The sequence below is a fragment of the Ammospiza caudacuta genome, chromosome 4 (assembly GCF_027887145.1).
Source record: "Ammospiza caudacuta isolate bAmmCau1 chromosome 4, bAmmCau1.pri, whole genome shotgun sequence".
NCBI lineage: Eukaryota > Metazoa > Chordata > Aves > Passeriformes > Passerellidae > Ammospiza > Ammospiza caudacuta.
This window is the reverse complement of record NC_080596.1, coordinates 75400718-75472806: the sequence shown is the minus strand read 5'-3', so window position 1 is coordinate 75472806 and position 72089 is coordinate 75400718.

Below are 72089 nucleotides of genomic sequence, written 5' to 3'. Positions count from 1 at the left end.
AAGACCCACGACAGTAAACAGGAATTTTCGTTTTCCTTTGGAGTTTTCAGCACCTTTCATTGCCTACGAAGAAATCCATGAGCAATGAGGTGATCAGGTAATGAGCTTGGATTTAAGTGGGATTAATTCAGAGCAGATCTCCGAAAACTTTTCCTGTTTTCTCCTAAGTGGGCAAACAGACTGATGAGGGTATTTGGAGACACTCCTGGATTTTAAGGTGGTGTTGGGCTGTGGCATCCTGCAGAGCCCTGGCCAGGTCAATGGGATAAACTGACAGCAGCCAGCAAAAGGCACCTGAGAGCAGCAGGGCTCGTGGCAGATGAGGTACAGACACGTGAGAAACTCGAGCCTTGACAGGGATTTTTAAAACACACGCCTGCAGTCCACTCAGCAGAGAAAATGAGGTTAACAAAGCAGCCTCTTCGCCATCTCGCTGCTCCCAGCAGGCACCAGGTGAAGTGCCTACGAGCACTTGACAAATACCAATTTCTGTAAACTCTGGTGCCTGTTTGTTTCCATTATCTCAGGGAGTAGCAAATTCAGTCACGAGTTAAGGGCTGACAGTTACCCTGGAGAAAGAATAACAATTAACTCTGCTCCCAGCCAGTGCCAGAGAGGAGGAAAATAATTGTGAAGCTTCTGTTATTTTTCTCATTAGCCTGTGCAGCATGCCAGGAGCTGGACTGTGCAAAGAGGAGTTTGCAGCCCCAGTTTGCTGCTACTCTTTATCAAGATAACTGCACAGCTTTTACGTTGCTTAAAGGTTTTAAATAAAAATAATCCAGATTTCAGCACAACTTCAACTGGATGTGAAAGCAAAACTAATCTCTCTCCTTATAGTGATAGTGGAGCCCTGGAAAAAGTTAAAGATAGAATCTAAAATGTTAAACTTTGTGTTTTCCCAGATCAACTGCACCTGCGTAAGCAGTATGATAAATGATATAATTGTTAGATGTGATGATTGCTTAGTAATTAAAAATAATTATTATATAACCATAAGAAGTATAATGAGAAACTATGTTGGAAATTCAGAGGGGGGCTAAATCTATGTATAGAATAGAACAATATAATTTTAATAATTAACATGAAAGTTATATAATGATAGAGTATAAAAACATGATCATCTCGGATGTATGTCGGAATTAGATTTGGGTAATACCCCGATTCCCAGAGCTCTTAAATAAAAAGCACCGCATATAATCGCTGTGTGATTATGTGTTTTTGAACGCTAACAATAGCACATGCCATCATATGTACTGATCCTTCCAAGACATGGTAATGATAAATATTCTCAGAAAGATTTGAAGATTTTCCTTTGTTCCTGTTGTATAACCACTCTGACTGATTCACAGAGTGGGGACGGAGCTATCACACCTTGAATAAAGAATGAGTGTCTGAGATTTGAGCAAGGTACAACACACAAATCCTTCTCTTTACGCCACACACCTGAATTCCAGATACATCACATCAGCATTTTAAGTTGATGTTTTACATAAGGATTTTAAGTTGAGTAGGCTTTAAGTGCACTAAAGCAGGAGAACCAGTTTGACCCATAATGTGAAAAACTTTTCCTGAGACAGCTGCTCTGAGTGGGTGAGGAGGTTCAGCAAAATTGCTTCTCAGAGGTTATAACCTGGGTGTTGGAATCCATAAGGTTAGAGGATTTTTAAGAAATGGTTAAAAAAAGTATGTAGGCCTTAGATTGGAGTTTTGTTAGCATTGCAGAAAAGTTTCCCATGCAAGCAGAAAAGTTTCCTGTGGGATCTCAGCACCTCAGGACGGAGGTGCAGAGTGGCCGAGACCACCCTTGGGGGGCTCGGGAGTCCTGGAATGTTGCCAGAAGTGTCTGGTGGCTGGACTTTGATCCTACACAGGAGACGACGCCTGTATGAGGACTGGGAAGGTTTCACTGGGTGAATGGTGAAGGGATAAGTTAATTAGAGTGTAAAACACAGGGTTTAGGATTTTGGTACAGGGGGGTCTAAAGAAGTAAGATGGAGGAATTGGGGCGTGTCCTGTTCTTCTTCTTCTTCTTCTTCTTCTTCTTGGCCTCCATCTTCTGTGGTGATGGTGGCACTTTGGGATTGGTTATTACTAAAAGTGCACCGGTTAATAAGGGTAGAAGGTATTGGGGAAAAATAATAAATATTGTACACGTAACTTCGGGTATAAAGATAAGTGACCGCCCCGGGGGCTCGCAGTGTGCTCATGGCTGACTTGCTGTGCAGACCTCTGTCGGGCTGAAAGAAAATCTTTTAGATAAACAATTAATAAACACCGAGACCGAGACAAGATCAGAAGTCTCTTCTCGTCCTTAGAAGCGTCGGCTCTTCAAGGCCATCCCTGGGCCTTTCCAGGCCACCTAAACAGCCAAGAAACCGACAGTTTCCCAAGCAGTAGACGTGACAAACCACAATAAGCCTCTGTAGAATTGGCTTTAGGATGGCAACAAGGTTATTTAATGCATATCTTTAGAAGGTTAGCATGAATAGAACTCTGTTCTTTGTCTCCTATGAACTAGTCTTTGTTTTAACTATCATTACGTGTGTTTTATAAGATTGGATAGAATGCTTGTCAATATGTGGTTTTCTGTGTATGATTGGCTGAAATCTAGACTGAGAAGATTTTATGCCTTTTTGTATCACCCCACCCTCGGGGGACATTTTGTGTAGATCAGTGAGCTGTTAACATCATGTCTTGATTGTTTTGAGACTGATGTTCTGGAAATAAAAGCAAAAATCTCTTCACTGGTCTGGTTCCAATGCTGTCCATATCTGGACATTTTGCCGTGGCCTAGTGGGTTCCTTTTTTAAGACGTGGGTTCCTGACACAATTGGACTTATATCTACCCTTCCCCCGCACCTGGGGGTTATAATTGCTTCTCAGGGGTTCTAACCAAAGCCTGCTTCCCATACTGTTCTCCGTGGCAATTCAGAAAATACCATTGCTTGGCAAAAGTTCACTTCATGAAGTTAATGACCTGACATCCAAGACCTTGATTGAAGAGAACAAAAACCAAAGTACTGTGCTGATCTGGTATATTAATTTAATTTGATAGTGAAAACGAAAAAGATTTTTCAGCTTAAACCAAAGTAAGATTACAGAAATTTGTTTTTAATGTTTTATGTTAAAGTGATTTTTAATGTCTTTAATTGACAAAAGAACACTAGGAAAGTCTAAAAATTTGCATTTCACAGAGAGTGTTTTCCTCTTTTTTTCATTTTTGGATGATTTTATTTTTCTCAAGATATAATAGATTTAAAGAAAGATAGGCTGCAAAATAGTCACATGGACAAAAGGCAAATTCTTTAATTTCAAAAAGCCGGGGGAAAAGATTCTCCCTTTACTTTTCCTCTCCCCATTTCTTAAAATATTCAAAATAGCTAATTAATCAGATGTTGTCTTACAGAATATTTTGGATTTACTTTTCCCTCAAATGCATATTTACAGAACAAAGTGTACAAAAAGCTTTGCTAAGCTCCAAGTTATCACCATTGTTTGCAAATTAAAAACTGAGACAACTCCTTTAATATCTGACCTTAAATAAAAGTCCTGCCTTTCTCCTCATTTGGTTCTCTGAATTTTCAAAATTTTTTTTATTTCATCTGTCCAGTTCAATATTCTTATTATAGAATATATAACACCCATACAGATACATTTATATATATATAAATAGAACCCATGATTCAGCCTTTCCAAACATACATCCCTTACTATCACTGAACGGTACTGTGCCATTTTAAACTTTAATTTCTGTTTCAGGTTCTTTCAGATTTCAAAAACCTTTTCAAAGGTTTTTGATGTTTTGACACATTTCCCTGTTAAGATTTTTTAAAGATTTCGTTTATGGGTTTTAGCTTTCAGTGGAAACAGAAAAAGGGAAACAAATGAAACATTAGCATAAAAATACACAAGGGGACGTAAATGGCCTTTGAAGCATAACTTTAGCGATGCTTTATTTTTCTTAGTCTTAGATCTATTCATTTACAATCATATCCCCTGAAGAAAGATGGTCTGAACTGAATTAAGAAATTACTTCAATTAGTCTATTCATTCATTAGGAATAGACTTCTGGGCCTGCAGGACTATGAAAAGAGGGGTTTCAGAGAGGAAGGATGTTTTTGTAACATAGCCCATACATTAGAATAATTTTACTCATTTAATGATGCTTTATGACAGATTAAAAAGAATAATATTGAAATAGTGCAGAAAAATATAATGGTATTTATAGATTAATTAAAGTAATATATATACATTTTTAATTACCTTCTTAGTTTACTGAGAATAATCTTTTTGAGTTTTAGCCTTCAAGTGTGACTAGTTTCAAGATAGTAGCCAAAACCACATAGATAAATTTTTCTGGCTGGGTCAGATGAAGTTTCAGTTAAAATAGTAAAAAAAAAGTCTGACTGGTTTCATGGGATTCTAGAAACTCTGAAGAGCTACAGCTATTTGTAATCATACATCATTATAAAAATATTTTTGTGTTTCCTTATCTCTTTGTAATCTCATAATTGATACATAAAATACAAGTCAAAGCTAAAAGTCTGATTTGAGTCTTGATCCATCCAATTGAGCACTGGAAGTTTAAATTATACGAATAAGCAACCCTGGGAAAAAAGTAGTACAGTACATATAAACAAAAACCCAAGCATCAAACATTTCCAAAAACCTATTTGAGAAAAAAAGAGGATATTCTTTATCTATTTAAATCAAAGCTTACTAAACTGCATCTCATAAAAATGTTTATCAGTTATTAATCAACTGATTTATATCTAGACAAGGTTGCTTAATTCTCATTACAATAAAGAAATTAAAAAACTCCAGATGATTCTGTGGGATCAATTTTAGTGTGGTTCACCACAAATTAAAGTAGAATAGTTGGAGTTTTTTGACCATTATGCAAAAACCCCAAACAAACAGAAACAAAAACAAACAAACAAAAAAACAAAAATAAAAAATCCAGATGTCAAGGCAGAGTAACTCTGTCTACTAGGAGGAAAAAAACCCAAACCTTACCTGTATTTTTCTCTGTGGTGAGATGTTCATGCGGTAAAAAATTAGAAAAGTAAGCAAAACAACCAAAATAAAACCCTAAGTCAAGCAAAAAACTTTCAACTGTTGCCTAAATATGAAGATATGTTGTAAAGCAAGGAAAATTATACCTAGATTCGTCTGAAGTATTTTTCTACAAATGTATTTAGTAACAGGTCATAGTCATCATCTGCTGCCTTCCTACCACAATTTAAGCAATGCAAGAGTCTCAAGTGTATTTAGTCTTCTTTTCTGGACTGTGAAGCTTTTTTATTAAAGTTGAGCTGAATATTTTACGAGAAATTTTGCAAAATTATAAACCTAAGAGCACGTGGATATTCAGTATTTGGAAGCACAGCCATCATACAGAATGAGTACATAATTATAGTGGCAAAATTCTATAGGAGAAGTGGAGAGGAGGCTGTTGTAGATGAGTCCATGAAGGACCAGCAGAAAATACACATCTACTGATGCCTCAGGTTTGAGGTTTTATATTTTTTCACATTCTGTGCTGCTTTAGTGTGTAGGTTTGAGCTTCACATCAGGGCATGGTGAGCTCTGTGCACAGAGCAGGGAGACAAAACAATCCCTGCTCCAGCTGGGCACCAAGGACAAATGATCCAAATCTCAGCCCAGGAGCACAAACACCGTGGGCTGGAGAGAGAAAAACAAGCAGGGTGGGACTGCAGGGCTAAAGCTGGAATGGGACAATGAACTGCAAGGTGCAAATGGAGCAGAACTGATCAAAGTGAGAAACTCCGTGATCGGGTGTCCATTTTGTGACCATTTTGGTTCATCTTGGGTGCAGCCCTGGCTGGGCCCTTGTGCTGCCCAAGGTGCATTCATTGAGGAGATCCTTTTAATAGATCCCTGCTTTATTCTTTAGCTCTGTCCAGCCTCTGCTCTAGGTCAGCCTTCCCAAGGCATCAGTTTCTGGTGACTCAGATGGGATGAGATGTGGCACCTGTACAACAAAGGAGCTTCTTCCTGCCCTGGACTGGCCTCCCAAACACTCTGGAATCTGGCAAGGAGCATTCACTGCAGATGGACCAGCAGGAGCTCACATAACACTGTGCAGATTAATCCATCTGGCACCAAAGTGTTGGATATGGTGTTTTTGTTAGCTGTTTACCACATTTTTTTCCCCCACTCTACATAAAAGCAGGGAAAGGCTTTTTCATGTCCACCAGCCATATTCTGTAAACTTCCTTTGCAGCCAAGTGGGTGTTTGAGCAAACTGCTCCTCACCCTCCTGCTCCTGAGTCACTTTGGGATGCTCTTGAACATTATCCCCTCTGTAAATGGATGGCAGATTGTTTGGGCTGTGATTAAATTAGGCAGGCACAGGTGGCATCACCTACAGTAAATTTGTCAACTTTTTACATCTACAGCAGCAGCTGCTCTTCTTTATCTTTTAATAATTCAATAAAGAGAAGGAAAGGATGCTGAGCCCATGAGGTGGATCACATGGAAAAGTCCCACAGGTTTCAGAGAGCTGGGATGTTCCCCATGCCATTGTTCAGTGACAGATATCTCTCTGCCTTGGTTCCCATAAGGAGATTTTGGGGTGAAGGGGCATTAAATCAGCAGCAGGGAAGAAATGCTGTACAGGGTTCACTTTGCCTTCAATTTAGATTTGGTTAATGACCTAGGAAAATGTACGAAGCTCTAAAACAGTGTGCTGGTTTAGGGAAGAGATGGGTCCCTTAGACACGGCATTACCCAGTGCTTTGAAAGGAATAATCCCTAAATTTTATCACTATTTTAGTTAACATACAAATTAGTCAGCTCCAGTTTTTACTCTAGCCTTTCCACATCATCATACCAACATAATCTACAATATTTTTCTGACATTTTGTCATATTAGTTCATTTTTAAGTAATCAGCATTCTAGCTTCATTTATTCTTCAAAAGTTACTACTATCAATAAACATTTTACCAAGTGCTAGAAAAATTTTAAAAGTGTATAATGTATATTTTGCAAAATTTGTCATAACAACATAGCATAGGTAAATCTGCCTCCATAACAGGACTCACACTATTGGTAAAGTCCTCATTCTCTACAGTTATTTGCCATTGAGTTATTTTCTGATCCTACTGAAATCATGTTATTTTCATTTTAGGTTACATTAACAAATTATAGTTTTCAGTTCCATTTTCACTTCCTATTAGCAGTAACACAGTTGTCCCCCTTTTGACCCTCAAACACATTCATTATGTGTTTTTAAAAAGATGCTTTTTAAAATTCAGATCCAATAATAATATTAGCCTACAATACTGCCCAGCAATTTGATTTGTAGACTGACTTATTACTTATTCATTTATTACTATATCATGCTTTAAAATTTTCTGAGAATTTTTTAACAATGCAAAGAAAAGATACAGAAGAACTAAAGAAGGACGTGCATGTCTTAGATCTCATCTTTTTCTTCAAGTTATACCAGGTGGCTCAGCAAAAGATGTTATCTCCCACAATAAATATCCTTATTCTTTGAAAGGAACTGGAACTGTTGGTTCTTTCCATAGTTCTACCCAAGCAGTTAGATTGAGGCAGTATGTAAATTTAAGATAAAACTTGAAATATTTTATTGTGACCAAAAAATGAAGTGTAATGACAAGGAGAAACAGGGAATACATTTGTAACTCATCTAAGAAACACTCCCCAGCAGAAGAAACACACAGATAAAGTCACTGGGAGGTTATTTTTCTGTTCAGTGTCACTAAATAATCAGATATCAGATTAAAAAATTGAACAGCACTTTTCTTGAAGTCTATAAAGTGGCTGGAGCATTGGTTTCATGTGCTGATGATGAGAATGATGACAGTGATGATGATGAGGAGGATGATTACGGATGTTTCAAGATAAGCATGGCTTCTTTGGGTGGGAAAGCAGCCTACTGTTTCTCCAAATAAATATCTCTGGAAAGATGTCACAGCGTTGTCAGGCAGACATTTACTTGTCACCTGTGGCAAATGAATTCAGCATTTTGTCTCTGGCACAAGGCAAAACTGGAGTTTGCCAAACATTAGAGAAGTGCAGACACTTGCATATAAACCCCTCAGACCCAGCAGCAAAGTGCTTAGAGAGTGAGATAAGAAAAGTGATAGATATTTTAAAAGGGGAATATCTACTAGATATGGGACTTAAAGCTACAGTGAAGAGACTTTGACACTGACAGAAACTCATTAAAAAGCCATTAATATATCACATGGCCATTGAGCAGCTCTGGGAGCTTGTGTTCCTGCTGGATCCCTGCTTTGTGCCATAGGACATGGCATTTTTTGTGCCATAGGACATGGCATTTTTGATCCTGCCATAGGAATTCAAGACACCCATTTTCTCTGCTCTGCCTTTGCACAGCCAGGCGTCCAAGGAAATGCATGAGTGCCTGATTATTACCTTTAAACACAAGGGTATGTTGGAGGCCAAACTAAAGCCTGTGTAGATCAAGAGAGTTTTTATTCACTGCAGCTGTCTTTAGGTCAAGCTGTCAGTGTGCTGACATTTCTGGTATTTGTCCTTTTCAGGATTGGCACAGGTCCTACAGTCCCATAATTACAATAATAGTTCTGATTTCCTTGCACATGGGGGAGAGAAGTTTCTTGGTTATGGAAAAAGACAAAAAAGCTAAACCTTCAAAACCATGAGCTCTGGGAGCTCCGTCCACTCTGGGAGCTCCAAATTCGTAACTAATTTTTGTGACTTCGTTAAGTTGATGGATGTTTTACAAGATATAAATAGCTCTTGGATTGTGCAGGTTGGCAGAGCAAAGAGGTGCCACCCTTGATGAGAAAGCACAGAGGCAGGAAGTCTTAGGGTGAATACAGATAAAAGAATACATAAGATGAATTGGCTGGTAAATAAGGCAGGTTGGAGATCAGAAGACTCTTTCAAAATATTAAAATAATGACTATAAAATCCTCAGTCTGGAATAGCTCTTTGAAAACAGAGCACTTTTTTGTTTTGGATAATGCTGTACAACCCATTGACTGTGATAGCACAAAAGTTGGATAACCCAAAAATCTCTTTCAAGACTCCTATTTGAGCATTGTCCCACAATAAAACTTCTGATATGACACAGTTTTCATTTAGTTTTTAACATATTTTAACAGAACCTTTCTGATTTAAAAATGCAGTGCTCCAGACCAAATTCATTTTGCAAAAATGTAACAGGGCATTAGGTTTTATTCCAGTGCAGATTGAAAATAAACATTTATGTCTGGAAAGCTGCTGCAAAGTTAAATTATCCTCTGGCCAGCTTTAGCTGAGTATAATGCACACAGGTGGTTCTTACCTGCTTCTTTGAAAGCAGGAACAAATGACAGAAAAATCCCCAAAACTAACACTGACTGCAATTACAGGCACAACCTGGAACCATGTGCACTGAGAATTTCCATGCCAGTTGGTGGTCTCAGCTTGATTTCCTGTTTCTTTCATTTAAATTTTGTATTACTCAGACATTTTAATTTCTACCTGTTACCACAGGTTCTCTCACAGACATCCCCAGTTTGTGCTGTTTATCTGTATATTTGATTTTCTCACATTTTTCCCTCTTTGCTGTCATCCATCTAGTACAATGCTTTCTAAGCAGTGATGGATCATCACACAGGTAAGTGTTTCATTGATATCACCTCTCCGGCTGGTATTTAGAAGCTTTCAGTCTGCACTTTAAAAGTCCCAACGTTAATTAGGCTCCCTGCCTCTCCTGGTTTTACGTGTCCTTTTCCATTCCCATAAAAGACTTCAGAAGTAATTTGGAAAAAGAACTATTGCAATTTTTCAAGGTCAACTTTGATCCAGTTTTGTGCCTTGTTAGTATCCATCAGCGCTCCCAGTATAGTGTCACTTTTTTATTTGTACACTTATTTTTAGTGTTCCCACCTCTTGGTCATCATGTCAATACAAAATATGGACAAGATTAGGCCTGGCACTGCACTTTCATTTGTTATCCTGCCTTTGCACTGCCTCAATCTGTCCTACCCAATTTTTAGCCTCTTAACTATGCCAATGTTTAATCCAGGTGAGAATTCACCATTAGACTCGTGCTTGTTGGTTCTGTGCATTCACTGTTGGTCTTTTCCTATGCAGTGAATCCTTTGGAAAAGCCACAATATTTTTAATATCTGTTTCCCCACTTTGTGACCTGAGTTACGTCACTTATAAGGACGGTGACTGGGACTTTAAAGGAAGGAATGTTCCCTGGAAAGACAATAAGATGAGACATTCAATGTTTCTAGTGAAACACTCAACTGAGTAAGGTTTTATCCTCTAAGGATGTGAGTAGACAGGACAATGACAAGAACATCTCTGCTACAAACCAGATCTCTTGTCATTATAGCGCAAGAGTTCTATTGTCAGTACATTGCAAGGGTTCCATATTGCTGGAGTTTTGCACCTCCTTGATGTTTCTTGAGGGAAGCTCCTCCAGGCACTGACTCTTCCTTGTCCTCACAGCAGCCAACTGACTCCAGTTCCCTCAACCAAATAATCCACTCTTTTATAACACTCTTCTTATGGGCTACAGGTGTAATCCTTAATAATTGGCTCATCTGCAACTCTTTAGGGGGTAAGATTACTTTCTATACTGCCTCTATTTACTTATGTTCTATCCCTCTACACAGTTCCAGAGCACAAATCTAAATGCAGCAAAAATCTGCAGCTCATGTTGGTCCAGACAAGGCAGTCACGGTGGCCTTGCCTGTGCTTATCAATAAAGAGGACTCAGTACAAAAAGATACAGATGCTGACCACACAGTTTATTTCCTCATCTGAAGTGTCCTGGGCCAGTTAAACACGTTCTGTTCTCTACTTGACTCTTTTGATCCTCTGGCAATCACAACAGCTCTGCAACACAGCTTTGCCATCCCTGTTGAGAGATGCAGCTGAGCAACCTGCAACTATGTTTGTTTGGATGCTGTTGATGGGAAATTCCTATTTTATATCCTTGAGATAAAGTGACAAATGCAATTTTTGGAAATACGAGAAGGACCTCTCGATCTGAAGATTTCTGTAAGCACCAAATAAATTTGAGGTGTACACACTAATTGTAACTGCAAAATATAATCTGTTGAAAGAACAATTTAGAGGCACAGCATTTGCACCCATATTCTGCATAACAAAGAATATTTTGCAATGTTACTGCCATTATTCCAAGAAATGCATAATAATTTTAAATTATCATACACATATAGGCTGAGCAGAATTTAAGTCATAAGCTTTAAGTAGAAGAGGTCCACCCATATATTTCTCAGATATCTTTTTCACAGACCCTGAAATATTGAAAAAAACCATAGGATTGGATATTAAATACTTAATAATAACTCAACTTTATTAAATAAATCTGCTGGTATTGACAAGTAGTGTGGAGTATATATGCGTGTGCAAGGCTACAAATATCAAGAAAGAGGAAACTCTTAATCCAAAAATGAAATCAGATAAAAAAGAGTGAGATGGAAAGCAATCATCATCTTTACAATTCCCATTTTACACCTGTAGTTTGAAGGCCAGAAGCAGTTACATGATGTCTGAAGCTGAAAATTAATGATGTCTGTGGTGCTGAAAATTAAGCCCATATATTGAAAAGATAAACCTTGTACTTTGTCCTTCAAATTTGCCTTTGACTGAAGCCAGAGAGACTCCAGCTTCCTCAGCACCTTGAGGCTCTGACTTCCTTTGGTTTTTCACATTACACAGAGCTCTTCCTTGCTGTCCAGTGGCACTGCTTCAGTAAATGCACAGAAACAGATGGAGAATCACATCAGCTCAGCTCGAGGTAACTCACTCAAGTAATGAAGCAATTATTTCTAGGAATACAGGATCAGCTCAGAGCTCTCAGTCATCTCCCATCCACAGAGACACCCCAGCAGATGCACTTATGATATCCTTGTCCCCATTTTAAAAGCACTTAAGAATTTAGCAAACACTTCATGTAGCTCCTACAAAATTGCATTATGAATAATTAAATTGAAACCACTTTTTCCCCACTGTGGTCCATTACAGGGCTTTTGCTTTTCTTTGATACAGATAAAATCAGAAAAGAAGAAAAGAATCAGAATGGGGAATACTTCTGGTGTGGGATCCCATTGCTAGAGCAGGTTGGTGGCAAATCTCCAGCAGAGCTATAAAAGTCTTACTCAGGGGTTTCCTCTTGATAAGTTGTCTGCAATATGAGGTTTTTTTGCAGCAGAACATTGAGCAGTGGCATAAATTCCCTTGCAGTGCTCTCAGGCAAAATGCACAAGATGATCATTTCCACACATGCTCCCAGTGAGATACTCTATTATGTAAGAAGGCACTTGGTGGAAAATAGAAATAATCTTTTAGGATCTAAGCTTGCCTGCCTGTACTTTAACTTTCCCAGGGAAACTGAGAGCTGGTGCCATTAGTTTAAACCATTTAAGATCCAAAAATTGATAACTGGGAAGGCTGGTATAGGCAAATATTAACTCTTTCTGCTGAGCTTTGCTGAACTTTCATCTTTCCAAATCTTAAAATGTCTAGTCAAAAGTAGAAATGGGCTCCCTGTTTTTTATTTGAGACAGAAAATCACCTCCAGAGAGTGATTTATCCAGTGCAGAGACAGATCTCCAAGACAACTGTGACTTCTTTTGGAGATGCCTTTTTCTATTATTCCAAGGAAGACTGCATAACAGCCTGTTAGTCTGATAACTTTGTGCAAAAGGGTTCCTATCCCATAAATCAGAGTCAATTTATATCCCATACTTCTACTGTATCAGCTGGCAACATCTAAAAATACTGATTTGCTTTGCGTTTTCTCATTTTTCCCTTCATTATTTTAGTAGCAACATGTGTGCCTCTTCCCCTTTGATGCTCTTCACTCTCTTTTCATGACTGCATTAGTGGTAGAATAAATTTCAGTCTGTGAATGTAAAGACATTACTGGCCATAACAAGAAAAACATGATAGAAAATACTTTTGTACATGGTGCTTAAATTTTGTATTGTCTCCTCACTAGTAAAGCAAACCCTCCAGGCTCCTTGCCCCATAATTAGTTAAATACCCAATTAAGCAGGATGTTTAAAAGCATGCATATGTTCAGGTGCACCCTACAAAATTACCTTTTGGAATACAAAATAACAGCAATGGAAAAGTAAGAAAAATTATTCAGGGATAAAATGGAAGATAAAACCAAAATGATGATATCCCACCTTGGGAAGGAAGAACGTCTAGAGATATTGAGTCAGAATAGCGAGAGAACTCCAGCCTGGTTTTAAGCTGATGTTTGGAAAAGCCACAGCTGGACAGCAGGATTTCCTGCAATAACAGGTGATATTTACCTTTGGAATCAGGAAATTTTTCTGCTCTGGCACTCCAGTGGGTGACAGTAACACTTGGATGCACTCTGACAGCCTCTGAGAAACAATTAGGAAAACTTCCTATCAAAAGATTGCCACTGTGCTGCTCACTGCACAAATCCAAGAGCCATAGGATTGATGGCAGATTTCTGAGGTTCTTTTCCCACAAATAAGCATTTCATTTTCTTAAAAAGGGATACTTATCCTAAAATGTATGGATTTCAGCACTTCTTCTCACAGTAAGTTGTTCAACACAGGCCCATCACAGATAGAGGTTGTTTTGCTCAGGAGCTGTTTTGCGGAGAAAAGAAGAAACTTCACAACTTTATAAAAGCTGTAAAGCTTGGTATGTTTATTTACGACGCGCGCCGGACGCAAGTCCCCCAACAAGGCATGCGTGCCTCTGAAGACCTCGGGTCTTCTTTTATCTCTTTTCTAAATACATATACATACAGTTTCACAATAAGTTCATACATATTCATTCCGTGTGACATTTAGCACTAGTTCTTTTTTATCAAAGGAATTTCTAAGTCGGGGGCAAATCGACTTTGTGGTCTTTTCTGTTTTTCTTTCTCTGTCTCTTTGCTGTCTCGGCATGAGAGTTTTTCTTTCAGCTTTGGCCTCACAGACTTTTCACTTCTCTTAGACACTTCGCTTAATTCAGAATAGATCTTTACTCTGTCTCAGAGCACACAAAAGCCTCTGGTTTCCAATCTGTTCCTTTCCTTTTCAGAACCCTCTGCCCGTTTATCAGATCTGCCAGGCTTAAAAATCCACTGGATAACACAATACTGGCTACTTTGACAAAAGACCCAGGGTCATGTGCAAGCTGTAAAACCCTTCTGAGAAACTGTCGTGGGCTGGAGTCTCACACTGATTTAGGAGGGTGGCCAGAGGGAAGCCATTCTCAGAAAGTCATAAGAGTCAAGGAAGGAAAAAGCCAAAATGAATCATCCAGCCCATTGCTCTGCAAGCACAGGGTTGCTTGTAGAATACATTTAAGCCTCATCAGGTCTGGAGGATCACCAAGGCTGACGCTTTCTTCCATTTCCATGGATGGTATCTCCATTCCAGAGTGCTTGGAAGCCCTTCTTTTCTGTTTCCAGGATTCCAATGGGGATCAATTTTAGCAAGTTTCGGTTCATGTCGCTGCACTTCATTGCATCCCGTAGCTTTTGATGGCTTTCATTTGGCAAAGATTTTTTTTTTTTTTTTTTCAGTATCTGTGGAGGGATAAAATGTAAGAAAATAGTGCAGAAGGTAGTCTCACACCTGAGGAGTTGCAGCTGTACTAATCACCAAAGATTAGGAACAGGCCTGCCCTTAACAGGCCCCAGCTGTGTCCAATAAGGAGCTGAGTGCTAAAAAAGAGTGGGTTAGCTGGGCAAGGAGAGTTGGAGTTTTTGGCCGTGCTGTGAAGAAGAAGAATTCAGTACTGCAAGGTGATGTCCGTGAGAAATCACTGAGCAGGTATGGGATTTTTAAAATAAGATGACAACAAGCATCCATGCCATGTCTCTCATATCCTCTCCTCAAAGTGCCATCTTCCTCCTTGATATTTTTGCCCCCTACTTTTGCTGCATCTGTGAGCTTTGTTTTGGCATCTTTTGGTCCTTTGCACTGCACCTCATTTCCTCCATTTGCTTGTAGTCACTAGATGTCCAAATTTTCTGGTTTTTTGAGGTTTTTTTTCAAATGGATTTCATTTGATGATATCTCTTTTCCAATGTGTTTGTAAGTCACTCTTTTGTGTTCCACAAGATTCCATTTAATTTCATTTTGGGAGGGGATACAGAATCTTGCTATTTCAATGGGGACCAAGAGGGGAATCTTTGGTGCATGTCCCTGCCCTTGATGGCATGTGGCTTGGACTTTGGGGAAGATTTTTTTTCTTTTTTTTTTTTTCTTTTTTTTTTTTTTAATGAAGGTTATGCCATGTCCCTCATGTCTTCCCCTCCAAGTTGTGCTTTCCTCTGTGAGTTTTTTCCCCTGCTTTTGCAACATCTGTCAGTTTAGTTTTGGCCTGTTTTGGTCCTTTGCACTGCACCTGATGGAATCCCACTCCGTTTCATTGTCGTCACAGAACTTGCCATTTGTCTTTTTTTTTTTTTTTTTTTTACCTTCAATTTCATTTCCATTGATGGTATCTCCATTTCAGTGTGTTCATACTTCCTCCTTTGCTGTTTCCAGGATTCCAATGGGGATCAATTTTAGCAAGCTTAGGTGCATGTCCCTGCACACTTCATTGCATCCTGTGCCTTTTGATGGCTTTCACTTTGGCAGAGATTAATTTTTTTTCCCAGTATCTGTGCTATGTCTCTCATATCTTCCCCTCAAAGTGCCATTTTCCTCCTTGATATCTTTCCCCTGCTTTTGCTGCATCTGTGAGCTTAGTTTTGGCAAGATTTTTTCCTTTGCACTGCACCTCATTTCCTCCCAGACCATTTGCTTGTAGTCACTAAATCTCAAAGCTGAGCTCACAAAAATGAGCAAATTTTCTGAGTTTAGCCATCCCTGGGCTAGTTGAACCACAGTAGTGCCCACGTGTGTCCTATTAGCTAGACTGTCATGGGCTAATTCAATTTAGCTTTAGTCCAATTTTCTCAGGTTATCTGCAACCTAAAAACATGCATAGATACTTAATGTGCCTCCACTGATGTGCAATACTTTGACAGTGGATTTGAGCTCTCACAAAGCTGTTATAGACTGGGTTTTCCTTACTTCCTTCTCATTTCCTTACTCCTTTTGCTTCTCATTTCCTTATTTCCTTCTCATTTTTTTACTTTTGTTTGTATTACTAAGTGAGTTTAGGTACTTGGTTGTGAAGGTTTACAAATCCCTTCTCTCAACCAGGTACGAATCAGCTCTAGTCAGAGTTGTATTAACTTATTCTTGCAGTGCCATGTGTCAGCCTGGGATCCCATTATTCCTTGTAGGGTTTTTTAATTCAGCGTAGAGTCATCATGAAGCTGGAGAACTTCCGCACAGGCTGAATTCTCTCCCAATAGCAAAGAGAAGATCAAACTCAAAACTTAGCCACCTCTAAATTTAGGCATATTTATTGACTGTATTAAGCACATTATTTCCTTCCTAATGAAGCCCCAAAACAGATAGCCTTCAAGAAATAATGAGTTAAAACATAGAATGTGAGGCATTTGAAGAAAGCATAGCATTTAGGAAACACATAGAGCAATTAATCAGCTAAAGCATGGAACACAATGACAGGAAAGAGAGATAGGGATAGGGGAACTGATGGGCTAAGCATGTTCAGAGCCAACAATGTCAAACTGACCCTAAGAACTCTGCCAAGTCATAGAGACCAAGCCAAGTACACCGGGAATTGGCCAAATTAGGAAAGAAGTTCAAAAGTTTAAAGAGGAAGACTCATCAGGAGACCCCAGCCCATGATGAAGGCAACCAGAACGACCACCAAGATGATCCTCAAAAGAGGTGATCCCGCCCACGCTCCGCCTACGCCACGCCCCATATGAATATTCATGCAAAGATATGATTATGTATATGATCTGATGTAATCATATATACAAACTGTATAAAAGGCTTGTTTTGGTTACAGAAAATTCGGAAATCCATTTTGTGATTTCCCCGATGCGTCGCAATAAAATACCTCCTGCCTATTAGATTTAAGCTGAGTTTCTTAGGCAGTTATTCTCACCTTTTGGGGCAAAATTCGGTATCACTAAATATAAACAGATATCCCCATTTGATAGACTTTCCATGGGTTAAATCTCTTTTCCCTATCTAGATATGTATTGCAAAATAACATAACAAAATAAAAGCTCTTGTCTGCTAAATTAAAAGTACTGGCCCAATGTTTTCTGGGAAAAATTATTCCCATCCAAGCCAGTATTTTTCTACAGGATGTACAGTTTCTGCTGAAGTATGTCGCAGGTGTTTTATGTATTTATCTGGAAAACATTTACAATTTTTAAAGATGAAATTATTGTTTTTATTGGATGTTAGCTATCATCATTAAGATTTTTCCCATCTTTATCAAAAATATATTATTTGCTCCACCTGAAAATTCTATAAATAGTATTATTTCAATAACAGTTTAATATAAAATATTGACCACCTGCAAAGAACAAAAGTGAGGTTTGACAAACAAAATACAAATACTAGTTTTTCCTCTGTTCTCTCAGAAGGCAGTAGTTCATCACAACAAGAAAAGAAACGGTGTCACTAGGAAATAATATAGTGTTGGTAGTTTCCTCCTGAGAGGAAATCTTCACAGTATACAGCACATAGTCATATAAAGCTGGCAAAATATGAATAAATGGATGGTAAAGTGAGTAAAAATCCAATATAAAAAAGATCTAGAAGATGCTAGGAGTATTGAACAACTAGGAGTCTATATGATGGTGTAGTTTAATGATTTTGGGGGTAAGACAAGAGTTCACAGTGTTGTTTATTTTGCTGCTTCTTTTTCTCTTTTTCATATATAATACCTCTGCTATTCCCTGGAGGTCGTTAAAATACCACACCAGTGAGCAGCAGATCAAGCTTGCCAGAAAAATGGTATAAAACAGGATCTGGGACCAGTGTGCAAATTTTGGAGGATGGAAGTGTAGAACAAATCGTCATGGGGGACATACATTTTCTTCTTCAGGTTTTTAAACAGCAAAATTCATCAAATGCACAAATATCCCACCAACAGTGGTGCTAACAAGAGAAAAAGAATGGGGAACTGCTTACCCTGGGAAGATGAGGCTTGGGGGGCACCACATTTCTCTCTACAACCACCTGAAAAGAGGCTTTAGCCAGGTGAGGTCAGGCTCTTCTCCCAGGTAACAAGTGACAGGACAAGTGGAGTAAGTCTCAAGTTGTGCCAAGGGAGGTTCAGATTTCATATTAGGGAAAATTTCTTCCCTAAAAGCATGGTCAAGCATTGGAACAAGCCGCTCAGGGCAGCGTTGGAGTTGTTGTCCCTGGAAGTGTGCAAAGAATGTGTAGACGTGGCACCTGGGGACATGGTTTAGGGGTGGGGCTGGCAATGTTTTGTTAATTGTTGGGCCTGAAACTCTGAGAGGTCTTTTCTGTTCTATTCCTGATTCTATTCATACAATCAATTCCTGTTCTATCTGTTGTTTTTAAATACTTTCCAAAAATGGTTATTTTGCTTACCTCCCCCCTTGTTAATTTGAAATATTTGTGGTAATATCTTCTCAAAACAAAGATATTCCCCAGCAATGCTTGATTTACAGGTGATTATAACAATAAAACCATTGGGTGTTCCTCTGACGGTGTTCGCAGGGGTCCGAGGATGAGGGAAGAGATGAGGATCTGACTCCATGTTTCAGAAGGCTTGATTTATTATTTTATGGTATATATTACTTTAAAACTATACTACAAGAATGGAAGAAAGCTTCTGATGAAATCCTAAGAATAGCAATGGAAAGAATGAATAACAAAGGCTTGGGTTTTGGACAGAGTCTGAGCCAGCTGACTGTGATTGGCCATTAATTAGAAACAACCACATGAGACCAATCCCAGTTGCATTCCACAGCAGCAGATAACCATTGTTTACATTTTGTTCCTGAGGCCTCCCAGCTTCTCAGGAGGAAAAAAAATCTTAAGGAAAGGATTTATCATAAAAGATGTCTGTGACATGTTCCAAAAGAAGAGTGCAGGTGGAATGGATCCAGAGGTAGCAACTTTCTGGTACCTGGACAGCAAAGGGTCAGATCAAGTGACAAATTGTTACCAATGACACAATTCAAATCCTTAGCATTGGGCTGTTGAGGTAATCAATAAAAAGTCTCCATGGCCTTAAATCAGCTTTTATTACAGCACTCTGAAGCATTTGGTTTCAGGACCCCATTGTGATTTCATGTGTTTTGGAGCCTCAGATCAAACTGGATCTGAACCTGTTAGCAAATAGCCCATGAGCTGCAGCACCTGTGCAGAGGCAGATGTTCCCTGCAGCCCCTAGAGAAGGCAGGTGTGGAGCAATCTCTCTCTGCCTCTGCTGGTCTCAGCTTGCTCTGTAACATCAGCAAAAACTGACTCATGGCGCCAAACAAATATTCATTCTTTTCCTCCAGTACAGATTGTTCTGTTTTTCTGGGTTTTGTGTTTTTTTTTTTTTTTTTTTTTTTTTTTTTTTTTTTTTTTTTTTGTTTTGTTTTGTTTTTTTTTTGTTTTTTTTTTTTTTTGCCTGGGATGAGTTATTTGTTGCTAAATATCTTCGCTAGCAGTACAGAAATGCAACCATCTCCCGACCTCTGCATTTTGTTTTGCTGCAGTAGAGGGCAAATAGTTTACCCTTTATTAGAGCCTTGTGTCAAATGTTCCTTCTTTTCATCAACCCCACACCTGCCACCCTTGAAATGCACCGATTGCCTCTTTGTGACTCTATCATGGAGTTTGGGAGTTCAATCATCATCTCTTAATCACAAATATTTTGATTTTGAGCTGCTAAACTGCTTCCAAAGGTAACTAATGGCAATTTTACAATTCCTTTTCTATGGAAGAAGATTTCTAGAAATATTTTCATTGCTCTGTGATAGGTGCAGTCTCTGGAGTTACATTACCCTCTCTGGGCATTTATTGTGAAGTGGACCAGTAGATCATGGGAGGTTTGGCCTCTAGATCTGTATAATTAATTACAATTATGTCATATTGTTTGCTGGCTGGCTGGCCATGCATTTAACATGCTGCATTCTCTTGGGATCTGTCCAGTATCCATTGAACAGTGAACTGCCTCTAGTGGTGCCCGGGGATCTTGCCTGAATGGAGCTGTCACTATCACTCCCTTTTCAACCTACATAACTTATGCTTTTTCCCCCATAAAATTTCATTTAATATTGAGAAACTGAGTGTGGAGAAGATGCCTCCAGATTCCTTCTTCTTTGGGTTTGATTGCTATGAGCAGCTTCTCTTCTCATCTGCAGGTCTCAGTGTCTTGCTGTTCATCCCAATTTCCAAGTATTCTGTAGAGAAACTATTCATTTTGGGGTATGTGACACTAGGAGATGTTTTCCAACAAATATGTGCATTTCATAAGGGAATTTGCATATATTCTCTTGTTCCATCTGTTTTTTTTTTTAATATGATAAATACATCTCTCATCTGAGGCTTTATTCTTAGCCCAGAGTGCTTTCTAAGCATCTGATGTATATCTTGTGTGAGAAGCTTGTTTTATTCTCATTTCTCCAGCTTTTGTAGTTATTTTATCAACAGTTGATTTGCTACATGGACACAAATAACCACACATGGTGGAACTGCAAATTCCATAACCAGGGCAGAGCAGAGGGATTTTCTGTGGCCCTGGTTTCATATGAAGCTGTGTCACTTGCCCACAGTGCTGCCTTCCCTGGAGATCTGTCAAACCAATAACAAGTCCATGTGATGGCAATTAAATGTTGGTCCAAACTCAAAGGACCCAATCCAATGCAATCAGTGCTAATTCTCATTAATTTCAGTGCACATTGAATTGGTATCTCCAATTAAACTGCATCCCATTTTCACCTCTTTTGGAGTGTGAATATATTACTGCAACAATTCTGGATCTGCACTCAGAGCTTCTGAGCACAGGAAAGATTCCTCTGAGTAGCCAGGGCTGTAGTTTGCCACTGGGATAATAACAATTGGCAATAAGAGAGGAGGCTTTACAGAACTCTTGATTCTGTAAGCAGATTTCTCTGTGAAAGAGAGATACAAGAAGAATGATAATATTCTAGATAAGTATTGAGAATAATCACTTGGAAAAAAGAAACCTCCAGTGTTTGTGTACAAGCAGAGAAGGAATCCCTGGCCTACCCTATCCAAAATATTCAATATCCCCATGCTGCTACATTAAACAAAACAAATTCTGCATATGTTTTCTTGGGTCTTATCTAGTTGGCCTGCCTTAAAGCCATATAATTCATCTGTTTAACAAAATAAATAATTTGATCCATAGGCACTCATTAACAACCTGAAGCTGATTTAACTGTTAAAGCATTTTTGAGATGGAGGGTTCTGAACTGCCAGAATTTCAAGACATCAAAGCCTTTCTGAAACAAACATAGACCCTTCTAATATGTCTTTTGAGTTGCCTGCAACCACAAACTTTTACTCAACAGATGTCTTCCAGAGACCACACTTCACCATGGCCTCACTGCACTGTTTGAGAACCCAGCACCATAATTATGGGAAACTGCTGAATATTTTGTAGGAGTGCCTCCCTAGCCTATCCTTCCTCTTCAAAATTATGATTACTGAATAAAACATGACAAAACTTACTTGTCTTAGAGGAAAAAGAATGTGAGCGTCCTTTTGGTTTTGCGGACCTCTGTATGTTACAGTAAAATGAAATATTAAAGTTTACACGATTTAAAGGTCTGCAAGTTGAAACAAAGCAAAGGAAAACAAGCAGAAATAATGTTTTGCCTCATGTAGCAAACAGCAGAAATAAATAACTTGCAGAGCACCAGTTTTGCTATCCTTTCAGGTATAATGAAATGTGCTTAATTTTTCTAAATAGCTATTGCTGTAATTTGTTTATTTTTTATTTATTAATAAATTATCTATACTGTAATCTATTTATTATTGCTGTGATTTATTTGGATATAAAATCCATGTTTCAGTCAGGCATTGAGGCAAGGGTAATTCTTATGGGCAGCACACGACTGGGTGAGGTGATGGAAATGCAACTTTATGTTCATGCACTCTATCTGAGCCATACCTCTCTCACCCAGTGCTCCAGCAGGGACACACCAGCTCTAACAGTGAGAGGCAGACAGATCACCAACAGCTCACACCAATATTTCCCCAAACTACTTGGGGAGAGCAGAGACCTCTAGGAAACAGAAATTCAGTGACTCATTGCATAATTCTGTCCTGAGATGATTTTCCAGTCCTTTACTCCTCTTCCTCTGCCACTTTTTTTCTTCTGGCAATTTGTTTATAATTTCTTTTATTCCCAAAATTTGTCACACCCTTCCCAATATTACCCTGCTACACAGATTTTGAAAAGTTAAAAGCTCCACAATTTATAACCCTTGAAATACTGCGTAATATTACTAAGACAAAAGCACAGATGAGTTCCTTACATTATAATTGATGTAAAAGAATTTAATGGCATCTTTGTCATAATCTTTCCCTGGGCTTTTTTTCTAGAGATTAAAAAAAATCTAACACCACTAATGCTGCTTTTATATTCCAGGGTTGTAGTGAAAGAGCTGCAGAGAGATTGTTATAATAGTTATCCAAGCTGACCAGGAGAGACACAAAGCTGACAGTTCTGCAGTTATTTTGTTATTTATGCCAGCACTTCATTATGTTTCTTAGGAAATAATCTCACTTTCAGGAACCAAATTCTACTTTGGGGGACCTGAGCACTTCTGAAGTTCTATGAGATTCAGCAAAGTCACACCAGATGTTGCTGCACTAAGTTTCAAACAAACTCTCTGAATGCAATTACACCTTAGGTTTCAAGGAAAAAGCAACTACTGTGAGTGGTTAACATTAACATGAAACTTTCCCAGTGAGTGTTTTATTCTGTCTTTTTTTTTTTACACATATTTTAGAAGATGATGGGGTTCACCACCAAAGGGAACAGGAAGATGAATTAGAGGGACACCACTCTCAATAGTTACCTGCTTCTGCTGCTCTGAGTTTTTTTCTACCGTCCCAAAGCTCAGTACCTTCAAAATGAGGGTTTAATTTTGCTCCTATCTCAGTGTTTTCCTGGTCTGCTTAACACAAAATGCTGTTGTGGAAACTCAAAATGCAATAACAGCCTTGTCAGAAGTTCAACTGCAGGAGCTCTGAAAACTTAACCTGTAAGGGAAAGTTTGGCAGATAGAATTCAATATCACCTCGGTTCTTCAGAAGCAGAATTGAAGAGTTTTCTTCTAATTTCTTGATAAAATATATTTTTATAAGTGGTCACTAAATCCAGCTAAAATTTTTATCACGTGGTATTTTGCTGCTTACATTTATTGATTGGTTGGTTAGATTCTACAAGCAATAACTTACCTTTTTATGCAAAAAAGCCTTTCACAGAAACTCTTCACTTTCCACAGATATTTAATTTTCCTTCTGCTTTTAAAGGTAACTTTATTAAGCCTGTGAATGCAGTCCAGCTCAGTACCTGAAATCATTAAGCATTTTTCATCTGCTGGAAGGTACCTGTTTGGTAAAAGGATAGTCTAGAATTTTATGAAGGAATTTTTTAGGTTCTTTTCCTTTTTAAAGTAATTTTCTTTTTTAAATAGAATGAAAAAAATCAGCTTTTAGTGTTTACTTAGTAATTTCTGAGGTCCTCTTCTCTTTGCTGAAGGTTTTCCCCAAACTTGCAAGCAGTGGAAGCTTTTGTGGGTAGAAGTCATGCCTACTGCCTATGCTGCTGAGATACCAATAAGTATGACACCACTGCTTGACATTGCTCCCAGAAACACAAAAAATATTTAAATGGTATGTGGGGATGCTAAAGCTGTGATTCCACAGTGACATTCCCTTTTATTCTTTGTATAAGTGCAAGGAGGTGTTGAAAGGATGCTGTCCCTACTTTGAATATCCCTATATCCCTAAATTCCACTGCACCCTATTCTTTTGCCAGTAGGAAAAACTTTACAGCTTGAGGAAAAGCTGGAGGCCCTGAAAATTGGTATGTCAAGCATGGGGTTAGTTTTCAACAGATCAATTTTTTTATTTGACCATAAAATAATTGGTCTGGTCAAGGATGCATTACATATTTAATAAAGAGCATACCTTGCCTAAGTCTAGCTGGTTTTCCAGTTCTTTCTGTGGAACAGCACTGGTTACAGCCCAGTCTGTCGCTGCCATATTTTCTGAAAAATCCCTTTGCCAGGATTTCTTCTCCTGGGAAGCCGAGAAACCTCAGAGAAAAATGAAAACAACAGTTATCTGATTGCTTCTCCTGTGTTTTGCTGCTCTGGAATGTGGTTTGGAGATTGTATATAATACAATATAAGCACATAAAGTAATAAATTAACCTTCTAAGAACAAGGAGTCAGAGTCTCAAGTCCTCCTTCATCCTGGGGACCCAGCAAATACCACACCAGTCATTTGCTAGGACTTTATAAACAGATGGTCCTATATACACATTAATATTTATCTTTCCATGTTCAGGCCCACAGCTAATGCTGGGGCTCTTTGACAACATCCCATTTCCTTGTATCAACACTATTTTCAGTCTCCTGCCTGACTCTACTTTCATAAGTTTATTGCAGTGTCAGTCAAATAACAGAACTGCAGAAAGCAGTGTTTGAACTGTCTTCATGTATTCAGATCTGCAAACTTAGTTTTGAAACCCATCCCAGAGTGCAATTTGGTCCCAATTTCAAGAGCTCCCAAAGACATCAAAAGACTGAAAGAACTTTACATCTTTTGCTGCATGGCTTTATTTTTTGACAGATCTAATAAGAACAGTTTCCCCTAAACTTTTGAGCAATTCTTCCACTTGGCGCTTGGCAGGTTTTCTTTTCTCCTTGATTAGCAAGTATTTGTCTTTCAAAAACAACCTAGAAAACAATGTGTCAAATATAAATGAGCAGTCATAAATCTGATCAGAAAAGCCAGAGACTCCAATTAAGTAGTGAGTTTTCATTAATGAGACACCACCACCTAATTGCAGACAATATTTTGGGAAGGTTTGCACAGGCAGTGGGCATCTTCAGGCCTTGAAAGACAAGAAAAGCTTCAAGAGGACCAAGTTATAAATTGCACAGAATTCATAGATAGAGCTAAGTCAGCTTATTCACAAATGTCTCTTCACACTAATTTATTGAGTTTTTTTTTCTTCTACCAGGTCTTGCTATTTCTCTTTTTACAAAGAGTGAAATCATTAGGATTAATTGGTAAATTAACATGACTCCTTCATTGTCAGTTTTGTGCTGTGTGCAGTCTCTCCTGAATGCAGAAAACACTTTATTTTACTCTGTTAAATTCCTGATTTGTTCCTCATTTGTAATTCGAATTGAATGCTGGAAATAACTTGCTGGAGCAGTAGGGTTGAAAATCAGGATTAGGGATTTCAGACTCTATCTTTGCTCTGACACTGCCTCACCAGGAGTAATTTCCCCTCTCAGCCATTTACACCTCTAAAGAACATGAGAACAATTTTGCTTTTTCATGTGGGCATTTTTAAGAGTATAAGCCAACATAAACAGCACTTTGAAGACCAAAAGAACTGACTGATTTTACTATTAAATAGCAGGGTTTGGTCTTAATTTGTTCCCTACTTTTATTCTGCATATATCAACTGACTTGTTAAGCTGTCATAAATAGTTAAAATCTATTTTTCCTCATGGTTTAGGAAACCATTGCATGGATGTGAGCTGTGATCTAAAGCTAATTGAGACCTGCAGAGAAATTCTTGCTGACAAAAAATCAGTGAGATGGATCAGGCTCTCAGGGAGTCAAACATAACTCATTTTTTGAAATATTTATTGTAAAATAATGTTATCCACCCATTCTTTCAGAAGCCTTTTTGGCCACAGCATGGGGAATCTGTAGACAACTGAGATAAGAGCAGACACCAACTAGTGTGAAATTTTAATCATGAAAAGCAAAGAAATGAAAACAGAGCTAGCAAAGAAACCAAACCAAATGGGATGGGAAATGACAGAAAGAAGTTCACCAGCCAGAATAGTAAAAAATACAAGCACAATTAGTTGTAAAAACCAAAGTTTTAGTCTATAGTAATCTGACCTTTCAAATTTCAAGGTAAAGCTGGAAAATAGAATATAACCTGGACAGAGAAAAAATTAAAAATATATAGATGCAAGAATAAAAAAAAAAAAGAATTCTTTTTTTTTTCCTAGCTGATATTCCCTTATATAAGTCTCCAAGGCTCTTTTACATTCCATCGTCTTCTATATATTTCTAGTTAGGGGACACTATTTGGCAAGAAGAAAATTATTAGTATGAATTCCCCTTTAGTTGTTTCTTCTTTTAATTAAAAAAAAAAAAGGAACAAAGACACTCCTTCAAAATTCCTTTGAATATTCTAGTTATTTAAATGCTTGTTTCTGTATTGACAAGGACTGATTGCTTTCCTACATTATAGAGTGCTAAGAGCTTTCATGTTCCCCAGCTTCACTGAATTTTGAACCTTTTGACTGAGTTTTGCCAGGGCACTTTCTGTGCAGCGAGTCTGTTTTAATCAGACCAGGCATTTTGCCATTCACCATTCACACACATTTTTCTATTACTTTGTACGTCTCCAAAGACAAAAAATAAGCTCTTCAAAAATGCAGTAGACTGGGTCTCCAGATGTGACAGATCCAATTCAGATTAGGCAAAACCACAAAGTTTATTTGTTGTTACACGCTCTACAGAGGGAGAGATTTAGATAATGGAATAGATTATACCTGCAGCTATGGAAAAGAAATGTTCTATAAGAGTTACAGAAAACACAAATATGCAATAGGCAGATAAAAAGCAGATCTTTTTCTGACATCATTGCTCTGTGGGGAGAGGAGGAAAGCAAATCCACCCTTGATATTGAATTTTATCCTCAGTGGTGGGTTGGGGAAACCAGTTCCAAAAGCCTTGTGGGTGCAGGAGCCCTGGTCCAGCCCCACTGATGCTAAAAGTCATCCTTGCAGGCGGAGGTGGTACAAAACTCAGGGCAAGGCCAAATCCAGGCTTAAATCTGGACAAGGCAGGCGCAGCTCCCATGGAAGGTGTTAAACCAAATGCAGCGTGGGCAGGGAGGAAATCACTCCTGCTGTTATTTTGCTGTGGAATTCAGCCCAGAAGTTAATGGGGAAGCAGCACCTGCCCAAATCTGCTCTGAAAACTCCACAAGATGCACCCAGAAAAACAACCTCACTTGGTACAGGAATTTATTTCTACTGCTGCTGTTCCACTGGCCACCTTCCAGGCAAGAGGAGTCAGGACAGTGACAGCAGATTTGGGTCCTACTTAATTCCATTTCATGCTAATATTTCATATAAGCTTGTGAAACCTTTGGGGTTTTTGGCCTTGAAATGTCTGTCATGCTCAATACAGAGCCTGAAAGGAGGGGAGAAAGCAACAAAAACCATCCCACCATCTGTTAGTACAAATCATTTTCCCAGCAAAGTGTTGGTTTGGTATGTTCTCTAAATAAAATCTACTTCTGAGCAATCTCAAATGTTGCGAACAGACAAGCATATTAGCACTTGTCATATTTGATATAGAAAATACTGGAATTAATTTCCTCCTCTACACTGATAAAGTACTTGCACAGAAGTCTGGAAATACAGCAGAAATTTGTGTCTTACAATGGGAAATTGTACTTAGCGTTTTAGAAAGTCAGAAATTAGGAATATGGTTTATTATTTTATAAATCATTATATAATATAAATAATTCAAATAGCCTAATTTGGTACAGAACACTGTATAAATGGGATGAAATACTTGGTTATATTAGATAAATGGCCATGACCAGAATAAGTGAGTACAAGATGAATTCTCTGTCTGAAAGTTCAGAAGTCATGTTAGATCAGGTCTATCCTAACTGAATTTAGCTTCCATTCCCTTCTTTGATCGAAGTCACATCCAGAATTTTTCATTCTACCTTTTACTGAATTTCATCAAGACTAAGATTCTTCACAGAGCTGATTATTCCAAACCTTATACCTTTTATGTGTTTAGCTACAGAATTGTGCAGGAGTTTTACTTTGAGGTTTTTTTTCTGTTTCTTTTTTTGTTTGTTTGGTGGTTTTTTTTTTTTTTTTTTTTTTTTTTTTTTTTTTTTTTAAGGCATTTGTCTCTGAAAGTGGCACCATTGCCTCTGAAATTCTCACATTTTGTTCTGGATATTTCTTTTACGGGCAAAAAGCTGAGAACAGCTACACCGTAATGAACTTCACATTTTCCAGCACGAGAGATTGCCCTGCAATAAAATTCCATGGAGTATAAGCCATACCCCTTTTTCCAGACATCTCTGATCCTCCAGAACTTCCAAGCTGCCAAATTTAATTATGGCCCTGCAGTTGTTCACTTTGAATGAGCACACAACAAACCATGGCAATTCACCCTTGTCTGTCTAGAGGACTGTGTCAGTATTTTGCAGTATAATGGCTTTATGGAACAACAGAATATTCAGCCTTTATCTGCTCTACAAACTCTTTAGAAGTGCTCACTGTACTCTGCTTTTCAGCATCTGCCAGAACTCCGGTTGCCACATTGATATTCAAAAAGTTCTGCTAGCAAAGCTTTGCCTTCTCAGAGCCTGACAGAGCCACACCAGCAGCTGACTGTTGGGCCAGGAAAACGTCTTTTAGACAGAATTGTGCTTGCAGAAAAGTTCTATGAAGTAACCTTGGGCTTTTGAAACAGGCAGTGCGGAAATTTGGCAGAAAACACAAGAAAAAAACAACAAAAAAAAACCACCACCGAAAAACAAGAGCAAGCAAATAAACAAAAATTCCAGAACTGTCTGCAACTGTGGTACAAGTAAAACCAATCAGGGTCTGGTTTTAAACCCAGGAGCCAAAAAGCCTGAAACAAATCATATGCACATGCTTCAATCTGCCCTCCTCCCTCCCAAAACTGGATGACCATATCCAAATTGCCTGTTATGGCCAGTTTTTAGTATTTTCTGCCACTCACACCCTTTGCAAATGTTATCTGCTGGTTCCTATTGGCCATAAATAGGATATAAACTGAGAACTGAACAGTCTGGACAATTATCTGTCATTCCTTGAGCCACTTTTTAATTACCAGTATAGGTATATTTAGAGGCTATATCTGCAGCAGATGTATTTGAAAATAGCCAGCCAAATCATCTGTGGAGATTAGGCATCTCTTCTGGACATAGCACTTGAGGACAGTTGTCTTATTTTCCTTATATGCACTCAGTAAATATGTTTATTTAGAATTAAACTGTATTTTACTTTTTTTTTATGGTCAGTACAAATTTATAGCTTTGTCATTCTCTGCTGTTATTATTTCTGTTTGCAATTCAAAGTATCACAGAGGTCAGAGACACACAGACTCCTGCTCTCATTTTTGTATCAGAGAATGGTACAAAAAAGCAAATAGCACCACTGATGCATTTTGACTCCAAACAAGAAGGTTTATGTCTAATTTTGATACTTTGATGAGGGGAAAAAAAAGGGGAAACAAAAGGAAAAAAAAAATGAACAAGTTGATTAATTAATTTTTAATTGAACTAATTTGCATGGAATTGTACTTGTGGTAGTTCCAAAAACAGTCACCTCTGATTAATAGATATGGCAAAATTAGAAACGCTAACAAGCTTTTTTGGTATAGCCCATTAATCTAAATAGTTTCTTCTAATCAAGCCTGTTTTACGCAGACATTTTAATTTACAGACCTACTTGGACCACTGTTTACATTTAGCAAAATTTAGCTACAAAATTTAGTTAACTGATATTCCCAGAAGAATTGAACAGCTTTTCATCCTCTGCACAGATGATTAGCTTTGGTCAGCTGCTACAAACCCACCCAGCCTCACCCTCCTTCTTCAGACATTGTTAATTAGGAAAAGCTTCTCAATTTCATGACCTTTGTGTGATAATTTATAGTATATGTCTGCCACTGATATCTAAGAGATTTTAAAACTTTTTCTTTTTCCCAGGAGAAAAACACCCCTATATTCTGTCATGAACTACTATCTATATAGCATTAGTTTTTCATCAGGTGCTGTTTTGAGGAGAAAAAGTTCCTGCTGTTTCTTTGCAAAGGCTCAGGAGAGGAAAATGCAGAACACACCTGAGCAGAAAGAAAGGAATAGGCATATGTAGAATATATTAAATACATGAAAAATTCTTTCTTAGGTTTAAAGTGAGTCTGCAGGTTTATAGAGTGTGGTTTTTTGCCTCATATTTTATGCTGGTTGCTAAAGATATTTGTGGTTTAGGGCTTTGAAGACTTCCTACCTATCTCCTACACTTTGAGAGCAAATGATGAGAAATAAGTAAGCAGCGAGTGGAAGATGTGCAACAGAAAGATGACAGAAAGCCTGAGATGTGCATTGTCAAACAAATGTCATTGTATTGTCAAGAATATGCAAAACATTGGCTGAGAGCAGCTAATTTGAGTGACACAATCACTGTTCTGTTTTTCCCACCTGGACAAGAAACTTCTCTTGGCTGCTCTGTCACTATTGATACCTGATTTTAATAGGCATTAAAATTCATGCCAGCACTTTGAAATAACGACAAATGTAACAAAAATATCTCCAGGCTCTGCATTAGACAAGTTAAGATAAATATTGGTGGATAAGTCTTGAACCAGTGTGGATCAATGTGCCTCACTTGCAGTCAAAGCTATTATGTGTAATTACACAACCCCAGCTCTTAAATCTCTCTTTTCCCCTTGAGGGATGGATTTTTTTTCCAAGTATCTAAAAATGGATGGGAACATCTTGTCTCACTATAAATATTCAAGGAAAGCCAGGTACCTGATACACACAGATGTCATTGCTGGTAGGTTCTTTGATGGTACAAACCAGGGAGATCTGCTTGAATTTCTGTATTTTCTGGGAAGTAATGGGATTCTCTCACTTCTTGTCTTACTCATACAAACCAAACCTTGTTGAAAATAACTTTTGGGGGCTAAGCTGAACATATGTGCAGAAACAATCTCTGAAACACTGACATTTCTTCAGCTACAAGGAAAACACAGGGCTTTTGTCTTGCCTCCAAATGTAAATGCACAGTTGCCATTGAGGTGCTTGGCAGTGGATACACATATCTCGAGGTAAGAAATTGGTGGATTTCAGTCAAAATAATTACACAATGTTGTTAACACAGTGATGTATTTCCTCAGTAACACGATATTAAGAGTGGAAACCAAAGTGTTGCACACTTATGGGCCAGCGATGCTGACTCCAAAAATAAATAATTGTGCAGCCAAATTGCCTTGACACTCTGTATATGCTATACTGAACATCTTTGCAAGTATAATTAATAAATAATGAGATTTTTAGATGTGGAGTATCTTTCTTGCATTTGCTGTGTCGACCTCATTCTAAAAAGCAAATAAAGCAAATAAAAAACAACAGCAGCAACAAAGTTAACTAGTTTTAAATTTAAACTACTGAGTTTTCTTTAGAAATAAGAATCTGAGTTGCAATATAGTTTAAAGCAGTAAAGTTGTTTGTTTTGTAAGTTTTGTTTATTTTTATCATAGCATATTAGATCACTTGCTCTAATACTGTGGACACAGAATGTTGAATAGATGTCTTGAAGATTAAATGGCATCTGGAATATTTCCAGGACATCTGTTTCATAATTTAGGTATGCTAATTCCTAGGAGTTGCAGTGTAAAGTTTTTAATCACTTTGAAAATGTGATTGTCCTTGACTTCTTATGCATAAAGAAATAAAAGTAAGTTATGTGGCAGTGAAAATGATTGTCTCTCAAATCAGGTTATACCTCCAATTCCTTCATCAGCCTCAGGTATTTCAGATCACACCAATAGTTCTTAATTTCCCATCTTAAAATGTGACAAAGCTTGTCCTGGAGACTGGTACCTTCAAGAAGCTCCAGAAGACAGAGAGCACCAGCTGTTATATCACTCCATGCAAATAGGATTGTGTCACAAAATGATGATTAATTAAGCCTGGAAAAATCAATGAGGTGCATTTTTATCATCTTCCCCAGTTCAGAGTTCTTATTGACTAACATGAGTGAGTTGGCTCCTGGTGAGTCTGATTTGTGTTGTGCTTATTAAAATTATCTTTGAAAAGCTTTGTTTGTCAGGGTTTTGTGCTCTTTTCTTTTTTTTCATCTGAATAGGGTGCAAAAATGGCATTTGCCTCTTTGAGAATGTATTTAGAATTTGTAAGAATTCAAAACTTTAATTGCACAGCAATCCAGTCTAATTGGTTGGTGGTTAGGGCTTTTCATCACCTGAATCTTCACTTGCTCATTGTTTGTCTTGTATACAATGATTCATTAGACATCTTAGCATGACAGAATTCTTGAAATTTCTTGAGTGTTTACAAAGAATTGCTGTTTTTTCATAATTGTGTTTCATGTAACAGGAACTGGTAGTGTGGAATATGCATAGTTTGCTCTGTTTAACTTTTGTAATAGGTACAGGGTTTATTCTAAAAATATCTCTCTTTTCAGTTTAACTTTGTCCACCTCTTCAAGTAGCTACATAATCTTTATTGTGTTTCTGACATTATTTATCAAGTAATTAAAAAAGATAATATTACTAGAAGGTAAATATTTTTCTTAAAGTTGAGATAGAGATATAGACAAGAAAGAACTGAAGTTACCAACATTTTATAAAGGATAAATGGCATAGGTAATTTTTTTTGTAGTCTGACTGATCTTGGGCAAAATAATGGAGCAGCAGACAAGGGCTTGAATTAATATGAAAGAAAGGTAAAATAATTAATATCAATCAACTTTGAGGAAGAGGTCACCAAACTAACTTAGTATCTTGGCTAGCAAGACAAAAAAAATTGGCTTGTGAAGGAAATGACAGTGGTGGGGCGGACTGCAACTGAACATTTCACTTTGTTTTATATACAAATATATAAAAATAAAAAAATCCAGAAAGTTGATTTTCCCTTACATTTCATAAGGCAAGTGTGAAAGGGGGTTGACATTCCATTTGTTTCCAAATATACCAGTTCTTGCCTGTGCATTGTCTCAGCCTCTGATGGGATGGGTAGCTACAGTTACCAGACAAGTACCTCGGTAAAATTATTTCTAAAATAATTAAGGATCATTTCAAATCACCAAATCAAAATTAACTCCTAGTAATCAAATGTGTTTGGTTTTACAAAGAATTGCCAGCTGAGAAGAAAGAGAGACATGACCTCTGTTTCTATTGACAAGAAATTTTCTAGAATTCCGGTTTCCACTTTTCACTCAAAAGCTGGAAAAAAAAAACGCTGAAAAACTGAGATTACACAGAGAATAAATTAAAATGTTGGAGAACACAGTGAAAACCACAGGTAGTTCCATATACCTAAATTATGAAAAGAAAGAATGAAGTTGCATGAAGACAATCTCATAGAACTGAAGTGGAAAATTGGAACAGGTTAATAGAAGACTTAACACTCTGTGTCTATTTGGCAACTGGAAAACCAAATCTGATTCATGCAGTGCTTCCACCTTTTTTCTGGAGAAGACAAAAATAGCAATGCCAGCAGTAAATTTAGGCCATAGAACTAAATGAGTTTCCCTGAATCTGCACAAAGCTTGGTTGGGATCTGCTGATGTACCTGAGTCCCAGAAAAGAGGAAAAAGAGGATGGAGTGGGAGGAGAGGACATCTGGAAGTTGCGCAGGTATCACTTTGTTGGGATGTATTCTGGCTTTCCAGCCACAGCAAAGTGACAACTTTGTTGTCACTAAGTGCCAGATTTCTGAAGCAAAAGACAAACTGTGCAATTCTCGGACCAGCAGAAGTTTTAACCAAATAAGCCTGACCTGTGAACGTCGTGTGGGCAAACGTTCCCCAGGATACCCTGTCCAGGGAGATCATGGAAATTTTTCTGAAATAAGGCCTCCAGCCTGATTCCTTTAAAAGATTGACACTGATAATCTGTGACGGGGATTACATTCCCAGCCAAGGTAATCAACTGCTCACTGCACCGTGGTTGCACATCATTAGTTAACGATGGCCACCGTCCCTCATCTGTCTTGCTCAAACTCTGGAAACAAAAGGCATTTCTCCTGCTGGATCCCATTGTCTCCCTTTCATTGCCAAGCTCCTAAGTGACTCTCATGTGTTCAATTAAGCTCTCATTTACTTCTCTTTAGCTCCTCTGATACCTTTTTCCCAAAGACTGAGGAGTTTCCTGCTGAGATTACTAATACAACAAATGGACTCCTAATAAAAGAGGCTGCCTTTAAATCCACAACACCATTACCCTGAGGTAGCTCAAGAAACTGTGCTTTTATCAGAAAGCCACACTGAAGGCTCCAGGGCCATCATTATCTTTTCAGGCCTGAGCAGTAACGTCTGCCTCTATTCCCTTTTCTGGGTGACAGTTCTGAAGGGCTGACATTAATCGCCAGCAATCTCATGATGGCATGTAATTGCATATATCAAAAAATATTCATCCTGGGGGCAGCTGCCAGTGCTGGGGAGCTGGATATCAATCCAATTAAATCCTAGCATGGAGATAATTGTTTGTCACTCACTCCAAGGAAGAGAGTGACATTAATGCTGTGTCCCACAAGTGACCTTTATGTCATCTGGCCTTCATCAACTAATTAAAAGGGTTATGAGCATATCCCATGTCAATCACATTGATTCAATAGACTGAGCTAAGCACAGAGTGAAAGTAAGAATGAAAACTTTTTTCCTCCTACTTCTCTTTTCTGGATGATACTGCTGATATCAATAACAAAAGTGCATTATGCTGATTATGATTTAATTGCAGCAACATAGAAGGAAGAAGTTGAAAATGGAGACATGGTTTCCTCTCTGAAGAAAAAGGGCTTGAGGAAGAAACAATAAGAAAGTATATAAAAATTTTCAAGGTCTATTATAAGTTGCTGTACCTTTCTCTACATCAATCCAAATACAATTGGGAATGATACATAGAAGGAGGAAAGAAACTACAGGCCTGTATTTGTGAGTTGGGCCAGTTGAGTTGTTCTTTCAGCTCAAGTGATTTAGCGATCACAAATCAGAGAAAAAAAAAACAGGAAAAAAAAATCCCTGCCTTGCTTTTATAAAGGCATTTGATCACCAGCTCATATTCTATTTATTTAATTAGTAAAGAGCATCCATGACTGGTGCATGGGGAAGTGGAATTCCACCTTTGTGTACACAGGGGAAGTCATTTACATGACATTGTCTTAGTGCTGTAACAAGATAGTTTTCTAAAGCCTTTTGCAATAATTATAGTTTCTTTAATTAGCAAAGAATACTGCAATTAGTGTCTTTGCACATTGCAGACTTCATTACTGCTCCATTACCCATGCACTTCACTTGCTTCAATGGTTTTGAATTAAGTATAGTTCACATTCAAGGTTCCTCTTTTAACTTTTTAAATTCTCCATGATCTAGATTAATATTATGACCTAGATGGTATCCTTCTCATTTTCCCTCCACATCATGTTCTCTAGTCTTCTACTGTAGGTCTTTTTAATTTTTGTTTTGATTAATATATTGTCTTTTTTAGCAGCAAATTTTCGATCTTTTTTATAATCCAAACACATTTGTGCCTTGTCCCAACTTAATTTAAATTTACTTTTAAATTACAGTCGTTCATGACTGTTTCTAACTTTGCAATTTAATTTAAACTTTCAATTATTTCTGCTGAACTTCAGGGATGCTTTTAATTCTTACAAAGGAGTGACAAATCTCTTTTCGGTACTCGTGGTAAAGTATCAGCTCCAGAAGATACATTTTTTATAATTGTTATTGCAAAAATCTACTTCTGTCTAAATTTACCCAGGATTTTCTTCGTGAATAATTTGAAGTATGAGGTTTATTTTTGGTATTCTTCTAGCAAAGACTGTGTCTTTATTTTTCAGTAGGTGGCTTATCTGTCCAACCCTTATCTGCCATTTTTCACAGGCTTTGTATTTAAAAGCTCTACCATCATGTCTTAATAATGTAAGGACCAGAGCTGCCTTGAGACAAGCTGAGTCCAAAGAAAACTTCTAAATCTAAATCTATGAAAGGATCCTTGAATTTTTTTCTGTCATCCCAATGAATTGGGAAGGATGGGGATGACCTCAGAATCAAACACACTTTGCTGGCACCAGGCCTGCAGTTGCCATGTGGAACAGCACTCACCTGACCAAAAAGGATAAAACACACACTTTTAAATCTGAACTTGATTTTTTAAATCAAAAAATTCAAAATGTAAGATTCCAGTTTAGAGATCTGTTCCCACAGCAGAATTCTGTGTCTTCAGTAATGAAGTCAGCACAGCTCTCGCAGGCAGCATTTCCCAATAATGGGCAATAAAACTTGTCTGCCCTATCCTGAACCAAGAAGATGTGCTTCAGTCATTCAAAAAAGAGGAATTGATGGTTGATAAGTAATGGCTGAAATCCCACTGCATATCCCAGTAATTTAGCAAAATTCAGGAGACAGGAATTTTGGACATCTCTTCTTTGGGACAAAGGTTTAAGTGCTGTATATGAGCAGAGGCAGTCCAATCCCACCTCAGGTCACACAATCTAACTTTCAATATTTTTTCTCTGAAGTCCTTAAGGTGAGTTACTGAATTTCAGTCTACAAGAACTATTTGTTCCTGCTGAACAAATAACATGCACTGCTACTGAAGCATAAGACAACAAAAGTCTTCTCTGAATGAATTTATGAATCAAATACATCTACTTGGAAGCTTTAAGATAAAAGAAAATTGAAACAGAAATATGAATCCCGGGCCTTGGTAATACATAAAAAAAAAAAATAAACTATAGTCCTCTGTGACAGCAGCTGATAAGAAAAGACAGAGCCCCACTCTGCAGTTATTCATTAAAGCTCTTTGGTGCTGTGTGTTCCTTTGCTTCAGACAGAGAAAGGTTTGCTAGGATAAGATGAAAGAGACTCGTAACTCTTCTGTACAGTGTGCATATTGATTTTGTGTGCTTTGGGAGAGGGATCCAATTGCAGGGCTGGGTTTTGTACTGTGCTTCAGGCCACTTCACTTTTCTGCACCCCATCGCCTTTCCTGGAGGACTCAGGTTGCTTCAGGTGGTCCCCCAAGGAGACCCACAAAGATAACAGGCATGAAAAATTCTGCTGAGACACACAGGCTCTTCATTCCCCGGGTTTTGTTTCACATATCTGACCTGTGGGTAGCTTTACACTCATAAAATTTGCTGCAATATATTTTGCGTGTTTGTGAATATTACTCACGTAGCTCCCCTCCTCACAGAGAACACATTCCTTCTCATCCCCTTTATGTGTGTTAGTAAGGACAAGAAATTCTGTTGACTGAGTTTCCAGAATGATAAATATGTAAGTTATAGATGCAGATCAACTTCCAGGTTAAGACATTGAAAGTTAGGTGTTGAAATGTGTCGAGTTTGTGAAGGGTCCCCAGGATGAGGTGAGAGATGAGAATCTGACTCCAAGTTCTTAGAAGGCTGATATATTATATTATATTATATTATATTATATTATATTATATTATATTATATTATATTATATTACATTACATTACATTATATTATATTATATTATATTATGTCTCTGTTTGAAATGAAAATGTCAAGAAAGTAAAAAGAAAAAACTTATTCTTTTCAGTATTCTGCAGAGTTTTTCCTGCATGTCCCAGGCAGATCTCTGTTCATATTATCAAGGTCCTTGTATGATATCTGTGATTTCTGCAAAACCAATCTCACACACAGTTCCATATCTTCAAAACACTGATCAGATCAAGGGGGGATTTTTTGCACCTATAGGGATAAATTAGCACTTGTTTTGATTAATTAATCTGAACTATTTCCACATCTGCCTCAAGACTGTGGTAATTTTGCACAGAATGCCTCCTCCACAGTATTGCTTGTAAAAGGAGCCTTTGATGTGAAACTCAGACGTAGGTATATATAAAGTCAGGGTAAATATCTGCTCAGACAAATCTCTGCCCACCAACAGAGCCATTACTCCTCCTCACATTTTGCCCCTCCCTGTAGGCAGAAATCTGGATCACAGTTAACAAACAAGCGAGGGGCAGTCCTAGGATGCATCCCAGAGATGTCCTGCTGCCCCAGCGTTTTGTGGGCAAGGTATCTCCCATCCATACCTCAATCAGGACCTTCCCTATCCCCAGTTACTCAATATCTGCTGGTTCAGTGGCAGCTCTGAGCTCCTCTGGCTTACAGGAACAATTACAGGCTGACCTCTTCCATAATTCCCAGTATGTTGAAGTGAAGGGAGAACGACCATCCTATAATGCATCGAACTCGCCTTTATTGATCGATCAGCCAGTTTAAATAATAGGGCTAATGAACTTCATGCATATTCCAAAATCCAGGTTTACGATAGGCTAACAGAGAAAACTCTAACCACTCCTTTTGTTTTACAATACCGTTGATTGTTTACACAAAATAAAACCAGTGTTCCCACTGTGATATATAAAGGTTCCCAAAACTTCCACATCTGTTCCCAGGGTGCCATCTTTTCCCAGAGAGGGTGTTTCACTTGTTATGGGAAGACTGCCTGAGAACCTTATTGTTTATACAATGATGCCTGAGAGAGTCTAATTGTTTATAGAAGTCAGGCTGGGAACTGCTTTGGAATTGCTTCACAGCTACCTGTTACTTTTCTCTCAATTGCATGGCTTCATGGCCTTTTTCCTCAAGCCATGCCTGAACTAAACTCTCCACACCAGTACTCTAATTTATCCCATATATCTAAGGCTGAATTTAGAATATCTCAAGTAGAGGTCACAAGGCAGACGAGGGATCCTCAGAATTGTCTGTGTGTCCCTCCAGTTGTAGACCAGGTCAGAGCCAGTTCTCTCTTTCAGAATTATTAATTCCTTTAAATAATTAGCAGACATGCCACTCAATTATCCTTGATTTCCACATCCCTTTTAAAGGTCACTAGGTTTCAGAGTCATCCTTAATTTGGCATAAAAATTATCTGTCCTTCCCAGCTCTGGCTTTACATCCCTGCAATCTGAAAAGCACAAAATTAACTTTGACAGCATTAACTCTTTGGTACAGTGGAGTGTGCATTATTCCTCTGCTTTCACTCATGGCAAAAGACATTGTTCAATTATTTAAGTTTAAAGAAATTACATTTCCTCAGCTGTTTTAAATAAACTATGCCTCTTCTTATAGATCATATTTCAATATTTATACTTATTGAATGTATTAGGACAAAATTGATGTCAGAAATTGTAATACAGCAAAAAAATCCTATCCTGGATCCTCTCCTCCTTTATCCTTGTGAGCATTATTAAAAAATAGAAGATAACCTGATTTTATTTTATTTATGACGTCCCTTGGGTCACAGAGAAATGTGATTTCTCACAGACCAACTGAGTTTTCAATATGCAGAATAAAAAGCTGAATATTCTTAGCTATGCTCCATGACTGATTATTGTCCTTTATTCTTTCCTCTAGGTGATGCCAAATTAAATTGCATTCAGTAAAAACATATAAAATATAATTAACCTTAGCAACCCAGTTATCCTCTGTGTCCCTTATTCTACCGAGTACAAAGCACAGAGAAACGTTTCTTTTTTACAATTACTATAAAATGCAGTGACAAAAAGAGAGTTAGCCAAATGTTGCTGTACCACAAATAACAATATTGAGATATTCAAACTTGCAGCAGTGGTGTGGAATGAGAAGCTTTGTTGAGTTTGGGTAGTTATTTCAGTCAATATTTTCAGTCAGTAATGAACTGACTGACTGAGTTATGAACTGATTCTGTACCTTGAAACAACCTCAACAATTAGACTGAGTTGTAGCCCTGTCCCTGACTGGCTTGGAGATCCTGTGCACATCCCATTCCCTGTGTGCTTGTCCCCCTCCCACCCTCCCCTGCTTTACTGGAATGCAGGGAAGATGAGGCAGTCATTTGATATATATACAATATTGCATGATTTTCTGACATTACCTATAGTAAATGCAGGTGAGCCCCTGGTGAGTGGGAAGAATGATGAGCAGGACTCCGTGATATCAGAAGGCTAATTAATTAATTAATTAATTTCTATTACTTTAATATTATTCTATGCTATATTAAACTACATCTAAACTGAAACTGAACAATAACTCAACTGAACAAAAATCTCGTGACTGTCTCCTGACCAGCAGTGAGGACCCAGCTTGCAGAGATTGGTCAAGAAAACAAACCACTCACACCAGGATCCAATCACCAAATCACTTCAGGCAAGAAATCTTCCATAATGCATTCCACTTGTGCACAAACACAGGAGCAGAAAATGAGATAAGAATTGTTTTGATCATTCTCTTTGCTTCTCTCAGGTTCAGAGAATTTGGATCCCACAATTACCAGCAGGTCCAAAGGACAGGATAGCAGCAGTTTGGCATCTCTAGAAATGGATCCTGGCACTCCCCAACACTCACCAGGAGACAGTGGCTGATTGTCAGAGGAATTAATTAGTAATTTAATTAATACCTGGCTGCACAGAGCTGACTGGTTGGCTGCTCTCTGTGAGAAGGAAAGATGGAGAAACTGATTGGGAAATCCTTGGCTTTTGTTAAAAGCTGAGGTACCAGTTAGTACCAGATTTTCTTCTTCCACTTGGTGCTTTTGGTAAAACCTCAGGGAGCAAATCCTCTACCTTCAGTCTCAGCTTAACACAGAGATGTTGCCTTAGGGCTAGGCAAAAAAAACCCTAAAGTTCCTTATCTTTTTTGTGTTGTTGCTGCTATCATTTGTTCAGCTATCATTATGGAAAAGTATTTCTTAAAATGCTGAATTAATTTACAGGATCTGCTGACAGAAGTTGTGAGATTGGTAAATTACACATTAACTGTGAATTTCCAGTGGACTCAAGTTCCGTCAATACCTAAATAACACTAAATGGTTGGCAAAGAGCCACAGGTGAGTCTAAACAACTCAGGAGATCAAAATCACCTGGGGATCCATGTCACCACTGATACCACAGAACTCACAGCAGCTGAAGCTTAATTGCTGTTGTGGTTGAGCTTCATTTATTAAGGCCAAGAACAACTTTCCCAAACTCTTCTGATCACCACATTGTCATGAGCTCATATGAGTTATCTTCACAGTTCACTTTGAATCTGGAATTAGTAAGATTCATTCATTTGCTTAGCAGATTTTTCACACCTGATTGTGTCTTCACTTGTCTTTTCTATTGCCATTGAGGAGACAAACAAAGAAAATTACAAGTGATGGACTGCTCATCACTCAGCTGGGCTGTGGACACCTTGTTTAATGATATTAGGTATACCCAAAAATAATTTTAAAGTTCCTGGGAAGGATGAAGAAAAGAGAAACTAAAGATAAGAGAGTAAGACATACGTTTCCTTCAGAAAACTCCATTCCTCCATAAATAACAAGAAATAATTTCCAACTGGCTGTTTCCAAAACTACTTATCTCTTACTCTCTACCTAAAAAGATACACAAGGCATTCAAGCAACTGCTGTGTCCTCAATATTTAGGTAGCTATCATTCAGAAACACAAAGCCCAGAGTACAACTAAACCTTCCCTCTGCCAGGGTCTGTGTAAATCAGCAGATGCAGAAGGCACATCACAGAGAGCACAGAGGAAAAAACAGATACCATCTCTGTGTCTCCATCATGGGGATAAGCCAGAAGGATCAGCATTCCCTAAAGCAGCTGCATGTGTCCATGTTTATTCTGCACAGGGTACAGAGGGCTCCACACTGTCCTGTCAGGATCCCAAGCTGAGCATCTTCCAGGTCCTTATCCAGCCTCCCAACAGGCAGCACAACTTCTGGGAAGGGGATGGAGCTCCACAGGCAAAGAACAAAACACAACAAAACTGCAGGACGCGGAGGTTCAGGGACAGCACGCCATGACCAACATGATACAGTGAAGCCAAATCTATTATCCTTAAAAAGACTATATTTATAATAAATCTCTACTGTCCATGTGTGTCTAGCTAATACAGGATTGGTTAATCCTGGCCGTTCACACGTCTAAATTAGAATGCTGATTGGGTCACCTAATTTTTCACGCGTCTTGCTGTGCTCGTCTGGGCCACCCATGATTTACTTTTTTCTAACTTTCCCAAGCTTGCTGACAAACCTGCTGAGTCCTGATGATTCTTCTTCTTGTATCTCTTTCAAGGATATACCGACCCCATTTCTGAATACGTCCATTATTCATTGCCTCTGCACGTGACCATTGTCCATTAGCACAAGCAGGCTGGATTGTGCATCGGCTGAATATGGCCATTGTCTAACAAAAATTCCTCAATCTGTAAAAAACTCTCAACAAAAAACAAACCCCAAACCACAGAGCACTTTGCTGCTTGGCTGTAGGACTGCAGTCCTCTGAATTTCACAGATTCATGGGTTTGGGAAGTTTGAACTGGAGCCTGAGCTGGTGGCCTTGCTCACATCATGGTGCAGATGCAGAAGCAAATAAATTCATTTTCTGTCTCCTGGAGACCAAAGGCAGCAGCAATCTATAGGCCATGCTGGCAAACTCCCTTTCCTTGTTTCATCTCTTGGCAAATGCCCCCTGTCTAATATCCCTATCTGTAAATTTTATATTTCATTACCCAAAGTGAAATCACGGCCGTGACTCAAGGAGCAGAGAATTCAGAACAAGCCTGCCAGTCATGTGTTTTCAGTCCAGGCTAAAATAAAAGAATCACTGTGATAGCAAATATCTGTACACAGCACTGCTTTCATCGTCCCCTCTCTGTCAGAACTTGTTTTGATTCTTTTTTAATATTCTGTTATGAATAAAAGCTATACATTGACTGTTCTATGTACTCAGGTTGATTTTGAGACTGTTCTCTTCAGTTAGATGAGAAGAAGCTTGACTGAAGTGTGTTGACATATTTTAGTTATTTAAGGCAATTAAATAATCTTTTCTATGCATGTATTATTTAACACTTATAAATACCAGCACCAGTCTACATGTAATTGACACTTTTGAAGATTAATAAGGTTTGGAGGTTTTTCCCCACTTTTTTAAGAGAAAGATGTGCCATAAATGCTGAGCAATGGCAAAACTTTGAAACACAAATATAAATTCAACAAAATACATAGTGATTTGCTCAAAGGAAAAAATCAAATTCTAGGCAGGGGTGAACAAGGAATAATTGGTATTTCAAAGAAATGTATGCTGTAGTACTATATATTAACTCTGTTTTGGAGTATATTGTAGTATCAAAACCCCCCCAATTATCTGGAAGAAGGGATGCACTGATACAGATCTTTTTATAGCACCAAATCCTAGAACACTATCAACTCATATTGCAGGGTGTTTTCTCAGCTGTCTGATTATTCTGTTTTATGAACCAGCTTTATCTGAAGGATGCTTTCTGCACTCAGCTGGGGCTTAGGCCCTGAGAAATTTCCATTACATTGGGCATCCTGGGCTTTATTGAATAGAAATTGCTGCAGAGGGAAGGACTTTGGTTTCTCTCTAAAGCTGGGACTGGTAAGGTGAAGCCCTCACTTCCATCTAGCCTGGGGCTGCATGCACTGCTGATTACTCTTGTTATTTCTGAGCTATAAATGTTACCCAGCAGCTTTAGCCTCATTATGGTGAGCACAACACACGCAGGGAGAACAAAGCAACATTCTGCTCTTTGAGTCACACCTCTTGGAAATACACCTCAGACCCAAGGACAGCTTTATTGAGACGTGGCCACCCTCAGAAGGAGTGAGGCAGTGACAGTAATTTCTATGAACTGATGGGGGATTCGTTATCAATTAATTTGTCCATCCCTCAAATATTACAACTTTTCCCCTTGGTTTACCTTAAGGAAAACATCAATAATTGGACCCCAGTCTTCTGAAAATGAGCTTGATAACACATCCATCACATGCTCAATAACACATCCATCACATGCTCTTCTAATCACTTCTGCCTTTGCAGTAAAATCTGCAGGACAAACAGTCTTTAAAATCCAGCTAAAATTGGACCTACTTATCAGCTATGGGTATTTATTATTATTATTATTATTATTATCATCATTATCATCATCATATTACTATTATTATTACCACTATCATTACAACTATTACTATTACTATTACTATTAATAGTATTTATTAAATTTGCAACAAGTTACATAAGCAAAAATGTTACATAAGCAAAAAGTTACATAAATTGAGGATGTGAGAATCCACTAACCATATATACAAAATCAGCAGCATTTCCAGTGGATTTCTGTGCTTTTCAGATCAGGGGGTAAGTCCAGCCCTATACTTAGCTTTCAATGACTTCTGATACAGAAGAGGTAAGATTTTAGGGATTTGATTTTCTAGTGATGGATATGTAGATTTAGTTTTCCCCAGATTAAAGTAGGCTGCTAGTAAGCAAATATTTTTTAAAAAATGTTCAGAAATTACAGTATCATAGAATCAATTAGGTTGGAAAAGACCTCTGAGACCATTGAGTCCAACTTAGAAACATACACCTCCATTTCAATTATTGCTGTGTCCAATCTTTTCTTAAACACCTCTGGGGTCAGTGACTCCACCATCTCCAGATAATTACTTCATATTAGCCTCAATTAAGTCCCATTGAAAAATATTTTTGTTTCTTGAAAAACAGGTTCATTTCAACTTATGAGGCACACTTAATTTAAAACTTCCTAATGCCCTGGAGTTTTGTTTATTTCAATTCTCTTTTCTAACTACCAGCAATGTATGATCAGATGAAATTAGAAGATATTACAATAACATCAATAAAAATTGGTAAGTAAAAAAAGTCAGCCTTGCAATTGCCCATGATACCAAGTCCTTGAACTTTTCTATTTAGACTTGAAAAATTACACTTTGATGTTCTGATTATTTTTTTCCTCCTGATCTTCCTCCTTCCACCTGCCCTAAAATGTAAATAAACCAGAACCTGGGTGCTCTGTTGGGGTGAGTGTTTACCACCACATGAACACTGAGCTTCAGTGTATCACAAGCGTGCCATCATTTATTCAGAAATGCTTTGAAAAATTGCATTCTCCAGATTTTCTGCATAAACAGGAGGGATCTGCTTGTTTTATAACTGAGCTGAGCCCCGTGAAGCACAAGACATGCTCCTGAGCTATCAATTCAAGGGATTCATTTAGAGCAAAAAAAAATGTTTTAAGGCTGTCTGCTTGACAGGAAGCATATTTTATAATCTCTCACTTCTCCCGTTGTGTAGGAAGCAATTCTACACTGGTAGTTTACCCTTCATCTACAAAGAACAATTGTTCTCTTCATGAAGTCTGTACTGTTTTCACTTCAGGAATACACTGAAGAAATTATTAATGGCTAAAGTTCCAGGAAAAATTGCGTTCTTATATCAGACACTGCTAGTTAAACACAGACAAATATTGTTTTAAAGGTACATAATTCCTAACATCTGCGAGGTATTTTTTGGTTTGGTTGGTTTTATTTTGTTGTTTCATTTTTCCATTTCCTGTTTCTCTTTTTCTGATGTGCAAATATCTTAAAAATCTCTTCCAAATAGCTGGCCAGACCTCCATAACAACATTCAACAGCAAAATGTACATCCAACCTGTGTGTGTTGCAGTATTTCTTAAAGAAAATTATTAAAATCCTATTTCACGACCTGAATCCTATTTCACGACCTGCTCATTAATGGTAGGAGGTGATAGTAGAAGACAAATTAAATATAAATTCTACAAGATTCATAGGTTCACATGCTGAGAAATTACAAGACTAATGTAGAAACAGTTTTGGCAAATAATCCAAATCCCAGGTTTCCTTATTCCAGAAAAATACAATCCAGAAAATCCAAAAAACAAAATCCATTATTTTCATTGTATATATTTTACAGAAAAATATATATTATGAAAATATAATTTCACTTGAAATATATCTTTTAAATGTAATTTCAAGTGAAATTATATTTTCTCAGCCTCTGCTGTGTTGAACCAGGTTGTCCTTCCAGGGCTCAGCCAGTTTCTAGGAATTTGGCATTATTTTGGCCACTCCTGTTGCTGTGAATCCTTTTTTAACTCAGAGTATTGTTCCACATATTCCTAGGCAGGCTCCCCCATGACTGAGGTGCTTTGCAAAGAGTGGACAATATTTCTACCACACCCTCCTTCAGCCACTTATGGGCAGATTTACTGCCCTTGACCAGAAATAGGATGAATTATGTATTTAACAGGTAAGAGTTTAAACATGTGATTCTCATTTTCACCCAAACATCTTACCCCTGGTTTCACGATAACAAAAACAGCAGTGAAATGAAGATTTTCCAAGGGCTGGAGCATCTCTCCTGTGAAGACAAACTGAGAGTTGTGGTTGTTCAGCCTGGAGAGGAGAAAGCTCCAGGGAGACCTTCCAGGACCTTCCAGCGCCCAAAGGGGCTCCAATGGAGTCCCATCCATCTACTAATGGATGACATTAGATGAAATCTTTAAGGAAAGATGAGTTTTGTTAGAATTAAAAGCAGTTTAAAACATGGAAACTCATTTCAGTAAAAAAATGAATAAATTGGAATAGAGTCGGGCTTCGTTCTGTTACTTTGAGGGCTGTGTGAAAACTAAGAATTGGGAATATAAGAAATGTTAGGAGCATGTGCCAGGAATAATAGTAATAATAGTAATAGTAATAGCAATAATAGCAATAATAGCAATAATAGCAATAATAATAATAATAGCAATAATAATAATAATAATAATAATAATAATAATAATAATAATAATCTTATTTAAAATATCTGAAAGCTTGAAACTGGACTTTATTCATATGAAAATAAGTCAATGGCTAAACAGAACCAGTAAAGACTTAAAAGGATCACACTTATTCAAATAAACATGAACACAGCCAAAAGAAAGTCAGCCTATACATCTATCAAAACAAATAACAGGAAGAATGTCGCAGACATTTCTCCACAGAAATCCTTTCTTTCAGATTTCTGCGTCTTTGGGAGGCCAGAGGCCCCCGAAGAGAAGGTAAACAATTATTATCAGCTGCTGGGGAATGCAACAGGAACACCTTGATTGGCTCATTTTCTATGTTTATAATTAAGAGCCAATCACCAGTGCAAGCCAGGGGACTGAGTCCTTGGCCACAACTTTGTTGTGGGTTCTTTTCTATCTTTTCTTAGCTTAGCTAGCAGCTCTGCAAACCTCTCTCTATATTCTATTTAGTATAGTAATAATGTATTATATCATATATTAATAAATCAAGCCTTCTGATTCAAGAAACAAGATTCACCGTCTCTCTCTCACCAGCAGCAACCCACTCAGGTCACTGTAATAGAAGAACAGATAAGAGATTCTTTTAGGAGAGGATTTTGTCAATTACAGGTCTAACCAGCCACAGCTGAATAACTTCCATGCTTGGGTGAAAGATCACTGCCACAAATCAAGCTCTGTGGATGAGCCACAAATAACTGCTCAATTCATCAGTAATTTTACATGAGTTGAGCTCACCCCTGCATTCCATAACCCACAGACAAATTCACTCTTTATGGGGCACAGAATCTTCACTCTAGTTTTCCCATTGGGTCCCACTCTGCTTCTTTTACCCAACACCCCCTTTTCAGAAAGCATGAGCTGACGGAATGAGTACATTAGAATCCTGTTTCTGCATTTATTCCCTTCTTGCTCTGTTTATATGTTTCCAAATACAGATAAATTGCAGGTTAAGACTTCCCATCACGTATGTGGGAGTCCTTTCTGCTGAACTACTTTACTGCAAAGACAAGGCACTGAAGGCTGTTTATTCATAGGTGTTGAGTTTTGAGGTACTTACAATTACAGGAGTACTCAAAAGTTATGGAGACTTTCTGAGGCAAAAGGAGGTTCCCTGCAGACTCATTATTGGGGTTGTGAAGGTCTGGAATTATTACAGAGCTCTCCTGAGACCTGTGAGCTTTATATTTAACATCTCCCTCTCTGAAACTGGTGAAAACATGTGAAATGCATTCATATTCATGAAAATACCTGACCACGAACATATTTTACATATAATGAAGCTGCAGAGATGCAGTCCTTTAGGACAACAATTAATACCTGTGTGAAAACCTTAATTTTCACAGTTTTCAAGAGAGTGGTTTTGGTCCTGTCACATTGACAGTGTCCATTCTGCTCCTGCAGTTGTTTTTTTTTCTGGCTTCTCTGCATTCAGACATTGAATCATCCACTTTCCAATGAGACCACAGGCTCTATCCATGCCACAATCAATACCCACAATATTTAGGATAACACTATGCTAAGAAATATTTGATTTTTAGAAAGACATGCCTGGAAGTTAAGGAACGCTGAAACGAAAGCATCAGAGGAATTTCCACAAAGTACAAAATTGAAATATATGGGCAAGAGTAGGCAGGCATTTAATCCAGGCTGAAGAGCATTAATACTTTCTAATTAAGCCCATTGAGGGCATGAGTCTGCTTCATTTTGATCCAATTGAATCCTCCTGGGAATATGACTGACTCTAAAAAAATCTGCTTCTCTGAGTCCAGTCACAATTATAAGACAGGGGCTAATGCTGATGATACAGTTAGTCTGACAGATTGAACCAACTTCAGCTAATTATGATCTTAAAATCCCTAGAGAAAATTTCTAAATGTCTTCATCTATGTTTTCCCAGGGAATCCTGGGATGTGTTCCTTCGTTAATTTTTTCTTACTTGTAAAATGATTTTTTCCCTGCTAGTTCTATTAAATGACCTGTCAGAGGGAGTAATGAGATGAGCATTTTGTGATTAGTTTGCTCTTTTTGCAGTGTGACCTAAGCTGTGGTTTGAGTTTTAACTGCACCATCACACAAAGGCTTAAAACTCAAATTATTAGGCACTTTAAAAAAAAAAAATTAAAAGGGAGAGAAGATAAAAACACACATATGAACTTAAACTAATCTGTGGACATAACCTTTGAAGGGTCTGGTTGAGGGATGTTGGCATACAAACAATAGTTCCAGAAATGTCTCAGCTATCAAGAAAATTAACTCTATCCTAGGCAAAAGCAGCACAGGGGATTGTTACCCACAAAGCTGGGTGATATCCACTGCAGTTAATTCTGGGCATCTGGCATGTGGACCTTTATCTCTGGAATATTTGTTTAGGTCGCATTTCTAAACAATGAAATAAAAAATTGTTTTTAATACTTGCTAAAATGGAAAAATAAAGCAAGTTATCAAACCCCCCTGTCTTTTCATCATTGGCTGTAAAAAGAAACTTGAGAAGCAGCTGAGATCTCATTCTGGATGTCTGAAACAAAGGTGGACAGCGAGGAGTTTTTAAATAAGGTTAAAGACTTACAGAGGAAATATTACCTACTGCCATCCTCTATTTTTGCTTTCTTTGAGGACTTTTAGAACACGAACAATGGTCTTGACATGTCAGAAAGACAAAAGTCCATATAGTAGTGCATAGGGCAAGCAATCATGGTCAAATATCAAAAGAAGGAGATCTGGAAATTTAGACAAAATTTCTATTGAGGCAGTTACTGAAGCACAAGGAAACGTTGTATGAGTAAACTAAAAAATCTTCATTGAATGAGACTGTTATCTAACAGTTTGACAGATGCTGGCCAGGAATGGCATGTTTGGGACTTGTCAGTGACATTAGAATCATCAAAGTTAAATATTTACATATTAAAAAGTAAAGTTGCAGATCATCATCAAGCATTTGTGATCCCGGCATTTCATGCCAACACAATGTCTGCAATATGTCAGGACATGTCAGTCTACTGAAGTTTCACACACTAAAAGACAAAGGTATCATTCACTTAATTTCATTTCCATTTACTTTATCACTGGAAATTTATCCCCTGGAAAATGAAACAGTTCTCCCAGTGTGGCACCACTGAACGCACAGTGAAACTCTGCACCACTCCCTGCTGCTGGTAGCAAAAGTTTGGTTCTGTGTCTTGCTCTCACCTTGCAGCTGTGCTGCCAGGAAAGCCATGAAAATTAATTGAGTCACTCAAGTACAGTGTTATAATTCTCTTATTAATTGACTTGGTCCCATTCTCGGCCCTGTAAAAATTCAGATGTGTAGATTCTATCTATTGCCAGGTATAGCATTTTTTTGTTCAATATCTTTCCAGTATTTACCGTGGATCACCCTCTTGTCATTGTGCTGAGAACCAGGTCCAGAACAGGCAATTTGTTTATATCATAGTGCATATATATGAATATTTTGTATTTACTTGGTCAATAATAATTCATTCTCCCGAAGTCACAAGTGCTCTTAGCAGTGCTATGGAGATTCATCACAATATGTCACACAGGAAGAAAATGCTCATTAAAACAGTGAGAGAAAATACTAATCTTGTGGCAAGATTAGTGGCAAGAATTTTGGAGAGAATGTCATTGTTTTGGCCAAAAACAAATCAATAGTAAAGGCACAATCTGTTATCATCCTGCAATCCAGGCAAAAATGAGACTGCTGAAGAACTTTGTTCTTCAATTTTCAGAAGAAATATTCAGAATTATTTGGACTATATTAATGTTTTCTATATGTTCTCTTTCTATCACCTAAATCCCTAAACCTGGAAATTACTTTACCTGTAGAAAACACGTGATCTAAAGAATTAACAAACTTTTGATTTTCCAAACACACGAACTAAGAAAAATTTAACTTTAATTTAAATTCAAATTTAGCTTGCATTGTAGCAAAAGATTCGTTGCAGAACTGAAGAAAAGGAAAAATAATCACTTCTGAACTTACTGCTTTACATCATGCCACTGCATTTCTTTTAGGGATGTTCACCTCCTTGCTGCCAGGGTGCCAAAGCATCTTCCACATGGGGAGTTTGTTATGTGGTTTAAAAATTGGGGTTTTTTCCTGAAATATTGAAGAAATACAGAGATTTGATGATTATCACAGCATGGTTTGTGTGCATTACACTGATGTCAGCTATCACTAGAATATATGGAGCTCCTTTCACTGGGGTTTCGTCTTCCTTCAAGGCACAGAGGAATACAGCAGTCTGGCATTTCCCTGCTCCATGTTCCATTGTAAAGAAAATCCTGGCTCTATTTAGGTGCTGTGAGCAAAAGAGATATCAAATAGATGCAATTAAGTAAATAATTACAACAGCAGCTTGTAAGGGAATTTGTAGAACATGTTCTCCTGGCTGGCTGGCAGAACTGTACGGGAAACTGTGCAAAGAAATTTGCCAAAACCTGAGGTACCTCTGGAAGAACAAGTTGTTCTCACAAAGCAAGGTCTGCAGACTTTTGGAGGAATCAAACCGCCTAAAACTCTCCTTCTACAAAAATGAAAATTCCTTTAAATTATTATTTTTGATTTTTGTCTCATGGAAATGAGAACAACTCCATTCTAGTAAGATTAACTAGATATTGTTTTAAAATATATTTAATAGTTAATAATTAAATAATTAAGAATGATTAACCCTTTTTTGACAATGAAGACAAAATATATGTAAGGAATCATCAATCTGAATTTGGCTTTCTTAACCCATGTCAAACACTGCCTTCAAAATTGGCTGTCTTGACTAATTTGGTTTTACTGGAGACTATGTCAATATATGTCCACAAGAAAAGATGTTCAAAGGTCTACAAATGAAGTCAAACTGACTTAGAAAAATCTTTGGTGGAAAAAACAGGTCAGTCTTGACTGTTGATGGATCTCCCTCCTTGTAATTGTTTCTGAGGATCTTATTCATCAGTCTTCTTTGAGAACATCATGGGGGGAAATGGAAGGCACTTCATCTGGTGCAGATGATCCATTTCATGCGCCATAACAGAATCCTAAAATGGATTACAGCCTAGGAAAGTACAGAGAGAAAGAAGGCTGACCTTCAATTACCATGATTAGACTACAAAAGAAAAATAGATCTAATTATTTTTAAGCGCTCGTATTTCATTTTGTGAATATTTACAAAAACCCAAACCAAACCAAACAAACAAAAAAACTCCTAGCAATAAGTGCGTGAGATATTTCATATTACTGTCTCTCCAGAATCTTGTCCTAAAATCTTGCTTAGGTCAGAATCACCCAGTCATTGAAACCACAATTTTGCAAGGAACCAAACATCCAGGAAATGCCAACACCACACATTTAGAATAAAATAATCTCAAAGAAGTCAAATAAGACCAAGATGTTCAAAAGCTTTTCCACAACTTAAACCCCCATGAATTAGGAGCAGAGTTGCCTGCATGTTGGAAGATCAGACTTCAGAGCAGGGTGAAGGAATTTTTTTCTCTAATTTCAGCCATTTCTGGTCTCTGACCTGTTGTTTCCAGGCTGAGAGCTCCCTGTCCATGTGAACAGTGCTGTGCTCTCATGGCCTGTGGCACAGGAGGACACAGGGGACACTTGTCCTGCACCAGATTTCTCAAATCTCTCATCCTGAGCAGGTCCAAGTTTACCAATATAAGGACTTTCATCATGAACTAGGCATAGTATCAAATTTTTCATGTTTTTCACAGTATCCTTCCCTCACAATTTACCAAGATATCTCTTTGCTGTGAAATTTCATCATTTGTTAATGGGCTAAAAACATTTCTGAGGCTGAAAAAAATATATCCCAAATTTAGTCCAGTTTTGCTTTTGCAGGTAAAATAATAGATTAGCAACAATCACTTACTCTGTCTTTCATGCCCCCTTTGTCTTGTAAATTTTTTAACAGATAGTCTTTTTTTTTTTATTGTGAACAATAAAGTTTCCCTTATTTTTCTGCACTCAAATAAAGCAAAAATAACCCCAGTAAAGTCAATGCCTGTATAGTGGCAGATGGTAACAATGAAATGTGAAAAACATCTTCTGCTCTTTGCAGGAATATGGCAGGTACTTTCCAAATAACCAAAAAGGAGAATCTAATTTCCTCATTTTCTGCTCATGGCAGGGTATTTCTACATGTACAAATAGGAGAGGGATGAGCCCTTACACATTTCACAATCAGAGGTTCAGAAGTATATCAGTAATTCAGTTTACCAGAATTTGTTCTTCTATTATGCTTCAGAATTAAAAAAGGGATTTCCCCATGGTAGGAGACTTGGAATAAGATGATTTTTAAGGCCCCTTCCAACCCAAAACATTCTATGATTCTGTGTTAAAATAACTCTAAAATAGGCAAAATCTGGAAAAGGTAATCAAACAGGTAATGCTCGAGTCCATTTTGGGAGAGGTTCGTGTAACAAGTGACAGAGATTAATCCCTCTGAGAATTTTAGTACAGATAAAAAGGGCAATCAAAACATAGAGAAAATGTTTGGCAGTGGTGAAAAGGTTAGGAAAAAAACTTAGAAAGTGAAATTATTGAAAAGCAGAGGGAAATAGCACTGTTTGAAACCCCAGATATGGCTCCTGGAATATAAAATTTCTCCCAGACTTAGCATATGTGTACTCAATTCCAATATCTCAGAGTTTCCTATGTGAAATGGGGTGATTCACATAATCTATCAGTATCTAGGTTTTGCATCTGTAAAATGAAGAAAAGAAGGGATGAGATCCAAAACAATTTAGGTCATATGAAGGCAAAAATTGTATCTTGCAAGACGTATGTGGTAATCTCAGTAATCCTTCTAATCTACTCAGTGGCTTTGGCTGAAATGCTCTCCTTAGTGTTACACAACACACTTTAAAATAGTTGTAAACAGCTGGAAGGAGGCCAGGGGAGAGAAGCAAAAATGATCCCAGAGATCTAGAAAATAGTACTCATAGGACGCTGAAGAAAATGCAATTTTTAGAGTTTGGGAAAAGAGGGGATACAAAACCCAAGAGCAACAAATTAGAATTTATAAAGGAAACTGCATGGCAAAAATAAAAAAAAAGAGGAAGAAATAAAGTGTTGTCCATATAGTAGTGCATAGGGCAAGCAATAATGGTCAAATATCAAAAGAAGGAGATCTGGAAATTTAGACAAAATTTCTATTGAGGCAGTTACTGAAGCACAAGGAAATGTTGTATGAGTAAACTAAAAAATCTTCATTGAATGAGACTGTTATCTAACAGTTTGACAGATGCTGGCCAGGAATGGCATGTTTGGGACTTGTCAGTGACATTAGAATCATCAAAGTTAAATATTTACATATTAAAAAGTAAAGTTGCAGATCATCATCAAGCATTTGTGATCCCGGCATTTCATGCCAACACAATGTCTGCAATATGTCAGGACATGGCAGTCTACTGAAGTTTCACACACTAAAAGACAAAGGTATCATTCACTTCATTTCATTTCCATTTACTTTATCACTGGAAATTAATCTAATTTTGCTACAGAACGACTTCCTTCCTTAATATGCTTTGAATGCTCAGCCATTAGTGAAGGAGATGCTTCATTAAAACCTGCCTGCTTTGTTTTAGAGTAAAACTCATAAAATTTGCAAGATTTCATTTAATCAGTTAAGTCGGGAATTAACGTCAGCACTACTTTCTTCCTCTTGTTGTTAAGGGAATTGGACTGTTTGTAATTTCTTTGCTACTTAATATGGAGACACCTTGAAATAAACCATCAGTACTTTCAATAAAGGAAGGAGCTTTGAATTTCAGAGGTGAATCTTGCAAACAGTAGGCCATTATGGTCGAGACACTTTTTATTTCCTTTGAGACATAAGTCTACATGGCACAGGGACTTAAATTATAAATCATGGATTGCACTGTAGGAAAAACAAATTCTGGTAAATTGGATTGCTAACATACTTTTAAACTCCTTCTTGTGAAAAGTGTAAGCACTCAGCTCTATCTTATTTGTACATGTAGAAATCAGAATATCTGTGACAAGAAACACAAAGTACACAGTACTTTGAGAAAGGCAGGACAATCTTTCAGAAATAGCTTCACTGAGAGGCAGCTCTGTGCTCAGTCTAGCTCTTACTTTCTTTATTTGAATTATAAGAAGTATTTATTTTTGTGCAGTCAGACACTGGCAGTGAGTGCTCCCTGGGCTGAGGTGATGTGCCAGGTGCATTCGAGGAGGTCCTTCCTTCCTTCCTTCCTTCCTTCCTTCCTTCCTTCCTTCCTTCCTTCCTTCCTTCCTTCCTTCCTTCCTTCCTTCCTTCCTTCCGACACTTCCTTCCGACACTTCCTTCCGACACTTCCTTCCTTCCGACACTTCCTTCCTTCCGACACTTCCTTCCTTCCTTCTGACACTTCCTTCTGACACTTCCTTCCTTCCTTCCTTCCTTCCTTCCTTCCTTCCTTCCTTCCTTCCTTCCTTCCTTCCTTCCTTCCGACACTTCCTTCCTTCCTTCCTTCCTTCCTTCCTTCCTTCCTTCCTTCCTTCCTTCCTTCCGACACTTCCTTCCGCCACTTCCACCACTTCTGCCACTTCCGCCACTTCCTTCCTTCCTTGTCTTCCCTCAGGGTCACAGTTCTTTCATTTCTAAAATTATGTTACCAAAAAATTGTATTACAAAAATTTTTCTGTTTCTCCATTTCTTTAATTTAATTTAATCTGATTTCAGACTGGATATTAGTTGCAATAATCAGGGTATTCAGGACCTAGAAAAAAGACCTAGAACAGTTCTTGTTTTACTGTCTTCCTCTCCATCATGGGGGACAGAGGGTGTCTCATGGGACCTCTTCTTCCAGATCACACAGAGTCACAGAATACCCTGATTTGGAAGAGTCTCACAAGGATCATCTCCATCTCCTGGCCCTGCACAACCCCATCCCCAGAGTCCCCCCCTGTGCCCAGAGCATTGTCCAAACACCCCCTGAGCTCTGCCAGGCTGGTGCTGTGCCCACGGCCCTGGGGAGCCTGGGCAGGGCCCAGCCACCCTCTGGGGCAGAACCTTTTCCTGATACACAACCACGGGCACTTGCGAAGAAAAATCATCGCAAATCCTCCAGAGCACTGATAAAAGTTGAACCACAGCCAAAGCTAAGACCTTTCAGCAGAGTTCTGTGCGGTTTTACCCTGAGTCTGTGGGTGTTTCTCTGCTGTTTGGCAGGGAACTGTCCGTGGTGCCTGGCTCTGATGGCAGGAGCAGGAGGCATGGCTGAGCTGATGGCCATCTGGCTAAAACCTCTTCTCCTCTCTGAAAACAAGAAAACCAAATCCCTTCAGGGGAGCATGTTCATGTTGCACACAGGAATTTTGTTCTATACCAAGCATTTCCAAAAATATGTTTGTTGTCATGGGCCAAAAATCTTGCCCTGGGTGTGGACAAACCCATATCCAGGCCCCATTCATCTTACTGGTATAACCAAGATTTTCTGTCCTGAGCTTGTCTGAGTTATTCCTTTCTTGGAACTTGCTTTGGTTATTTAGATGATGATCACTTGTGACAGCATTTTTACACACTGGCACAGTAAATAATAATAATTTGGAATTTAACAATGAGTTACACTGCTCATAATTGGCAAATTACATTCATTCAGATATCTCCATAATGTCCAGCTTTTTCAAATGGCCTGACATCTGTTAGAAGCCAGGATTTACATACAGAATAACTTCTTGGGACACTTAGAGTGAGGCTTTGGTCATATGGAAGGTTTCAGTGAAACACAGTGAAAGGAACTGAAGATGTGAATAGTCATAGAGGTGCCTGCACTGGTCATCAATAAAACATCTTAGGATTCCTCTAAAAAAAGGGTTGCTCATTTTTTATCCCCAAATATCCATGTTGAAACACATACTTTGTCCTCTGGGACAAGATGAAAAATGTAATCTTATATTTCTTTAGTGTACCTGCTCGTACTTCCTAAGTACATTTGAATACGAGAGTTCTAAAAGATGTCTGAGTGTCCAAGACCTGAATAAAATACATAAACCATTACACATTTCAAAAGCACCTTGTCTGACAAGAGAACCTTAGCCATGTCTGCTACCACTGGTCTTATAGATGGGATTCATCTATTTTCTTCAGTGCTTTTAATTTTTAACAGATTTTGGACAGAAATGGATCACTCTATTTCTGGCTTGCTTGCACTTTGATTAAGTATTTCAATTGAGGTAGCTTTGAAAGAGAAAATCTTGTTTTCTGAAATAGCCCTTGGTCTTTTTGAGGAAAACACTGCTATAGACAAATCCCATCCAGGATCATTTCATCAGCCAGAGAGATTTTCCCTCCTGCATGTGAGGTGTGACCAACAGGTTATCTGGGCACTTGAACTTTAATTTACCTATTCATAGACAAACAAGAGAAAACCATTATTTAGCCCTTGAATAACTAAAATAGTTATTTAGTATAAAAATGGCTGCTGCAAAACAGAGATTTAAAATTAAAATTTTACTTGGCCTCTCAGCAATGTATCATCTGACCAGAGAAAATGAAGTCCTATGAATTAACTTGTATGGAATTGTACAGAAAAGTATGGAATGATTTATTATTTTTCTACTTGTGTTTTTCAGCATTATTTGTTATTCATAGCAATAAAAAGTCATGAAATTAATATACAGATAGACTCATATATTTATTTAATATGTTAACATACTGTTCCTCTCACTGCCTAACATAGAATTTCTTTTGCAAATCCCATGAGTGGCTGCCCATTATTTCTTTTGAATCCCATGATCATCAAAGTGTGTCTTTGCAGTCTCTCAGCTGTCTAAACCAGACAATAATAACAATTAATTATTATTCAATAACTTATCATGCCTCAGCTGCGCTATGGCAACCTGCTGTGACAGTGCTCTGGTGTCCTATAACAGGAAATAATGTATATTGTCTCCTATATGTCATGGCCTAAGAATATATGTACACAAAATCATTTACCACAGCCCTGCTGATGAATGGTAACTCATTAAATAGCTGTAATTTGAGTGGTCCCTCATTAAATAGCTGTAACTCTAAGTCTGCTTTCTATCTCATTTTAATGTTTGCGAAATAAGCATTTTGTGTCTTGTGATTAATAGGATGGTGGCTCAGCAACGTGGAACCTTTCAGGTATGCAATGGGATTTGTGTTGCAGGATGAACCTTCCAGAAAAACCTCAGGGGGATTTTTGCTTCATAAAACTAAAATAAATTGAATTGAGTTTCACCATAAATCATTAAGTCTTGATCTAAGATGTGGGGACTGTGAGAAGGAACATAGATGGAGGGAGGAGGGAGAGATGAAAACATGACACTTCAAAAAGTTCCAAGTCAATTGGTGACTTTACTACATGGTATTCAAAGATAAGAGAATTTGCTGACCTGAAAATGGATGTAAAAGTGAAGATTAAGAATCAACAATTGCAAAAACCAGAAAGAAATTCCTGTAATGTCTTAATTTTTTACTGTGAATGACATCCAATAAGACTAATTTTTTTTTGACAAAGGCATGAGTCTGCACTGCTATCACTTGTTCTTAGCCTCTTCATTTGCTTAGCACAAGGCAATTTGCATTAAGAGCCTATTTTTCCCTCTTCTGTGTTGTTTGTTTTTCAAATGAATTTATGTTTATGGTGGGAGGCATGAGAAGCCGTGGATTTTGCCACAGAGAATATCAAGCGTTCAGCAAATTCACTTTTTGGTTCCCTGCTGATCTGCCAGAAGTAAAAAGATCATTTAGTGCACATTCAGTGCACTGGGGCCCCAATGGGGCAGGTCAGTAAAATGTCAGCAGGGCTGTCAGCTAGTGCTAAACATGCTGCTGACTTTTTTTTTGGGGTGTTGTGGACCTGTTGTTGTCAGGTTCAATTCTCAAGTCAAAACTCCCACTGCTGCCATGCTCTTTGCAGGCTGTCTCACTGATTTTTCTCTGGCTGACCTGCTGTCTTCTCCTGGCTCCTTGCTGTTTCTGTCTCTTGTGAAACCAGTGATGACTTTAGCTGTGTGCATAAAAAGTGCTGAACTTATTGTAGGATTTATTTTAAACAAAAAACACCCCAACAAACAACCCCAAATCTTCATCACTTATTGTACAAATTTATTTTATTTTAGTAGAATGGACTATCTGGCGATAACAGATAGAACAAGAAGACACAGTCTCAAGTTGCGTCAAGCGAGATGTAAGTTAGAATTAAGAAGGAAATATTTCACAGTAAGAGTGGTCAGATACTGGAATCATTTACCCAGTGAGGTGGTGGAGTCATCATCCCTTGAAGAATTCAAAAAAAGACTGGATGTGGCACTTGCTGCCATGATCTAGTTGAACAGTTAGAACATCGACTGGACTTGATGATCTTATAGGTCTCTTCCAGCCTTGAACTTCTGTGATTCTGTGATTCTGTGACTATGAGAATGAGGCTTTGCTTCATTCTGTTTGTGCTGTCACAAGGCTGTGTTTGTGTTGCTCTCAACGACAGCAGGTGAGGCTGATTCCCTTCCTTACCTCTATACAGGTGTGATTTTCCAATCTCTATAGTTTTTAGCAAATTTTAACTCATGAAGGTAATCTAGTATAATGAAATATGCCCCTGCAGAGACTGGGACGCTTAGTTCTTGTTTTTTAACACTGCTTTTGTAGCTTGCTAGCGTTCCATGGTGCAGAATAACATCCAGCTTTCCCTCAGCACACTCCAACAAAAAATCAGAATTTCTTGCCAATCAGATGGGGCAGACAGGTTATGAGCATGCAGGGATGCTAAATGCACCTGGGATCATTGCCTCACCACAAATCATGTAAATAAACCCTTTTCCTCCTCCCAAACTGCCAATTTCCACACAAACTATGGACCAAAACAGTGCCAGAGATGAGCAATTAAAGCATATCCACAGTCATCTTCCAACGTCAGGAATATTCCCAAGCATTCCTTAATTCATAATTCAATTCATTCCTTAATTCATATAAGTGTTAATAAAGTGTCTACCAGCCACATGGGATTCTAGAGTTTTGATAATAAAGTGATTTGCATAAAATAATATGTCCAAGTGCTTGTAAGTAGATTTGGGATCCAAGCTTTTTCAGTTTCTGATCAAAGCCTCTGACTACTGAGCTATTCAGCAAATGAAGGCTGTAGTTGTTTTCAAATAGTTCCTTTTTCTAAATTAAAGGCTGTGGATTCCAATTAGAGGGCAGATTTTTTCTTCCAGCCCCAAAAAAGGCCAGCCTAAGACAAAACCTCCAGCGCTGGTCCAGCCACTTGATTGGGGCATTTTCCTCCAGATTTGGTGCCTGAAGGTTCTGTCCATACCCATGGGGGTCATGCAGCCAATGCAGGACACAAATCTCCACCCAGAACCAGGAGGTCCCATTGCCTACTGGAAGGGAGCCCAATTTCCTCAACAGACATCTCTAATTTTTAGAGATGTCTAAGTTCTAAAAATTAGAACGTAGGTGCAATGATTCTTTCTCCTATGGATCAGGGTCACCGGAAAAAAGCAGCACTTCCATGTACAAATTCAAACAGATCAGGATCAAAGTTGTTTGTTGATTGCTTAACAGCACATAATTAACAGGCAATAAATCAATTCTGCATCTCACATGAATATCAGCAATACAGCAGATTAAACACAAGCCTAGTCCAGTTCCAAGAGAATATTGATGGATCTCTATCAATTTCTAAACAGTGAGAAAGTCCCTTGAGATCACATCTGAACATTAAACAGAAAAATAGATGCTGTATGTACAAGGTTCTCATTTGGGATCTTGGTCTTATATTGTTTACACACTTGGGCCATGACAGAAGGAAAAGAAATTATTCCTGACTATTTTCAGCGAAAAAAAAGAAAAAAAATTAATGTCTTTGACAATTTTATTGGTGTTTTTACCTGGGTCATAAAGGATTATTTCTTTAGGTTTTTTTGAGTAAAATGTAAAAATTGCTTTGTAGAAAGATTTCATTTTAGATCCATGCTTTATTATCTGTGCAATTTCCAGACAATGCTTGTCATGGATAACTAGGTGGTCTTCTTATATTGTTTCAAGAAAAGCAATTATTACTTCCAGTTCTCATTTTAAATTAAATGTGGATACGTGTGCATGTAGCTATACATGAATGTGTGCGTATATACATAAATAGGAGAATCCCATTCAGAGGGTGTGATCCATATCCCTGCCATAAAACCACAAAAAAATCAAAGAAACAAAACCACCAAAAACACAACACGAAACCCCCCAAAGCTAAAAAAAAAAAAAACAACAAAGAAAAAACACCAAACAAAGTAATAATAAAAAAATCCAAAACAACAATAACAAACACAAAAAAGAGAAAAAAGACCCAAAAGAAAAGAAAAAAAATAAAACAAAACCCCAAGCAACTGTGGAATCTTTCTTCAAATATGTGAACAAGTGTGAATTTGAGGTACAACAAAAAGTAGATGGCATTGCTGGAGGAAAAGAAATAAGTAATAAACAGGTAGAACAAGAATATCAGAAGTGACTGCTAGGCAACAGTGGTGTCTTCTTTCAAGTGCCCAAAGTCCCTGTCAGTTTCAAAGAAAACAAATGGAACAAGAACAAACCCTAAACGACTTCACCCCGCTCCAGATCCTCAGGCAAAACCAGAGAAATGTCAGGACCAAAGAAGATGAACCCACACTCATGACCAGGAGGTTTTCAAGCCAGGAGGCAGAAAAGGATCCCTTTGTGGCTGGAGAAGCAGAATAAATCTCATTCACTTCAGCCTTGAGAGCTTTGAGTTTGTTATTTCTGTATTCACGAGGCTTTAAACACACAGAAAACCCCAAGCTTTGTCGCAGACATTTCTCCACAGAAATCCTTTCTTTCGGATTTCTGTGTCTTCTGGAGGCCAGAGGCCTCAGAAGACAACATAAACAATTATTATCAGCTGCTGGGGAATGCAACAGGGGCACCTATTTTGATTGGTGATTGGGTCATGTTCTATGTTTATAATTAAGGGCCAATCACCAGTGCAAGCCAGGGGACTGAGTCCTTGAACACAACTTTGTCATAGATTCTTTCTGTCTATTCTTAGCCTAGCCTAGCTGCTCTGAAAACCTCTCTCCTTATTCTATTTAGTATAGTTATAATGTATTATATATAATATCTTAATAAATAAGCCTTCTGATTCAAGAAACAAGATTCACCGTCTCTCTCTCACCAGCTGCGACCCACTCAGGCGCGGTAATAAAGCTTTGTTTGTCCTGATTTTATTTGTTTCTGTTTGAAACTGAAGATGGAACCAGTTTCATTAATCTACAGTGAGGATTTGCTGGCTTTGTGATTTGTTTACCTGAACCAAGGGTAGTGATGCATTGTTTGGGACTAAAATTTATCTCCAAGTCTCCAATAAATAAGATTTTTCTACTTCTTATACCGAAATACTAAAGGGAGGGGGGTTTTATTACAATTATTATTATGCATGCCTCAGATGAGAAACCAGCTAAGTGGGTTGTCTCCAGAGGCCAAAACATGCTGAAATTTGGAATTGAGAGCAGTGAAATATCAGTGATGCTCTGGGCTACAAGCTCAGCCCCTTTGCCCTGCAGAGGGCACAGATTCATTTTTTTACATCTTGCAGCACAGAGTAGTCACCACCACTGTGCTCCCCTTTCACCAGTGGATATGACTGGCAATAATTCATCATAAAGTAGGTGTAATGTTGAATTTGGAAGTAGCATGAAAAAATATACTTTATTAATTTACTGTATTCATTAGGATATGTTCACTCATTCCCTCTAAAACCAATGCCTAGTCAAAAACATCCATTAAGGAAGGCAGCCTGGAGATTCTCAGTTTTGGGCAGATTTTTCCTGTGAAAGTTAAGCAGGAATGATAAGAAACCTCCCATGCTCCCTGCTTTTCTTGTTCATACATGATGCATTTCAGAGGCAATGGAAAATTTCATGTCTGCCACAAATACTTGAGTGTTAGAGCTTAAATATAAGTTTTAAATACTGCTATTCACTCATCCCTCATTAATTGTATCCCAAAACACCAAGTGAGCCCATTTAGGTGAACACACAGGGGCAGTTTAGGCCACTGAATAATCATTGGAGAGGCCAGGCAATTACTGTACGTTTTGTTTTCTAAAATTTACTGGTACAGACAGATTATTTTCCATTTTCAGGAATAGCAGGGAAGGTTGGCAAATTCTGGACATGCACAGGGACCTTGTGAGGAGGTGTGGTGGTGTTCACAGGGGTCCCAGGATGAGGGAAGAGATGAGAATCTCCATTCAATGTTTCAGAAGGCTGATTTATTATTTTATGATATATATTATATAAAAAGAAAATTATATATTAAAACTATACTAAAAGAATAGAAGAAAGGATTTCATCAGAAGGCTCAAAAGGAATAGAAAGGAATGGAACGATAATAAAATCTTGTGACTGCTCACAGCCTCGACACATCTGGCTGTCATTGGTCATCAAGTAAAAACAGTCTCACAAGCTGGGTAAACAATTCTCCAAATCACATTCCAAAGCAGCAAAACATGGAGAAGCTGAAGCTTCCCAGCTTCTCAGGAGAAAATATCCCAATGAAAGGATTTTTCATAAAATCTGGCTGTGACAAGGAGGAATTTGCCAGTCCTTCAGTCTTGGCAAAAGGAAACCCAGCTGAGAGAGGAAAAGGAACCATAGCCAGCATTTCCCTGCTGACTCTTCATTCCTCTGAGTCAAAACAAAACTGAATTTTCATGTGGCTAAAAGCCATTTACTTGCTGGGGTTTAAAAGGTCTGTCGCTACCCGACTCAGGCTGCACTCAGATTTCAAACTGCTGAGTTTGCAGGAGAGTTTGGGGGAGCTGGAGAGTGATGATACACATCTCCAGATCTGCCGCTGGAGGATGAGAGTTTTAGGCAAGAGATCAGTAAAGGTTTGGGATGGTTTGCCTGGTGGCAGCTGTAATTGTACCCACAGGACTGGAGAGACTCATTCCCACGGCAGCAAGCCAGACCCTCCCAAGACTGCAGGGAATCTAAAGGTCACCCAAATTTCAATTAATTAGTTTACGGGAAATGACACTTTTTTTTTTTTTTTTTTTTTTTTTTTTTTTTTTTTTTTTTTTTTTGTGGCTTGCCTGAACTGTTCGGAGGGTTTACTTTCCTGGTTTTGCTATCTTTTTATTTCTTGTGGAGTTTTGGTCTATTTTTATTTGATGGCATGTCAGAGGATTTTTGGGTTTGCTTTGTTAAGGGTTTTTTTAATCCAGATGCACCCTTCCTCTGTATTGTAGCTGGGTTTTCCCTTTCAATAGGAACAACAAAGCTACATTTGAGTGTCCTTATCTATGTATAGATACACTTTATCTTCCATTCCCAGAAGCCACAATAGAGGTATAACTTTAAAAATCTCTTTCTGATTCATCTTGGTAAATTGAGGGACTTGCATATTCCTTGACAAGATGATTCCAGGTCTCCCATGCATGTGGGGGACATAATGCTGCTTGTTTTCATGGACTTCAGATTATTCAGAAAAGAGAAGTTAATCAGTGTTCTGCATTTCTTCCAGATGGAAATCTGAATAAATAAAATAACTTTACTAAAGTGTGAGGAAGGTGGCAATTCTCATATGAAAATCGTTATTTCTGTCTAAATGACACTGCACTGTATGACACCTATCTCTGCCCCCAGTGTAGAAAATAAATTATGATAAATTGACTTTAAACACTTACCTTTTGCATTTCTGAAGGTGGATGTGAAAGCCACGTACAATAAACCAAGTAAGCAAATAGATTTGAATCCTGGCTCCATAGAACCCCAGAATTATTTAAAGCAGTGTGGATGTGGCACTTGGGGACATGGTTTAGTGGTGACCTTTGCAGTGCTGGGGGAATGGTTTGACTTGGTGAACTTAGAAGGATTTTCAACCTAAATGTTTCTATAATTTTATGAGAAAATGTAGAAAACATGGTTGAGAGATTATAATCAGGCAATAAGAAACACTGCTGGGCAGCTCTAACTAAAGGCTACTGGTTACTGCACCTGAAACTGGGAATGAAAATTTCTGCAGAAAGAACTTTCTAAATATTTGTCATTTTGCTTTTGTTTGGTATGATAGGAGTCAGCTCTTAATTAGTTTTATGAAAAGGAGCAGTGCAAAAAGGTTACTACTTTATTTCTTTTGATCCAAAATCTTTGACATAAATGCTTATACTTTAATGAGGGGAATATTCTCCCCCCAGAAATCACTGACAAAGCCAAAGTTAATGCAGCTCCCTTCATTCAAAGCCAGACTTATTACAGTGCATTTAAAGCCAATGTTAAAACAATTTCCTTCATTTCAGACAGTCAAAAAATGTGATACCCATAAGATTAACGTGTCCTTCCCTGCACTTGTCAAAGCATGGAAAGCCTCTCACCAGCAGGTTTCTCACTGAGGACCCTCCCTCCTGGGGACTCATCAAACCTCCCTGAGAAAGCCAACATCCAGCTCAATTAAAATAAAAACTCTTCCCCCTCACACACTGATCTGTCACGGCACTAAAAGCATTCAAGGAGGTGAAGTAAATGGGTTTTTCTGCTCTCACTGGAACAGCTCTAGCTGATTTTCAAGTGTAATGTGATCATTGTTTTTAGTACTTTGGGAAATGTTAAGAGGGGAGTTCTTCGCTGATTTTAATCTAACAATAATAGAAATAATATCCAAGAATCAATATTGTGCTTATTAGATTTACCTTCATTGGCTACTGTTGTACTTCCCTGGTGTTTGAGTGTGCAGATGGTTTCAAATCTTTCTGTTTATTTAGGGAGAAGCCTTTGCTTCTCTTCTTTGTCCTCATGGCTATTGACCTAGCCCCTGAATAAATTCCACTTCCAGTGTTATGACAACATCAACTAAGAAATGGAAAGAAAAGGTGAAAAAGTAAATTACACGTTTCTTGGTTCTAAAGCTAAATATTTAATTAATACCTTCTCATCTCTATAGAGGATGTTGCACCATTTAGATCAATTAAGGGGAGTTTTTGAAGGATATTACAGCTGCAGTTGCCCTATCAAAATAAAGGCTGATGCCACTGATGTTGTGAGTGTACATTTGTCACCGTGCAGCCACCTGTTAAAATAGCTTTTTAAAGCCTTTCAGATTGCATAAGTGTCCCTAACTATTATGATAAGGAGTTCTGCCTTATCCAGATTAGCTCCAAATAAAAATAATTTAATTTTTCTGCACATCTCCGAGGGCACAGTTAATCTGTTAACCTCCAAAGAGCTTTTATCTCGTGTAAGTCCATTTTCTGCTCTGTGACAAGCACTGAGAACAGCCCGTTTCAGGTATTTTTGGTTTTCACCTCTGCATTGAAAGCAGAGAACTCAAATGTAAGTACCAATAGTGAGAAAGGCCACACTCCAGGGGCCACAGTGATAAGGTCTTCCTACAGAGAAAGCAAACAGGTAGATAATTATCTGACTATTCCCAAGTAGCTCAAATGTGTTCTGAACAGGGAAGTATTTCTGCAGGAAGCAATCTCAGCATGGCTTTACTGTTGTAATAAGCAAAGAGTACAATATACACAGCACAATGAGGGAGAGAAACAAAGTGATTGAATACAATCTTTTAAATTCAAGAGAATAGGATTTGTTTCTGCATGTGGTCCTCTTGTAATATCAGCAATTCTGCTTGGCTCTTACAGAGCTTTTTTCATCAAAATGTCTCAAAGAGCATTTTAAAAAGGTGTGATATCCATTTCTGCAATATTGAAATAAGACTTGCACGAGGGTACTCATCAGTCACCTTGATCAGGCAATAATAAAAACCTCCTCTTGAAAATTTTCAGTGTTCTTGCCATTTGCCAAAGCCGCTTCTCTCTATTACCTACTCAGAAACCAGCCAGGAGCTATTTCATTGAAGTAACTGTAATTACACTCTGAAACACAGCCTGGGTAGAACTCATGGCCTCCTGTCCTTAAAAGCAGAATCCTTGTGCTGTGCACACCCACGTGGCCCAAAGAACAAAGGGACTGAGGGCATCCCAACAAGGCTTCACAGAATTTCCCTTAAATAATGACTAATGAGCATAGATTTGATCTATACTTGAAAAGCAGAAATTTATTCTACCCTATTAACCAAATATCTCCATAATTTACGTCCTATGCTGTTTAGTTAACTCCCCTTTAAGCAAACTATTTACTTTACTGTAAGAGAATTTCATTGCTTAAAGATCAAAAAAAAAAAAAAAACAAAAAAAAAGACTGCATTTTTCTGTAAAGTTAAATATCCACAGTGTTAGCGTTCAAAAACACATAATCACAGGGGATTATATGCGGTGCTTTTTATTAAGAGCTCTGGGTGCCAGGGGTATATTCAACCCAAATCTGACTCCAACCATACATCCGAAATGATCATGTTTTATACTCTATCGTTACATAACTTTCATGTTAATTATTAAACTTATATTGTTCTATTGTATACATAAATTTAGCCCCTCTCTGAATTTCCAACATAGTTTCTCACTATTCTTCTTATGGTTATATAATAATTACATTTAATTACTAAACAATCATCACATCTAACAATTACATAATTTATCATACTGCTTACACAGGTGCAGTTGATCTGGGAAAGCACAAAGCCTAACATTTTAGATTCTATCTTTAACTTTTTCCAGGGTTCCACCATCAACAGTATTGCTTAGCTGGATCACTCCATTCTTCTTAAAACCAAAACACACATTGAGAGCAAAGCCAATCAATTAGAGATCCCAACCAGAAAACCTTTCTAATCAGAAGTGAAGCCTTGCATTTCTCTCTCAGCATTTAGGAGATTGCTCTGCAATGCTCTCACTCAAATTGCATTCATCTCCTCTCATATCTGATGAGTTTATGTATGCAACAAGGAGGGAACAGATGATGTGGGATGTGCAGGGCCTTCAGAATGAATGGCTCAGAAATTCTGCTGCATGGAAATCAGGTAAAAGCATTTTCTCTGGAGAAGTCAGGAAATCCACAATATGGGATGAAAGGGGAGGTGGATTTTATTTCATGATAAAAATTCATGGCTCTCTTCCTCATCAGATTTCATCATCTCCTTAAAAGGAAAAAAAAAAAACAAAACAGTAGAAGGCAAACGAAAGGATGGACAGAACTGTAATATGCCATTAAAAAAAAAAAAATATATATATATATATAAAAGTGTTGCATTTGCCTGATGCATAAAATGTGAGCTCTTATATCTGACTTCTTATCCCCTGGCTGAACCACACTATCAGTTTCTCCCAGCAGGTGCCAGGACTGTGTGTGTGTTTTCAAGGTTTTTTATTCACTTATGGTGCTCTGGAAATAACAGGCCTTCATGGAAGCACTTCATAGAACAGCAGGATACCCCTCAATATATCTCACAGAAATTCCTGCTGCTTTCTGTGGTGTTTCTAGGAAAAGAAACACAGATGATAATGTAAACTCAAAAGGTGCATTTCAGGGGAATGACTGCTACCTGCAGGGTAAAAATTATGTTATGCAGAATTCAGTATTTTTGGGTGAGCCCAGACAAAAGAGTTGAACTTTTTTTTTAATTGAACTTTTTTTTTTCTTTTTAATTCAAAGCTGCTCTGCAGAGAGTTGTTAGGTTCAGAAAAGGCAAAGCTGTCATTTGCCATGTAAATAGGAGTTTGTGGACTGTCATGATTGCAGCAAGAACCACAGAGATGCAATCCATGGGAAATGGGGACAGTTCCTTGCTCTTGGTAGGAAACCAAAGAGCACCTGCTGGAAAATGCCTTCAGTGTCATTGGGAGGGGAGATCTGTGACAAGCCCTGAATTTCACTGAAATGCTGAAGTTTAGAAATTCTGTCCTGGTCACAGCTCCTCCCCAGCCTGCCACAGGGTAATAAATAATATTCAGGTTTTTCACAGAATGAGTGTGTTTATATGCAAGCAATAAGGAAATTCTGCTTGGATGAGGGAATCTTCAGGTTAAGTTTCAGATCTAGTGGCAGTTGTGGGCTCTGTAAAAGACATGTCCCTCAAAACCTCCAAAAATTACTGTATTCCTAGTGATTGATGAAGAATTCATTGATTTTATGGGTTTTTAATGACTTAAGAGATTGGTTTCTTTAGTGACATTTTATACATTGAACTCCAGATAATAAATTTCAAATGCACAAATTAAATAGTTTCACCCCTGAAATTGTTGATGTCTACAGATTGTAACACTTGGTCAGAGATTTTTCCTTGAAATGTAGACTGGAAAAAGATTTCTAAAGTATATTGGCAGAGTTTAAAATGATTTCACCATCTCACTGTAGTGTTTTCCATTACTTCTTCCACTTATAAACTGGTCAGCAAGGGAGAGACACATGCATTGTTCCTTGTTCTCAATCATCTCCTCTAGATGTTGGTGACTGGGGCATAATCTTGTTTTCTAGAGGTGGGTGACTGGGCCATAATCTTGTTTTCTGCTAATATCCAGGTCTACAGCCTGTTTACTCACTTATGGAGATAAACAAAAATGAGCAAAACTTCATTTCTTTGGGGCAAACAATTATTATTAAAAGCTTTATTATGTCTTGGGATTTCCACCCTTAAAATTCAGCAAAAAATATAAACTTTCAGATTAATTGCTAAATGCAAAGCATATAGTCCAAGCCATCATGTAATTTATAGCTTATATAAAGATCAACAATGAGCCAGTGGTATCATCCTATGGAACAGCTCTCATGTCTTCCCTAAACAGTTGCACAAAAAATCCAAAGACAGGAATATTTCAGTCTGTTCCCTATGACTATCAATAATTTAAATCTAATTATCAGTCTATTTACTAAAATTACTTATGGCTGACCAGAGCTATAGTGAGCCATTCATCTCCAAGGAGCTGCAGCTCAGTTTCTGCACATCTCAGGATTTCTACCTGGAATTCTGAATTATCCCTCAGGAAACACAAGCACAGCAGTGTGGGAGTTGGAAAAACCACAGAAACTGAAGGGTTTGACCTTCACCCTTGGAAGAAGCTTGGATTGATGTAAAAAGACAATACACAGACATTAAACAGAAAACTCGAAAAGTTATATTTATACAGTTTTAAGTAAGAATATCTCTTAAGTAAGTGAGAAACTGTATTGGGTAAGATGGTGAAGGCTCTATAGTATAGTAATGTGAGTGTATGAAGTTAAGAGCTTAAAAGTTATAATATGTCTGCAAGTGAGACAGAAACCATTGGATAAAATATCTGCAGCGCAGCAGAAGTGAGTAAAGGTGATAAGTTAGAAAAGTAAAATAAACCCTGTGGCAACTGTCCATTGGTATTGAAAGTTCTATATTGCCTTGTAATGAACAAACTTGTGACTACTTTGAGCTATGGCTGACTGCTTGCTCCTCTAAAATCTCAGATTCTTTGAGAATGATGTTTATCTGAGCAATAAATCGTTCTTAGCTTGAAAATTGTCCCATCCCTTCATTTCTAGTGATGACAATGGCACAGCAGCTTCAGTGCATTGATCCCTCTTGGCTGGCTGCAGGCACAAGCTCAGAGTTCACTTGTGAGCAGCAAGCAAAGGGTGAAATTCTTCCTCTCTGACAGATAACCTGTGTTTCTGTTGAGTGGATTGGAAGGTTGTTTTTGGTGTTTTTGGGTTTTTTTTTTTTTTTTTTTTTGGTCAGGAAATAAACCTGTGCCCAGGTACCAACACAGCCCTGGGTTAACTGCGGCTGCAGCTCCAGCACATGGCGCGGGCAGATGATGGTGGGAGAGCAGGGTATGAGCTTTCTACACTTCCCTGCCTCCCCTGACTAAATCCAGGTATTTTTAGACCAGTGCCAGGATATTTGCATAAATCTGATAGTGAACAGGAAGGCAGCCCTGGCTCCAGAGAGCTGGCAGGCTGCTCTGCCTTTGGCTCAGGCCATTGAGGAGTCAGGCAGCTGAGACACCAGCTGTGTCTTCTCCGTGAACCTTCTGTAGATTCTGCTGGAGTGACTTGGAAAAAGAAAGTCTGAAGATGATAAATAGGGATGGTATTGTTGCCAAGAGCTGGTTAAAGGGAGCATCTGTTGTGAGGGATGAAAGCTGTAGAGGAGAGAACTTGTACTGATGGTCTTTATTTCAATACCTGGAGACATTCGTGAGCCTAATACAACTTTTATGAGGGAGGATTGACCCAGAGTCCTTGGGATCATTTTAATTCCCACTTCAAAGGGCACTTTAATGCTTACAGAACTTACTGGTGACCATGGCCAGAAACAGACTGAGGTCTCAATCCCTGCCAACAGAAGATGCATTTTACATCAAAACACAACTGGGAACAATCACATAAAGAGCCTTTGGAAGTGGAGCTGAAGCCTCCCTGTCCTCCCAGAGGACATCCCCATCTTTGCTGTTGGAGCTGCCATTGTTTTCATGTTCTCCTTCCAGCCCAGTGAATTCTGAATTCTCTTTCTCTGTGCACTGCAAGGTTTTTCATCTGGCACTGCTGAGACATCCTGCCCTCCCTCCGAGCAGCCTTGAATCTCTTGGCTGACCTACTTGCCAGGACCACGAGGAGTGGGGAGTTAAGTCCTGTGAAGCAGAGACAACTGAGCTCAGATCTTCCCAACTTCTGCTGGCTGCTGATCTGCTGCCCCATCCCTGCTGTGCCAGTGAGAATGCCCTGGAAAAGCAGCCACTGCTACGTTTTCTGGGGCACACAGGAACCAAAAACACATTTTTTCCATGCACTTACAAGAGTTGTGGCATGGGGATCCTTGGGCTGCTCACGGAGTAGAAATCCTCCTTTGGAAACTCTGCTTGGGCTTGGGCAATGCAAAATGTGCTGGAACACAGGCTGAGATAAACCAGTAATGTTCAAGACTGAAAATCTGAAATTATGGGTCAAACACCAGCTCAAATCTCATTTATTGTGTTGAGGTCTTTGAGTATTGTGTCAGATGTCATGCTCAGTGTATAACAGGGAAAAATTAATTTCAGAGCTAACTGAACCAATCCCAGATGTCATCTCTCATATTTTGTTGTTTTCTCTCCTTCTATTTTGTCTTGGGCTTAACAATATTGAAGATAATTAGCCACTTATTGAAGGCAATATACTACAAGATGTACCTTGTTTCTCTTTTTTGTTACAGTAAGAGAGTAAAGACCCTCCAAACCCTGTGTAAAATAAACCTGCTCTTCTCCCTACTCCTCTCCTCCTCAGAAATAACCACTTGTACGAATAGTTTTTACCCTGAGAGGCAAAATCACTATACATGCAGTCTCAAGTGATAAACAGATTTTCTGTTCCCCTTCTCTCTCTGCATGTTGGCTTTCTGCCACGACTTTACATTTTTTGCCAGATGACACCTGCCTTCAGCAGCGAGAGGGTGCAGTTGGAAACAAGCTCCAGTCACATCAGTGTGTACTACATTAATTTACCTGTGATTAAACCCAAGGCTGAATGGAAAATCATTAAGAAGCACGAGTTCATCATTTTAAGACCTGTGAGAAGGGCACTGCCTAGACATCACTGCAAGAAGCTGGTACAGGTGTCTGGGTAACAGCTCAAACAGGTGAGCAGCTCATCTGAGGCAATTAATACATGAATATAAATATTTGACAG